This window comes from Lichenostomus cassidix, chromosome 2, assembly GCF_008360975.1.
Source record: "Lichenostomus cassidix isolate B80296 chromosome 2, HeHo_3.0, whole genome shotgun sequence".
NCBI classification, from domain to species: domain Eukaryota; kingdom Metazoa; phylum Chordata; class Aves; order Passeriformes; family Meliphagidae; genus Lichenostomus; species Lichenostomus cassidix.
Window position 1 is genome coordinate 55641901 of NC_139482.1, and position 71400 is coordinate 55713300.

Here is a 71400-nt window from a genome sequence, read left to right on the forward strand (position 1 = left end):
AGTGCCATGGCCTGGTTAACAAGGTGGAGATTGGTAAAAGTTGGCCTTGATTATCTTGGAGGTCTTTTCTGACTTAAATGATTCTGTGATTCTGTGAAACCTAAACAACTAGAAAATTCGGACATCTTTAATGTTAAAACAAAATTTTGGTAACATTTTCACTTTAAGCATGATAGTTACAAGAAACATTGACCTCTTCTGAAAACATCTATTAATTTCTTTCAGATATAGCATGATTTCTTCCTGCAGAACCCTGTGCTCAAGTAACTCATCTAATATAGTGTCTTGTTACCTGACCTGACTGGAGCCCCAAATTCTCAAATCTAAAAGGAGTAGTACTCAGTTCCATACCATTGGAAGGACACTTCACATGGGAAACTTACTCAGCCCAAAAGGTAAATTCATTCCAGGGACACTGACATTTAAATTGTACTGTTGTTCTAAAGAGTATTTTATTATACTGTTTTAAGGCTCTCAAAGTTGAAAGATTGAGAAAGCCTGAAATACTGTGTCTCATCAGAGCACTTATACTGGAGTTAAAAGTTTCAGTGTCTTCATCAAGGTCCAGATAATCATGCAGCTGTACACATTATTGTTCATCAGAAGGATGGTTTAACATGGTCTGCAGAACTAGACACGAATATTGATTCCTCTGAGAAATATGTACAAACTACAAGGAATACAACAGTGAAAAAGCGACTGGATAAATTGTTAGCCAGAGAAAGTTTGAGGTGGACTAGAAGTGTAAGCAACAGCATTCAGTGAATAAAGTTCAACACCATAAGCTGAATAGAATAAAATCACAAACTAATTCACACTGTATGCAACCATCAGTCCTGTCTACTAAATACTGAATAATTACTACGTACCTCAAGAGGTAATACAGGGTGGCACAATACAGCAAGCAGTTACTACTTTAACTTCTGTAACTCTAAGTTGAAAGCATGGCCTGAAACACATAAGCAACCTGGTCTAGCAGCAGGTGTTCCTGCCCATTGCAGGGGCCTCGGAATGACACGATCTTTAAGTCCCTTTAAAGTCAAACCATTCTGTGATTCTATAAAGTCTTTCCCTGGCTCACACACTATAGAAAGATGTAGTGTAAGTGGTAAATGCAGGCAGCCATGACAAGTAATGATAAATATTAAACCTCTCTTTACAAATGCTTGGACGAAATGAAAACCTTGATCACTTGCTGCCAGTATTACGTTCCCACAAGACGCTGTCTGAGTGACCTGAACTGGTATGCTCCCATTTTAAAAATTAGGGGTGGGTGTGTGTCACAGAATAGCAACAGCTATGTACACTCTAGTCTAGATGGCAGCTCTAGCTTGCCAGCACGGGAGCAGAGAGAAGGCGGTGAGGTCTATTTACCCCTGGGAGATAACATAGAGAATAGAAATTTTCCTGAAGTTGATAGATAGACCTTAAAGACCAACTAGCAAAAAAAAAAAAAGATAGAATTGAGAAAGGCGTAATCAAGGTAACTCAAGTTAACTATGGAGAGACAGAATATGTGAATTCTAAAACCTAGAAAAACAGGATTCCCTTTACCTTATCAGGATAAGAGAGACAAGAATCTTTTTGAAGCCAGCACAGAAACCACTGAATCATCCCATAAAGGACTGTGCATGCTCCAGAGAGAAAGGTGAATAGTGCATTGCGATGAAGACTACAGGGACCTTCATCCAGGAAGTGGTCTTTGGGGGTCTCCAAACATAAGAAGAATGTTGTAGTGAATATGCGTAATCATGGTGTTATAAATATCCTACTGTAATTTTATAACACACATTCGAGTAGAGCAGATATCCTCCCAAAGTGTTCAGCGCGCAATAAAGAATGCCTGCTTTCTATCACTTTAAATTGTGTTTGCTTATTTTCCGGCTGATTTCGCTATCGTCTCAGGCTCGTCGCAGATCACTGCCGCCAGTATTCGGCGATTCCAGCTCCGGTGGAGCTCGGCTCGGCCCGGACTGGCCCCGCGGCCGCACTGTCACTGCGCAGGTGCAAGTGGCCGAGCCGGGGCCCGGGCCGCCCCGTGCGCTCAGACCCCACCCTTCCCCGCCCGCACCGCCCCGGCGGCGCTGCCGTTCCGCGTCTCGCGCCAGGTAAAAGAAGCTGCCCTATCCCGCGCCGGCGCCAGGACCGCAGCAACTCTCTTCAGAAGTGCTCGCACCTAAAATAAGAAAAAATAATAGTAGTGGTAGAAAGCTGTGGCAGAGGTGGGCCTTTCAGTGGGCTAAGTCGTTGTTCACCAGTTGCTTTCAACATTCAGTCTCTGAAGAGAGCACTTTTGCTGTCTTTTCTGTTGCTACTAGTCAGGCAGCAGTGGGCATCACTCTGGAGGAGGTGAAGGCGATCTGGGTCCTTGCTAAGGCGGTGGCGCGGTGCGTGACGCATTGGAGCGGCGCGCACGCACCGCTGTCGGGGCCGGGCGGCGGCACGGGCACGATGATGCCCGGGGAGACGCCGCCGCGGGCCGGGACTGCGGCCGCTGCCGGGGCCTGCGCCAACTGCGGTGTCCTTCAGCAGGTAGGCACGGACCGCCGTCCCTGTGGCGCTGGAGTGAGGTTTTTGCTCACGGACGAGGCAGTGAGTCTGCGCCGGGCCGCTGGTGGGTGGGAAGTGTCGGGTACCAGAGTCACCGCTCCCGATGCGTAGGGAAGGCGGATAGCGTGCGTGGCAAAGGGGCTCTGTGTCGAGCTTTAGCTAGGCGAAGTGTGGAAAAGTAGCTCGTGTCTCTGCGACGTGCCTAGTGGGATCCGTCAGGGAATTTCTAGTCGTATCCTTTTGGCTTTGCTTCGGTGCAGTGTAAGGACTTACGATTTATTCCTTTAGGGCTCTTAAGCGAGCGTGTATTTTTATGGTATTACTTTGGGCAATACTTACTTCTCCTTCAAATGAAGAGAAGGTCCTGTTGAGAGTTCACAGGGCACACTTAGAATGAGTATGGATGAGAAACTGGAAAATCTGTAGACTCAGGTGAGCTAATGTTTATTGCTAATATTCTGTCAAAGGTTAATTGGATTTTGAGGAAAAAAGGTGTAGGGATTTAGTATAGAATCTACTGCAAAGGCAAAGTTTGAAGAGCTTTTATAGTGAGGCCTCATTTAAGTCTGCATACTTTCTTGTGCAGCCTGCATTCTCCACGTGTATTAAAATGAATGTACTTTAAGTGAGTTAGTAACTTGTTCACCAAGAGAACTGCAAAAAAGAAGACAGATTGTTGTATTTTCTGTAACATTAGGAAATCAGATTAGGGGTTATTTGCAATACTGGCTTTTTGGGTGTAAGTTCTTTACTGACCTGAGACTCTTCCTTACAGAATATAAATGAATATATAGCTGCATTAATTGCACTGAAGCAAAAAATGATTGATGGAGAGTAAGTACAATTGCACACATTTTTGTTTGTTTCTTTGGGTTTTACTGTTCTTAAGCACTTACAAAAATGCAGGAAATATGATTTGTGGAATGTGGATATTCATTAATGCACTACACTAAATACTTCTCAAAATGAAAGTAAATTCTTCACAAACAGGTCCTAAATCTGGACTGTAAGACTTCTTTAATTTGTTCTCTAAAACATCTGTGTATAATGGCAGTAAACAGGGCTATTTTGTATACCTGTAATATTATTAGAAGTACAGGCAGAAACAGCTCTTTGAAGATATTTATTTATTTATTTAAAGCAGAAGGAGATCTTTGAAGTTATTTATCAGTGTATTTATATTTATTATTTCATTCATTTAATTGTGCTCATTTATTTCATTTTTCTGTAGTGAAGAATATGAGAACTAAAAGTTGAGTGCTGATGTATGTAAACTTTTCCAGCAGAATTTAGTCTAATCATTAAGTTCTGAAATTCTGTTTGGATTAAATATCAGAATATGAAAAATGAAGCTGAACATTGTTCAGAACAGCATGGTTATAAAATTCTTCTTCTAGGTTGCTTTCTCTTCTGTGTTTGCTTCCAGTTCTTCTCAAATACCATTAACATGGGATTGTATGGAATAATATATCAAGATACATTGTGTATCTCCATACTATGGCCTAATATCCATGCTATGTCTTCTAATTGTAATGGTTTGTTTCTTACTACCCTTTCCCAGATACTTGTCAATCTGCCTGTCCTGCATTCTAGTTTCCCGAGAGTATTTAAGCTAGGGTCTTTTAACTCCCTTTTTTCAAAGCTCCTTTACTCTCTTGTGATTTCTTTTCTGACCTCTGAACTTTGTGTACCTCTTTTTTCTGCATACATTTCTTGTGGAAGTTGCCTCTTCTTTAACTACTTGCAGCTCAGTCTTTCTTTTTTGCATTACTGGATTACTCTTAAGAATTGCAATAGAAAGTAGTGCAACCCTCAGTTGGGTAACTGCCATGGTATTACTCTTTCTTGTCCTTTCTTCTGTCTGTTCTTGAAAAACATAACATTTGAGGAAAGGAAAGAGTAACTTTTCTTGGTGCTGTCCCATGGCCCTGTTGCATCAGGGTAAGTGTTACCCTTTTTTTTCTGCTAGGAGAATAACGTAAAGATTATTATAGGGTCTTTTGAACTATTTCTGAGATGTGTGTTCTTTTTTAGGAAAACATCCTTTCAAGTTTGGCAGCATGTTACTTATATATATGTATATATATATATTTATTTATATATTTTTATATAGATGTATTTTTATGTATATTTTTATATATATGTATATGTATATTCATATAGATGTATAGATATATACATATATGCATCTTCTAATACATATATTTATAGTGTGTCCTTTATCTCAGCATTTTTTTTAAAGCTGCAATTCGTAGTGGCTACAAACTAATGTAATTGCCAGTTGGTGTTTTTTTTCTACTTGAGGCAGTTTGGTTTGAGGTTTGAATGACTTAATGAAAGGGTTATATTCACTACTATTAGAAAATGCACACCAATCTTACACTTTCTCTATTTATCTATAAAGCAAAAGGCAAGATACCCTTACACACTACTGTCAAAATCAGATGAGAAAATGAGTAATGTCTGTTTTTTTCTTTTCTTGCAGTCGTTTGCTGACAGAGTATCAACAGAAATGCACTGATATCCTTTAGTTTTCTATTTGTGTTCTTAAAGAATTAGTATACCTATAACATTTCTTATAAAAGGGCTTGAGGCTTTCTATTTAAGTTGAGAGATGATGTCTCTAATAAAGAACAAACTGTAAAGAAAACAGGCCTTTGGAGTTAAAACTATCCAAAGTTTTAGTTTAACAGGCCACTTAAGATCTGCCTGTTTCTAGTATGTGGTTTGAGATGGTCTATTTGAAATCTGTGTTGCTAAGAATTACTCAATTTTTTTCTTGTAACAGAAGAAGCTGTGCTTATTCACTTCAAATGTATTGAAATGCATGTATTAAACACTTAGTTCTGCAAGTCTTGTGGAGGTTTTTTTGCGCGAGGAAGTCTTTACTTGATGTTTCTTTGCAAGTGGCAGTTGGATTGAAATATACAATATGGACATTTGATAAACTTTTTAATTTCTACCTTAACAAGAGATTACAGCTTCAATTTGCTGAACGGTAAGTTTGATTTATATTGTTTACTAAAGATACTTTGTTCCTTGTTTTGTGGTTAGTTTTAGGAGTCTGACAGTATGATAGCAGCAGTCATGGGTCTGGGCTGTGCTTTTAGTGTGGTACTTTTACTGTGCTTCCTAGGCCATAGCTAGCAAAGATGTCTTTGATGAGGAGAGAAGTCTGTTCTTCTTCTACAATACCTGTGTGGGATTCTTTCCTGGCCCTGTGTTAGTAAGAGTCTTAAGTGACAAAGTGGAGATGTGAAGCTCATCTTTTGGTGGTGGTTAAATGTAATCCTAGTTGGGCCATCCACATTTGTGTGAAGCATTTTGACTTAGAGTTGTGGCTGTGTGCCCTTGGTTACTCTGTGTGATTTTAGAAGAAGAAGTAGCATATAATTTTTACGCACTCCAACCTGCCTGCTGAGAAACAGTGCAGTTGGACTCTGCTCTTATTTTACAGCAATGTGTATGTATGCTGTAAGAGATGCTTATTACTGGCACTTCAGCGTAGGCAGAATACCTCTGCGGCACATGCCATCTGCTTGCATCTAGCTTTAGGCTCAGTGTAGTGTTTTTAAATCAGATCTTGGATTTTCTTTAAATGGATAGAAAAATGAAAACACTGAAACTCTTAAAGCTTTTGGATATCTATCACAGCATTTTTTCCATAGAGCAAAATACTCAGACACTTGACTGAAGAATTAGATTACTGAGTTTGAAAGCTTCTATGTTTTTGGCAACTTGTTTTTTAATTACACACCTCGTTTCAGAGAGATCTCTACTCTTCGTTGCCAAGTGGAGAAGATGTTACAGAAAGTTCTGCCTCTGGAAAAGTGCCAGGAAGAGTTGGGTTCCTTGAAGGCAGAGTTAGAAGAAAAAAAGGTGTGCTTGTAAAGTTTAAGTAACTCGCCCTTTTTCTGTTGAAGGAAATGTATATATTTAATGGTCATCTTAAAGAAGCTGACTTTAATGAGCTCAGTTGTTATTTCCAGCTCATTGGGACAGGTAGCTCTGGGTTAAGGTGAAATTAATTAAATGACTTCAAGTTTCAGAAAAGCAAAAAGCTTAGGATGCTGTAGTTCTTATGATCATTGATCAAATTATTTTGTTTTTATTTCTTCACTTAGGAAGTAAGGAGAAACATTCAGACTCCTTTGGTTTTCTGCTCTGATCTTATCATATTATTGAATATAACTTGTACTACTGAAAAGGTGCCAAGAAAGAGGGTCAATACAGAATAGGGTCATGCTTCTGTTACTTTTTTGAACATATGTTTTTAAATTATTAGCTTCTTGAGTTTATTCCTAATTTCTCTCCCATTGCTTAGCTGAGATTTAGTCTACAGAAAAGAAGATTAAGATTGTTCAAATCACTTAAATGTATGTATTTTCTAGATGCTATTACTATTTTGAAGAAAAAACCCACCTTCTTTCTTGTAATTTTTTCATGATGGTATAAGACAGGATATTAACATTTGCCTTGTCGCAGTACCTAGTTTGTGTTCTGTGTTAGAATGGTTTTATAATTCCTGTTCCCTCAGCAAGCATTAGTAGCCGATGTCCTGATGGCACTTTTTATGAGAAAATAAAATTATATGTATGGTGTAGAATAGTTAAGCTCTTGACTTCAGCGTCAACTTCCTGTCCAGCTAGGTGTTGAAGGCACGTACTTAAAAGATAGATAGACATACAGAGATTTGTGTTTGTTTGTTTGTTACGTTTGCCTTTAAAGAGGGAGGATGACCTGACTTTTCAACTTGCTTCTTTTCTTATTGAATATACCTTTTCAGTTATGCACTGTTTTCATTAGAATAGGTAAGGTGTCTGTCATCTGGTGGTTTTTTGGGGGGGTTTTTTGGGTTTTTTTTCCCCTCAGTATGGACATATTTTAACTGTGCTTTTCTTCTTCAGAGTTCTCTCAAGATTTATCAGGAGAGTCAACTGGAATATGATAAAATTAAAGAAGAAATAGTAAACAGTGGTGCTGTGTGAGTGATGCTTCTTTTTTTCACAACCTTTCTTTGCCTCCCTTACCTCCTCCAAACTTGATTGTGTAGCTTACCTAGTTATCCTTTCCATTTTACTAAAATTTTGGTACTTAATGGTTCTTACAACAAGGAGTTGATGGGAAAATTATCTTAAGTTTTGTGGCAAACACTCCTGAGTGTAGTGTTAGTTTAATTATTGTCTTGAAGTGGCTTTAGGTGGTTGTTTAATGAAAGTCTTCAAAAACAGGATGAAATTGAGAAAAAGCTGTAGTTTCTCCAGTTTTAAGTGGTTCTTAGTCTTGGCTTCTTTTTATTGCCATCCATTTCAGTTTTGCTGTTAAGTCTCTGAGGCCAGTATAGGAATGATATTGCCAAAGTCGTCTGTACTAAAATCAGTCCTTAAAAGAATTGATTTTAACAGAACAGCTCAGCAGTTCATAGTGAACTGTCTGCCATATTTGGAAATAAGCAGGAGGGATTTGGTACCAAAACTGCAGAAGCCATTTTGCTGCCATAATGCTGAATATTCTGAAGCTGTGCCTTGATGATTCCCAAAGTTTGTATTTCCAGTAAGCAGTCACTCAGAGATTTCCTTGCCTAGAGCATATGTGCATGTTAACTCATACAGCTCTTGATGGATACTCTAATGAACTTGTCTAATTGCTTTTTTAATGCTCTAATACCTTTAAATCACCTCTATCAGGGAACTGTGACTTCTCAATATTGTGTGGAAAGGTACTCATGCTCTCAAAAGAGAACCAGCTAATATATAGCAAAGTGTTGGTAGTTGTTATTTTTCTTCATGTGCATCACCTTGCATTTATGAAAACCAGTGATTACTCTCTAGTGACTTGAAATTCTAAGACCATTCAGCTGCTTTTGTAGTCAGCTTTTATTTCTGATGTGTTCTAGCACACATCCCAATGGGACTCGCACTGGTGGCTCCTTTCTTCCGTGTGAGCTGGTTAGCATTTTTAACATTGGTGTTTCTAAGCTATTTGGTGCTACCAGCAGGTCAAGGGAAGTGATTGATTCCCTCTGCTCAGTACTGGTGAGTACTGGAGTACTGTGCCCAGTTCTGGGCTTCTCTGTACAGGACAGAGTCTGATGAAGGTCCATGGAGATGATCAAGTGACTGAAGCATTTCTCAAAAGAGATATCCTAGTATCTTTACATGACTTGTGAAACATGGAATTCACAAGGACAGCAGCAAGCCACTATTACCCAAAAGAATGTACGAACAGATTAGCATTGTTGTCACTTGTTATTTCTTCAGCCAGACTACACTTATTTTCACATACAGGTGTACCCGAAGTCCTGCAAGCTTAATGGAATATTTAGCAGATCGTCCTATCTAAGAGCAGCAAAGAGCAGCTACCCCATTGCTAACTGCATCTTAAGAGGGAATTGATCATTCGAATGTGCTGGCAGTTTACTGTGTCAGTGTAGATATAATGCTTGTCTCCTCTATCTGTCACTCATATCTTCAAGAAAAAGGAGCCAGGGAACTACAGGCTGGTCATCCTCACCTCGATCCCTGGGAAGGTGATGGAGTAGGTCATCCTTGAGCTCATTTTGAGGCACATGAAGGACAAGAAGCTCCTCAGTAGACAGCATGGTCTCACTAAGAGGAAGTCATGCTTCAATGACCTTATTAGTTGATGTGTCAGCTAGATAAGGGGAGAGCAGTGGCTAGTGTCTGAGTGGCCATCAGTAGGATCTCTGACACTATCTCCCATAACAGCATTATCATAGCCCCTTAGGCTGGAGATGTAGGGGCTGGATGAGCAGGCAGTGGATCAAAAACTGGCTGAATGACTGGGCCTTGAGTGTGATGATGAACACTGTGCAAAGTCTAGTTGGAGGCCAGTAGGTAACACCTACTTCCTCCCTGGGGTAGACAGCAAGGGCTGCTTAGTGGGTCTAGTCCAATTTAACATCTTTGTTAGTGGTTGTGCATGATGCGTCATAACCTTCTGCCAGCAAGCTTGCCAATGACACAAGTGTGGCTGATGGGACAAAGGGGCATGCTGCTATCCAGCACAAGTTTGACGGGCTGATGAAATGAGCTGACAGAAACCTTGGGAAGTTCAGCAAGAAGTGTGGAGCCCTGCACCTGATGAGGAACAATCACACCAGTACATGCTGGGGGCCACTTAGGTGGACAGCAGCTTGGGGTGCTCTCATGACATGAGCCAATGATACACACTTGTGACAAAGAAGGCTACTGGTATCTTGGTCTGCAATAAGCAAAGTTTTGCCAGCAAACTTAGGGAGATGCTCCTTCTCTTTTGCTCAGCGCTGCTGACACCACCCCTGAAGTACTGTGTTAGTTCTGGGCTCTTTAATACAAGAGAGACGTGGATATACAGGAGTGAGTTCAGTGAAGGACCATGGAGGTGACTAAGGGATAGGAGCTTCTCTCCATTGATAGAAGGCTCAGAAGGCTGAGAGAACGGGGACTGTTAAGTCTGGAGCAGGAAAGAGTCAGGGGTGGTATCAATGTCTTTAAGTACCTGAAGGGAGGGTGTAAAGAAGACAGAGCCAGGCTCACTTCCGTGGACCCCAGAGACAAGGCAAGAGGCAGTAGGCACAAACTAAGACACAGAAGGTTCCCTGTGAACATCAGGAACACTTTTTGCTGTGAGAATAACTGAGTACTTCCACAGATTGCCCTGGGAGCTTGTGGCCTCTGCATCTTTGGAGATACTCAGAAGCAATCTCGAAATGGTCCTGGGCAGTGAGCTGTAGGTGGCCCTGCTTGAGCAGCGTGGGTTGGACAAGATAACTTCCAGAAGATTCTTGCAACTTCAGCCTCAGTTTTGTGATGCTATAGCTGTTTGGTGTACCTCTGATGCTGAGGCCATTTTAAGCAGTAGGTCATACGAATTCAGTAATTTGAAAGCTGGATTTTTTCAGAAGCAGAGTAAAAGTGAATTGTTTGTAAAATTACTGTTAATCTGCAGTTAGTGTTAAAAAAATTAGGTCAGAAATCATCACTCATGTCCTTTGGTCCACTCTGCTATTCAGAGCCAGTGTCAAAGTTAGCTTGCTCAGAACTCTCTAGTTGAGATCTGAATATTCTACAAGGATGTCAGTTCCCATGGAGTACAATTTCTGTTAGTGTAGCATTCTGTCAGCTGCAGTTGTGCATGTATGATAAAGATCAGATAGGAACTTGAGTTGTGTAGCATAAGAGGAGTTCTGCCCAAATGCATCATCTGCAAACTGCTTTTTGTAAATTGCTAGATTTAATGTCTACCTATTTTCCTAATGTAGTTGTTGATGAAATTAGTATAGTACTACACGTGTAAATGTAATTATTTCATTTGTAAATATTAGTGCAGTGATAATGTTGGCATTTAGTGTCTGTCTGTTCATTCAGATTCTTAGTTGTTTGTATCACAGGACTTCTATCTCAAGTTGAAAAGTTCCTATGAGGATCATTGAGTCCAACTCCCTGCTCCTCACTTAAAATGAAACTGTAGAACTAAGACTGTAATTTAGATGCTTTGTGAATTCTGACAGGGTTGGTGTCAATGATTGCATCCCTGGGGATCCTGACCAACCACCCTCTCACTTAAGAACCTTTTCCTAATATCCCATATGAACTTTGATGCAGCTTGGTTGCATTTCCTGCTGGCCTATCACTGGTCACCAGAGAGAGATCAGCACCTTCTTCTCTACTGTCCCCCACTGGGGAAGTTGTAGACTGTGATGAAGTCACCCCTTAGCCTTCTCTTTCCTAAGCTGAACAAGCCAGTCTGATCTTCCAGCACAGATTTCTGGGAGTCCTCAAGGTCTGTCATTGGTGACAGATGATTGATGACAGATGTGAAGAAGGCATTAAACATCTCTGCTTTGCATCCCTATTTGTGATGTGATTAACCTCATCAAGCAATGGACCGATGTTATTTCTGATCTTCCATTTGATGTTAAGATATTTTGAAAAGCCCTTTTTGTGTCCCTCGGAGTACTGGTCTGCTTGAATTCTAATTGAACTTTGGCTGCATGAGTCTTCTCCCTGCAATGGCAAACAGCATCTCTGTAGTCTTCCTGTATAAACTGATCTTGCTTCTAATGTCCCTGCATTGTAGATGTAGTACTTCTGTGCATTCATTCGAAGAAAACTTACAGAGAAATGGAAATTTCTTACCTCCTCTTTTCTAAAGGACAGCCCCTCCCCCTTTTCTGTAAAGATGTTTTATGAGGAATTTTGTGGAAATTCTCACCTATGGCTTGACAGTCAAAGCCCTCATATAGGAAAGTAAGTATGAACCTCTTCAGGCTGAGAAGGCATAGAATCATCAATCTGCTACTTTATAGTATAAATGCTTTGACTACTGAACATGCAGAAGGTTGTCAATCTTCCCATTTATGAATGGGTTTTGCATATATTCCAGTTCATGTCTGAAGTGGTAATTGAAGTCTGAACATCCAGAAAGGCTTAGACTGTAAATCTCAATCCATTATGCAGGTTTTACTATGGGGAATAGATGAGCTTTGTTCTGCTTCATGAAAGTGATCAATGAACATTGGTAGAACCTTCTACTTAGTGCAACAGTTAAAAAAACAGTTTCTGGGATATTGGGATTTAACAGAAGAAAATAATAAAAATGTTTACTTTTATATTTCTTTCCAGTTTCTGTGTGTTTTGTACATAAGGTAGGGTTGGAAATGATGAAGTTAAAATTGTTCAGGATGCATAATGTTTTTCCTTTCAGTTTGGATTCAGTCTAAAGCACTTGGATGTTCTGAACAAAAATCTGTGTGAAATAAATGATCCTGAAGGCTATTCCTGATTGTCTCACTGCTTAGATATTATTGTAAGCAAGGCTTGATTGTTTTTAAGGAGTAAAACTAACCTGTCAGCATTACGTCATAGTAATGCAAAAAACAGAAGCCAGTTTTCTGGGGTTGTATTTCTAATTCCAAGTTGTAGCTAAAGGTATATTTATGTACCTGGATTAGTGGATTAACTCTCTTAAAACCAAACTTTGCCGCCATAACAGATGCATCTCTTTGTGTGAGAATGTCAGCAACATGCCACCAATTTAATTTTTCAACTTGAGGGATTCATTGGTCTCACAGGTCCTGGTTATAGGAAATGTGTTTTCTCTGAATGGCTAGATATATTTTTTTCTGGCCTTTCATGTGACATAATTCTATTTGAAAAATGATCTATTAATGTGTTCTTTTTACAGGAGAAAGAAACTCGAAGCAAAAGTGAAAAAACTTGAAGGTAACTTTCTACGTTGAGTAAGAGAACAGTACAATATCATAATCTTTTTTCCTTTTCTATCCAGAGGAACTGTGACTTTAACTTTGACACCCAAGGAGCAGGGCAGAGCAATACTATGTGGCATGCTTAGTTTCTGATTTACATCAGTCCTCCTGCAGAATGTTTTCTGCTGAATGTCTTATGCACATGACATAGATGAAGTTGGAAGGGGACTTCTGGTCATGAAGACTTCAAAGGATGGAGTCTGACCAGTCTGTCCAGGCAACTTGATTCACTGACATGTTTTACCTTATAACTCGCTGAAAACATGTTTCAGTTTACACCTAATGTCTACCATACAGCAATGAACAGTCTCATTCCATCTTCTTGGTACCTCCTGGTACAGGAAAGCTGTTCTTGGATTCCTTGTAAGATTTGTTATGTTTTCCCCTCTGGCTAATTAAGTTCAACAAGCCTATTTTCATAGAGCATGTGCTCCAGTGTTCTAATAATCCTGGCAGGCTTCTTCCTGTTTATGATCATATTTAAGTATATAGTGATCCTGATGCATGTTTTCTGATTTTTAAATATTTTGGCACTTGTAATTTGGTTGGTTAGTTAGTTTGTTTGCTTTGTTTTTACATTAGATGGAGAGAAAGCATTGGCTTCATGGCACTGTGTTCTTCTTGTTTTGTTGGTAGAGGGTGGATATATGTAAGACTTTCTGAGCCTTCACTGTCTGTACCATCAATTGGCAAGGCAGATATTTACAATCCTATCATGCTTATAGCTGTGCTTGCCATAGTTTAAAATACAGTGAACTGAGCGACTTATATCTTAGTGTTAGAAACCCCCTGAATCCCACTATAAAGTAAAGGTAAAAGGTGTTTGTTTTGATGAGAATTTTGGGGCTCTATAACAGGACAGCCAGGGTTTTTACGCATTTACCTTCAAAATCTCAAATTCTGGCAGAACTAGAACAAAATACTGAGTGAATGTGTTAGGTCCAATTTCAATAGCTATTTTATCTGTTTTGTTTTTTCTGTGTTCATTAAATATCTCAGACTTCATATCTTTTGTCTGTATGAAATTTTGCCATAATTGGTTTTTTGTCAGCATACCACCCAAGTTGCCTTTTTAATGCCTTTTATTTTAATATGCTCTCTTCTGATTTGATAAGCAGGCAGATTCCATTTCTTTTCTCTCCTATCCATATATGTCATCAAGCTGAACACTCAGGAGTTCTCTCAGTTAACTCTGTCACCTGAGGATTTTTCTAGGAACCTCACATTCAGTTCTTACCTACTCTGTACCTTCTATTTCCACCTGTCTGCCCTCTTCCCAGGTGTCCATTAGACATTAAGAGATGAGGTCCTCTTCTCTATTAGTCTTGAGTACTGTGGGGATCTTTTTAATGCAGTTGTCTATGGTGTTTTCATCTTTGAATCAGAGTTCTCTTAAATAAGAGAATAAAATGTGTAAAAAAACCCTTGCACCTCAATTTTAAGTCCTTAATTCACTTGGTGTATATTGTTCTACAGTACAGTATCATTACAATAAGACCTTCTCTTCATTCTTGCATATAATTGAGAAAACTAATGAATGTAGTGCAGTGGTTCAAAACAGTAATTATGCAGTCAAAGGCATCATACTTGTATGCATGAATTGTCTTAATGAACCAAAATACAGCTTCAATAGATTTGTATTTCACACTATCTGTTTTTTTCTGGTAATTTGATTTGCAAACTAGCACCATTTAAATTAGTGGCCTTTTACAGTATAGTTTCTAACTTGAATTTTGGCTCTCTTTTTTGAAGAGGCTGCAACAAAGCAAACACAAGACTTCAGACAACTAAAATCTGAAAAGAAAAGGCTTGAAAAGGAGCTGAAAAAGGCACAAGTAAGGCTTTCCTTGTCTTTGCGTGAAGCTTCTTTTAGTGTTTTTGGGGGAAAGAAAGGAAGCTATTAGTGTAAGAGATATTGAAACAGTAAAATTACGGTTTTTTTGGGATATCGAGTAACTAAACATAGCAATTCACTGTAAGAGAGAAATTTTCCAACTGAAGAATGACCTTTGAAATGTTGGTATAGATTTCATGCTCTTTAACAGTTGATGCTCTAAAAAGTGTGTATGGCATAAACATTTTGTACTTCTTAATTTTAACAGGGAAAGTTTGATGGTGTAATTAAAGAGAAGTGCAGAAAAGGTAAGTGTTTACCTTTGAATGCCTTTAGATTTGTTTGTGGTGTTGTTCCATTTGAACATTTTCTTTCCACCTCTCTTCTTTTTAATAGTTAAGCATGCAGAAACTCAGAGTTCAAGTGAACATCTTGCAACAGATATAGACAAAGGTAAGATTTTTTGCAAGACGGTTCTCTGTGGGGAACCAATTGTTATGAATTTATTGCAACTCTTCTGGAGTTGCGTTTTTGGAAACAGAGTATACTGCCAGAAGTGCTGTAAAAGCAGATGTGATTGACACAAGTAGGTTACACTGATGAGGGACTAATGTAATTGTTTTTGCAGTAAAGTTTTTGCAGTAAAGAAAATACTTGATTAATGAAAATTACTAGTTGTTACAATCTGGTTTAAACACAGAAGAGCAGAGGAAACTAAGTCTGTGAATAAAGTGGATCAAACCCTTTTTCTCAGAGCGGAGAAAGGTTCGAAATATACCCAAAAACGTGATTAAAACCAAACGAGGTTTGATGTTGGTGCCAAAAAAAGTTGGTATATTTTATTTAATAGTAAGAGAGGCAAAGAGAAAGAAAGAAATAGAAAAAGAGGTGTGCATGGGAGGGGGTGCGGGGACAGAGAAAGAGAATGACAGGGATTAGTAGAAACATATCACCCTTCTAGGGGTCCCAATGACGTCTTGTTGCTCCCCTCTATCTGGTCTTCTGGCTGGTGAGGGTCCCTGCTGCCACCACACCACCACACTGAGGAGTATAGAATCTAGTGGGTTAATACACATTTTGGGCCAGGTGGGAGCACCCACGTGCCTCCCCTAGAGGAGGCTAGGTTTGACACTGTCCCTTGCAATACTGTGGATCTGTTGCATCATCTCTGGTGTGGAGTCTGGGGACCCCTTTGGGGGGGCCTTTGATGGGCCATGACACCCCCTTTTGTGGATAAGCTTTTCCTGGTGTGAAGGGATCCCTTCGCTGGGCTTCTCTGCACAGCAGAGGATGGGCCTTTAGAGGCTTTTTCACTACACACCCAAAGCTTCTCCACCACCCACCCTTTGGTGTCAGGGTCTGTGCTGGCCTTGCTGCTGACAGTTCTGGTGCTGTGGCCTCCACCCCAAACGTGCTAAGCGTGATCTCCTGTGAATATATTCTTTACTGCCGGCTCTGAGTTGTTACCTTATCTTTGATCAGTGGGCAGTGAACAATGTAGTACAGGGCCCCATTCAGGATGTGGTGGTCTTCTCTGTAGCTTTTGTAATACAGTTTTGGTGTAATAGGAAAAAGTCCTTCATGAAGATTTTTAAGTCATAAACTATAATATTTCAGTCTCTGACACCAGTCTACCCTGTGCACCTGTGAAGTCTGCTGATGTGCAATTATAAAACAGAATGCAAACACTGAAAAAAATACAAACAATCCCTCTGAAGCTCACTGAAATCATAAAGAACCAAATAGGAGAGTAATCTGACACAATTTCCATGTGAGGCTCAGTAAACCAAGTGGAAATGCAGGAGGTATAGCTGTATCTTATCCTATTGACTGTTTTTTTCACTAATGATCTAAAATATATACTACAAATTATCTGGATCTAAGGGTTATGGAGCAAACTCCTTCAAAACTTCCTCTAAAGTACTGAGGCCAAACTTCCAGCAAATTTATTTTTTGTATTTTTTGCAATCTTTTAAAGTGCTGGTACTGCTTTTGAATTGTTTAGATATTCTGATGGCATTTTGAGGCAAAAGAACTTCACTGTTCTATTTCTTGCTTTGCAATAAGTTTGTTGCAGAAATTAAATTTTCTGAAAAAGGCAGACCATGTCAGCTTCTGTGTTTCTCAGCATATTTTTTACTTTTGGATTGTACTAAATTAGTGCCAGATTTAATCCTTTGGTTTGGCAAAATAGGAACATTAATATCTGAGCATTAATTTGAGTTTCAAATAGCAGCAAGGGTTTATTAGTAATGAGAAAATGTTAGTGTTGTTACCAGCTGTTAAGCAAAATTTGGCAGGTTTTCCTCTTATGTGCTGACGTTTTTTTATATTCCTCTACATAAAATGAGCAATTTGCTATGGCCTTTGACTTACAGAATTTGCACAAAACCAGTCCTAGTTCCTGACTGTTGGATTGTTGGATCTAATGATAGTTTTGGCATAAGTAGATGAGGTGCTTGTGTACTTTACTGAGGTTTTGGGTTATTTCCTCTCCAACTGCCCTTCTGTCTCTGAAACTAGGTTGTTTGACATCACCTAGCAACGGTGCTGTTATTACTGTAGACAGAATCTCCTAATGTGTCGCTGTTGAGCAGCTAGCAGAGTAATGAATGCATCAGTTTTCAGTGGCAAGAAGGAATGACCTTTATTGTTTTGATTTTATCACATATATAGAGTTCTCAAAAGTCACCCAGACTGGTCAGTCAGAAGCCTTCCCCCAGGCCTGATTGGCCAGGCCTGCACTGCCCAAGTTCTGGGACACTGTTCCAACAACATCCAAACTTTATCTTTATTTATAAAACACAAGAAAATTTCTCATGGGAAAAACCTGTGCTAGCCACACTAATGTTGAGGCCTGATAATCAATTTGGATACATGATAAGACTAAGATGCTTATTACTGAGTGAGAATAAATGTGATATAAATCTTCCTAGAAGATTTTCTCCCAAATTAGTGTTCATGTAATTTGATTTGTTTTACAAGGCTATTTAATTTCACTAATGCCACATTCAAATCTGCTTTCACGTTTTACTGTGGGGGCTGCTACAACTTTTTGCAGTACTCCCTAGAAAAAGGAAAAGCTAAAGCATTCTGAAGCTCTTCCTTTAGTCTGCTGTGTGGATATGGCCAGGACAGGATCCACTTCCTAAATGGCATCTAGCATTTCTCTTTCACTGAAGCTTGTTCCTTGTCTTCATTTTTGTTGTGGATCTTTTGTATTTTGTTGTAGGCATGTCTGTGTTCTGAGTAAAATAAACATTAATTCTTAGTTCCTCAATTTATTTTAAATAAATAAATATTTTTTAAAATTTATTTTAACAGGAAGAGTGAAGCTCTTGTTAGAAGAACTCTGGATGTGCATTGACAGTGCAACAGGAAAAAGAGAGAATGAGAAAAATGATCCTATCTTAGGTAAAATGGCATGCAAAGTCTTGAAATTTTCTTGAAGCTCTCTCTTTTTATGATCAAAAGGCACTATTGGTATTTTCTTTCAGCTTCTGTTTGGGATAAGGAATGGTCTGACAAAAGAATACTAACTGTTACAGAAGGTAGGTTCCAAGACTTAAATATTTGCCTTGGTGATTGCCTGGTCAGGTATACATGTGATAAGAATATCTGAAAATAATCCAAATATTAATTTGAATGAGTAAATAAACTTGAGCTGTCGTCTCATTAAAAGCTATTGTTACTTGCTTTTGCAGTCGAGAAAACAGATTATTTTACTGTTTGTAGGTAGTCAAGACTCATTTCATGTTTAAGCCACAATTACTGTATCATTATGAACTCTGTAGTATATAATGTGAATGATGGGCTCTTTTTAGTCTGAGACAGATATGTAGTAACATAGTTGAATTATAAAGTTTAAGAAACTGTTACCTTCATTTTCTTCATTGCAATGTGATATTCAGAGAATAATAAAAAATCGTCTGAGTAGTTATCCATATGCACATTCACAACAAACTTGAATTGCTTCAACTTTTTGTAGCAGATACCACTTTCTTTCTGCAGTCAAGAGTAATAGGTGACTTGAAAGTGCATTAATTTCTGTGTTGTGTCTCTGGAATGTTTTTATTAAGCTTTATTGTTTTTTTTCAGTTTCTCTACTACTTTGATTTTTCTGTAACTAAAGGTGTAGAGATTTTCCTGGGATGGGTAGCCAGCTGCACTAAGGGCTTTGAAGATAAACTTCTCAAAGACCCTGTTAAGTCTGAACATTTGCTGCTAGTGTAGATCCCAATGAATCTGGTTTCAGATGTGTTCCAGTGGAATCCACTTAAGAGGGGCCAAAATATAAGCACCAGCTCATGAACCTGTTAATCCACCTTACTTCCACAAATTTAATGCAGCAGATACGTGGCTTCAACTCCAAAACTGAGCTAGACACTTGTGTCTGCAATTCAGAATTATGTTGATGAGGGGTCAATTGAATGACAAGAACAAGCACAAGAAACTGAAGAGTTTGAAATATAAGTGATTTTAGCGGTATCAGGTTCCAGAGTAATCCCCTTGACATCCACTAAAAGAGGAGCTTTAGATTCCAGAAGTCCTGTTCCATCTTTTCTATTCACATCTTCTCAAGGAAACTACAGTACTTTCATAAAAGGAAGAAATTATCTGTAACAGTCTCTTCAAGCCAGTCTTTCTGCCTGCTTCAGTGTAGAGAAAGTTCTAAGCTTGGAACATGTTTTTGTTGGAGTGGTTAGATTTCATAGAAATACATCTTTCATTCTGTTACTGGTTTGGTTTTTTCCCCTCTTCAAGCCTAGAACAGCTGTCTTGTTATTCAGCCTCTTATGAAAGTGGCCATTACCTTGAATTAGTAGTAACAAAGTGCTTATGTTTACAGGTGCAATATTCTAGGAAAAAAAAGATCTTAATGAGTTTGTCCTAATTTCTTGTCCCATATTATAATAGTTTCAACTTAAGGAGCATACCAGCTTGATGGTAGTATATTTTCCAGAGAATGTGAGTTCATCTGTCTGTCTGGATCTAGCCTTTCAGAAAGGTACTTTTTATGGCAGATTTCTTAGTACATTCAAGTGTAGTATAAAAGACCTGAAGCTTTGCATTATGATCAGTGCCTTCTCTATTCAGCTAAGGTTGGTACTACTTTGAATGGTTTTCTTGAAGAATGTGTTCATATATGAAAACAGGAAGACTTATGAGGCTTTCCAAATGTGCTGTTGTGAAAGCCTCATAGGATAATGTGAGATTGCCAAACTTAATTTAAAAACATTTGGTAGTATTGTTACAAATCTACTAGTAATAAAGTTGATGATACTTGTATCTGACCATTAGACCAGTAACATTAGGCCATAATCTAAGGTTAATAAGACATTGATGGTTTTTTAGTCTTTGGAAAACTCTTGTCTCATATTTTTTGGGCATAAAACCACCTACATTGTGAAGAAGCATTTGAAGAATCTTGCAGCTGGATGCTGAATATTTTGGTAATTTGGGTTCTCTAACATGCTCTGTCTGTATGTTATGGTGAGATGAACTGAAGGAAAATGCTAAGACTGTCTGTGAGGAGCCAAGGCTCTTCAAGTGGTATTCTGTAACTGAGTTCTGAGCTAAATTTGGCTTACTACTGAGCTATACCCATCTTACCTGCTCATCTTTTTTGTTTGGGGACACAGGATAGGGGAGAAGCTGCATGTAGATCTTAAAAGTAGAGATAGAAAGGAGCCCACACTGGAGTTGTCTGCTTTAATACCAGATAAAATGAGATACAACACAGTGATATTATATGTAAAATACAAAGATGAGACTGAATCCCGAGGGATATGTGCGTTCTATGGTCTTGAGATTAAAGTCCATAGAATGTGAGTGCTTTGAGAAGCAGACCTGTTTTCTTTCTGTAAGACCATATGAAAATCTCTCAAGATAACACTTTGAGATACAACATAGTGTAGCATTGCATGTTTAGTTTTGGATATGCAGTATTCATCATAGTTCTTGGTTTCATATCATGGGATGTGTGGATTTGTTGTCTCAGAAAAAAGAACATTGTCTGTAGCTTCAATGCATAGCTAGTGTATAAAGCATCCTGAAATTCACATAATTGGAAACAGGTTGAAAATTCTACCTTCTTGTCAGGGCAGTAAAAAATTTCTGTGGAGGAATTTTTTTCTCAGAGAAACAATGCTGTTTGTTTTGAGAAGTGTGCAGTTGCTACTGCCAGGCATCTGCAGTCACTGTGCTGATAGTGATGAGGTTTTGCTGTAAATCAGATGAGGTTCTGTGGCTATATTTATTACTTTCATAAAATATCACATCTTAATTTGGTCTCTCTTGAGAGGAAAAAAACACAAGATTTGTTTCAAAAAGTTGCTTTGTTGCTTGCAGTGAGGGGAGGACAACTTGCAACAGTGAATTGCCTTGGAATGTGGACAATCAAGAGCAAAGTTTTGAGTTGTAAAATTAAATTTGTTTAGTACCAAGGCAACCAGTGTTAGCATTGGACTACTTATTTAATCTCTGCTTCTTTCACCACTCTACATCAAGAAGGTATTTCAAGTAGTATGTGATAGATTTTGATGGTGTTTTCAGATCTGAGAGAAGATTAAGATTACTCTGAAGTGGGAGAAGGCAGCAATGTAAGGGTTTGAAGCTACATGAACTAGATTCCAGGTTGTAGATTTCAGGAGAGAACTTAATCATTTCACTGAGTGACATGAAGAACAAGAGTGCAATTCCCTGGATGAAGTAAAATTTATCTGTGAAATACAATCTTTGAGAGGATTCTTTCAGTGAGATGGGCTCAGTATTAGTAGGGCATTTCCTGGACCTGAGGTTCAGGGCAAGGTGCCAAAGAGTTGACACTTCCAAGAAGGAAACTTACTTATGCTGAGTCTTTAAAAATTGCTATGACAACTCTTCCTACAGATAAATGGGTAACTATGAGAAAAGTATCTCATTCCTAAAGAAGTTCAGTTATCAGGGACTGGGTTGGAAAGGGATGAGTAGAGAAATCTCTTAGTTATTTAGAAATTATAGCTTTGATCCATTTTTCAGAGGAAACTTTTAAATGGATGATCTGTATCAATATTCTTGTACTTGGTGTAGGTGCATGCTGATTTTGAGAGTACAGGATCTAAAGTTCCTAATGACTTATTACTACTGTGTAGTTCACTGTGAAAAATTAACTTCCTAATTGTCTAATTGGAGTTCTTACAGGGGCAAAATATGTAACTGTGTTGCTGCCCACTTCAGTGTGGGGAAAATTCTGAGCTTTGAAATGTTTGGCGCAAAATAGCATGAAAAAAATACGAGAGAAAACCAACTTCATAATTTTCCTTTTTTCCTTTGTTTCTTCTTGTCAAAGATCTCCTTTTCCCTTGGATCATCTAATGGAACTCAAATAGTAGAAAAAATGTAGGTTTTCCCTGAGAATATTTAGAACATCCCAGAAGCTCTATGTGACTGTAGCTGTGTAAAACCATAAAATGTATGATCTTAATACTTACAAGATGTAAAGGAGATGGCAGAGCTTACTTATCTTTAGGGAAAAGCCGGGGCCCTTCAGGCTGGTTAGTTTCTCCCTCCTCCTGGTGTCCAGTGCAGCAACTGAGATTTTTACATGGAGTTGCTACATGAAGTGACTAAGATGGATCTTTGAAATAGGGTTATTGATCAATTTTTCTAATTTGCTCTTAGTGGAGCCGACATATCAGAATGTGCTTAAAAGTTTTTGATCACTGAGGAGGTTATTTTGACCTATCAAGTTAAATTAATATTTTTTAATATGATCCTACCATTGATGTTGCTTCAGGAATATCTATGCAAGTTCTAGCAGTGGGTTAACACAGAGAGCAGTAATGAAGGACGCAATTTTTAAAAATTTATTTTTCCAACAGAATTCAAGTTGTGCCGATTCAATTAATACATCCCCTGCTCAAAACTATTTTGTGCATGTGCTGTTCTTTTTACTGTGGGATGGTGTTGTGACCTGCCTCCGAGGCAAGGCAACCAGGTTTGTTGCTAAAGGATCCCTTGGAGTGGATTAAAGTAGAAAAACGCTAAATAATCAATATAACAACAAATTTTATTAGAACTGCTTTGGAACCATGAATGGAAAGGAGTGTGTAGCTGTTTGGAAGTGTATGATCACTATAAGAGAGGAAAACTGGAAAGAAAAAATTGAGAAAAGGTAAAAATAACCACCACCTATGGCTCTGGTGATGTGTGGGTGATCCTGGTCTGTGGTTGCAATACACAGTCTGAGTCTGTCAGAAGTGGAAGCCTGCATAAGCATCAAAAATTTTTCATAACCCTCATTCTTCAGTAAACAACCAGTACCTCCTCCAGGAGGAGTTCTGGACATGTACAATCTTCTTTCTAGAAGATCCTGGAAGTCTGGCAGTGTCAAGCAGGGGTGTGAGAGTGTGTGTTTGGGTGTGCCTGGACAAAGTTTCTGAACAAAGGTTCTGATTAAACTTTCAGAGTTTTGCAGCTTTACAGTGGCTCATGGTGTGGGAGAGAAACTGGCATAAAAAAGCCCCTACCCTGCCGCTGCATTGCTTAACAGCAGTTTCTCCTTTAAATCTAAACTAGCTTGTTTAAGGCAAAATTTAGCTAAAGATCCAAGTGATTCACTGCAGATGGTACACGTGTACACAGAATAGGGTTTATCTCTTCCTTGAATACTGCTGATTTTGTGTATCAGTAGTGTTTGTGAATAGTCTAAATAAGATCACACATACAATACCATATAAGAATTGCACATACTATAGAGTAGGTTTTAGTTCCATGTGACACACTGGGGTTTTGGGATTTTTGATTTCTACTGCCTTATTGGAGGTAATATTTTCATTTTATAAAATCATAGAATTTAAATTTCAGGAAAATGGGCCATCTTTTCCCTTTTACAAGTATTTAGCACAGATATAATAGATTTAAATTATTTGCCTTTAAACTTTAAATTATTTGTCTTCACTTTGCTGGGTGAATGTGTTTTGTCTGCATAAGAAATGAGTTACTGTGTAATAGTAAGAACTGTGATTTGAAAAGTAACCAAACAGAAGTACAATGCAAAGAATCGCACAGAGCATTTGGACATGCTTTCTTGTTGTTAGAATAACTGTGTAAAACTGTATAGTTGACATCTTGGAAGGGTTGTCAGCTGCTCAGTATCTTTGTCTTAGTGGTTCAGACTCCTTTGTGCATAGGTACGTTGTGGGGCTTTTTTATTAAGGGTTCAGCTTTGACTGAATCATATAATTAAGGACAAAATCTTGTATAATTAGACTCAATATTCAAATTTAAAGAACAAATAATTTAAAAGCATATGCATATTAAATAATAAACTAGAAATGTAGCTAAGAACTCCCTTGCTGTGTTGTGGGAGGGTATAATTGTAACTGGCCTTCAAGTACAGCTGGTGGCTCAAACCTGCAGGTTGTTTTAAGCTGAGAATTACAGCCTGAGTAGGGAATGTGCATGGTTGTCCTGCTTTTTCATGGCCATGAGTTACTGAGCAAAGACTGAAATAAAACATATGGACCTTCAATTCTACAAAGAATGGCCATTGCTGATAAGAAAAATTGGGAATGTTTTAATGATCCAATGCAGAAGGTCTCTGGGGAGAAGCTCTTTGCACACATGTATGCCTTTTTCATGAAAAAATAATTGTTTGTGAATACCAACATCTCATCTCTGTAAGGAAAGTATTTCTGAAAATGACATTAAGATCTTCTGTGGAAACATCACTTGAAAATATGATATTATGTTTTTATTACTATTTTATTACTATTTTATTACTATTACTATTTTATCTGTAGATAAAAATGGGAGGGGGAAAATTCTTAACCATATTTTTCTGTCTTAGACACTGTACAAATCCACCAAAAGATCAGGAAGTGTGATGGCAAAACGCTACCTTGGTGTTCTTCAGTGGAAAGTGCTGTAAAGCAAAATTCTGTAACAGCAATGGTAATTCAAACAACTATTGAGCCTTTTGGAGATGACTGTGTTGAGAACAGGACTACTGGAGAATGTCTGCACAGTGGTGAGGACAAAACTGTAGATGTGATAATACAGACAGGCAAAGAACACAGCACTTCAGACTACTCCGATCAGGAGCAGAGGGACCCAGGTGGAAATGTGACGGATATACTGAATTGGGCCAGGCCTCTTCCTGCTCTACTTTCTCCAGTACAGCTTTCACCACTGACTACACAGGTGAGTTTCAGGATGCATCTGCCTTGGCACTTAACTTGGTCTTAAAATTACTGAAGAAACAATGATTTTATATTCCTGAACTTTTTTTTTTCCTTTAGTATCAGTATTAGTTACTCATGCACTGAAAGGGTCTCTGTGTTTAGATCCATATGGATACCTTTTTTTACCTTGTAGCATACTGCCTGTGGACGGAGCAAAAACGTAATTTTCAGGAGTAATACATGTCATGGTTTAACCCTGATCAACAGCTAAATACCGCACAGCCACTTGCTCGCTTCCCCACCAGTAGGTTCCTGGGGCAAATCAGAAGAGTAAAAGTGAGAAAATATGTGGGTTGAGATAAAGACAGTTTAATAGGAAAAGCTCTGCACGAAAGCAAAGCAGAACAAGGAATTCATTCACTCTTTCACATGAGCAGGCAGGTCAACAGGGCTCCCTCACACATGATGGTGACTTGGAAAGATAAATGTCATCACTCCAAACATCCCACCTTTCCTTCTTTCCTTCTCTTTATGTACTCAGCGTGATGCCGTAATGGTATGGGATATCTCTTTGATCAGTTGGGGTCAGCTGCCCCAGTTGTGTCTCCTCCCAGCTTCCCATGCATCCCCAGCACCCTCACCAGTGTGGTAGTAGTAGAAGCAGAAAAGGCTTTGATGCTGTGCAAGCACCACTCAGCAATAATGAAAACATCTCTATATTATTAACACCGTTTTCAGCACAAATCCAAAACATAGCCCCACATTAGCTACTGTGAAAAAATTAACTATCCTAGCCAAAACCAGTACGCAGTCACTTATGTCTCAAGTTGCTGTCATAATTTCCCAGTGGTTCAGATTTACAGTTCTAATTCATGTTCAGTATAAGCATGGCTTTCATAGCAAAATTCCAGAGCTTGAAAGTTAAATGCTAGTCAAAACTCTTCCAGTAATCTTAGAATGCAAGTAAGTAGATAAAGAAGTCTCTTACTTTTTACAGAAATACTTTAATTTGCTGTGAAGAACAGTGATGGAGAAAGTTGTAATTTTGTTGATCAGCCTTAATCTCTAAAAACCACTGCATGTCAGGGCCTTAAGTGTACTTTTAGAGAAGTAGATCTTAACACTGTTACCAGGGTTTGTAATATGAACTTCGATTTTTTTGATTGAAGGATATGTTATTTGGAGAAGTCACAGGTTCCAGTGATGAAGAAGATGATTGCAGTACTTCTGCGGTGGAGGATATTTTACAAGAAGACCAACTTCAGCCTCTGAGTTGTAATGTAATCAGCCCCAGTGATGACTGTAACAGACAGAGCAACTCATGTGAGCATGGTTTTGATGCAGAAATCTCACCTAATCTGAGTTGGAATGAAAAGAATATTCATATTAGTCCAAAGATGTCAAGCAAGGAAGAGAGAGATGCTGAAAGAAAGTGTGCTACTTTAATTACAAACATGGAACCTAACAAAGACTGTTTGAAGGAGAATCCTGAGGATATGGAAACTGAGAACAGAGAACTAACTGGAGCAACAGCACATGAATCAGAAGACATGGCAGAACTGAAAGGAGATGATGTGCACAGTGAAGAGGCAGATTCTTCAGTAGATTTTATGTTACAAAGTTTCAAGCCTCAGAATGAGATAGAAAAATGTAGTGTGGTAGAGCAAACAGAGGAGAAGGTGACCTTAATTAGTGCTGTTGATAATGAGGGTATACATGAAAAATGTGGTGAATTAGTGGAAGCAGACAGAGATAGATTATTAGGACAGAGAAAAACTCCCAGAGAAGCATCTGTTCCACAAAGTATTACTCATTTGCTATCTGAGCAATGCATTGTGCTTCAAAGTGAAGATTCTGAGGAAAAATCTGATACGTTGATAGAAAATGAAGTGGTTGCAAATAACTCAAAAAATGTCATCAAATTAACTAATATGGCTGGAGCTATTGAGATCTCTGCACAGTCTCAGGGCTCTGAAATAAAACACGACAGTGAAGACATTCTGGAGAAACAACATATGCAAACAAAAGATAAAGTGAACAGAGAATGTGAACCAGAGACTGTTGAAGTGTCTAGGCATTACTTACCTGTATCTGCTGTTGAAGGAATCAGAAATTTACTGTCAGTCTTTCCAAAAGATGAACAGCTCAAAATTGAAAACATGAATATAACCAGAGCTCCAACTATTGAACTAGCTATGAAATTTAACAGAGGAAGTGTTCTAGAAGTAGCTCAGTTGTCAGAGCTACTCCATCGTGCAGAAAAGATCAAATTAATAGATATAAAGGAGGGGGTATATTTACAAAGTGAACCACATCAGGAGGAAAATGGTAGTAATTTATTTCAAAAGAAGTCAAACTTTGAAAATATACTTGCACTACCAAAGACAGCATGCATTATTGATGCAGAAAGCAGTGTAGCTAAGTGTGAATCCTCTGTGTTAAATCTTACAGAAGTGAAAGGTGAAATAAAACTATCTGAACACTTATGTAATGCGTTAGAATGTGAGCAGTCCAAATCTCAGAACTTTAGAGTGTTTGAATCTCAAGAGATTGAAGTCAAAGTTAATCCAGGAGATACTGGAGGGGAAAGCAGTGAGCTGTTAGCAAGAGGGGATGGTATTGAATCTGTCTTGATAGAAAGTAATCCTACTTCTCAGGAACAGTTTGCAAAATCTCTGAATCAGCTCTCAGTAACTGAGAATGTTAAATTTGATGAAATAGAAGGGAAATTAAATAAACAAAGCAAGGAATTGGTGACTGAGACTTGTTCCAGTTCATTGAAGTGGGAAAAGAATATTGTGAATAAAAATAATATTTCAGAGATCATCTGCCAGCCTACTTCAGAAATGGATTATAGAAGTGACTTGGCTTTTTTTACTCAAAAGGACTTCGAGAAATACTGTATAAATAATGAGGAAACCAATTCTCCTGTGCAAGTGGGAATTGGCTTGGAATCCACAAGACCTCCTGATCTAAATTTCAGTCTTCAGAAAGTTGTTGATTTCCTCAAAACTAATTTCACAGGAAAGGCTGCTTTTTCCTCTACTTGGGAAAAGAAGGGGCATGCAAATTCTATTACGAGCAGTACATTTAATTGTTCTTCAGAAAACTTAGGAGAGGGTGCAGAGATTCTGTCTGCTGAAAAAGTCAACATGGGCAAAGAACTGGGCTGCCCTGAGAGAGAATATGTACACAAAAATGAAGTGAAAACTTCAGATAAAGAGCAACAAATAGATAAAGAAGCTCAGTCATCTGTTAAATCACAGATCATGTATGCAAATTCTTATAAGAAGAATGCTTTTCTCCTCAAAAAGTTTGATTGTCAAGAATCAGAATACAGGACTTCTACATGGAAAGTTAGAACAGGTCCTTCTAGAACTGGTTCACTAACAGGTGGGGGAGAGAGTAAAGAACTGAATAGTTTTGAGGGTTCTGGAAAAAGTGCCATAATAAGGTGTAAAAGTGATTTTGATATGCCAGAGCAGAGTAATGACTCTGAAGAGAAAGACTGTTCTATACAAGAAGTTACATATGTGAAGTGTTCTGAATGTGTTCCCATGTTTAGAAAGGAACTGAGAGCTTCCAGGAGAATTTCAGTGGATGCTCTGGACACTGATGCAATTGTTGATGCTGATTGCCAAGTATGTGAGCTTCATTCAATGATGCACTCAGGAAATATTTTCACAGTTAGTCACCTAAAAGCAGGCACTGTTGTGGATATGGATACAGACTGTAAACCAAACAGCTCTGGTGATACTGCAAATGAGTGGTCAAATGTGACTGGGGAGTGTTATCCTGAAGACTCAGCCTCTTGGAAAAGGGAATGTATATTAGTGACCTCTGAAAATACTGAGAGCGCTAATGAGCTCATGGTGGAATCTAACATAGCTGGATGCATCAGTCACAGTGAGAAAAGTCTGTTAAAACCTGGGACATCAAAAGAAAGCCCTGTGATGCCAGATGCTTCAAAAAATAGGTTACCACTATGCAAGATGTTAAGCAGATTCTCAGAAAATTGCAGGCTGACTGTAAAATCCAGTAAATTAAATACAAGAATGTTAGCACTTGGCAGTTTTGTAGAAGGAAATGATTCTGCAAAACTTGAGTCAAATAGGGAACAAAGTCTATTACACAGTATTGATATGGGGGTCTCAGTGTTTGAAGAATATAGTAATAATAATAATAATCAAACTTACACTGCTTGCAACATAGGAGAAAGCAGCACTGATGTTATCATAGATGGTGGTAGAAGAAACATTTTACTCAAGTATTTTCCAAATCCAGCCCTCTCTGATGTAAGGTGCAATTGTCAAGCAGTTGGGCAGCTCTCTGAACCACAAAAGACAGTATTTGAGAAGTTATGTATGGTGGAATCAGAGCCTTGTGCTCTCAAAAAGAGCAATAAATTGAAGGGCAAAGAGCAAGAATCATCTGAAATCTTGACTGTTTCTAGCAAGACATCTGCCCAAGTAATGCATACCAAGTTATCAAAGAGACTGTTTCACGGTAAAAGGAAAACAAAGACTCTCAAAGTTACTGAGCCAGTTCTTCCAAATGCTGATACCTCTGTGCCAACTAAATGCTCATCTGAGATGATAAATATAATTAGGCAAGAGATAGGTCCTCCTCTACCCCCCTTGCTACTGCCTCTGATTGCTACTCCTCCAAAAACTGCCTGTACTGTGTCCCCAGTAATGTCTTCTACAGGTCAATCCTCTTTGCTTACCCCTCTTGATGACCTGATATCCCCACTACACGAAACTCCTGTTCTTCCTCTCATGTCTCCATTAACAGATACTCCAGCAGCAAAATCTGCTCTTTTATTTTCTCCTCCCTCGCCCTCAGAAATGGCAGTAGGTAGAAGGATTTGCTCCTCACCTCTGAAATTTTGTACTTCTATTCCAAAGCATGCGCTTCCTGTTCCAGGAAGATTTCCTCTCTTTGCAGCTGTCAGTGCTGGTCCAGGTGCTCCTCAGGAGAACTCTGTGAAAATATTGGACATTATGTATCCAGAGCTGTCTGCAAGGGCAAGGACGCTAAACATTCTGAAAGGCAATATTCAGCTTAACCGATGCGCTTTTTCAGACAGCCAAAATTTGCCAGGACCTGTGTCTCAAATAGGTGAATTCAAAGCAATTGCATCTACATCAACTGCTTTTGTTAAAGCTGGGAGCAATTTGAAATCTGGTAGTAGTAAAGATGAAGACAAAGATGTGCAAAATCAGCAATTGTTTTCAAGGTCATCAAATCATCTGGAAAAAAGGACATTACTGCAGGTAACTGTGCCAAGAAGTGCCAAGAGACTAAAGCTGGACAGTGAACCGCCAAGGATGGAGCCCAGTGATACTGCTGCTGTCAGAAATACTAAAAATACCATCTCTGAAATGCAGGAGGCTTTCCATGGTAAAAGCTGTGAAATCAGTGATTCGTCACGCAGTTCCAACTTAGAAGAATCATTACTGGTGAAGAAGGATCCTGACTGCCAGAAAGTTTCTTTGGCATTAAAGAAAGTTGCTGAATCCTGTTTTGACTTGTTACCAGTTATTAAAGGTCATGTGTATGTTGGCAATATCTCAAAAGTTCCAGTAATGAGAGATGAAGAGAGAGAAGTTGTCTATGAATTTGGTATTAAAAACAAGGTAAGTAGCATAATTTTAAATTTTATGTTTAATAATCACTTTTGTGCAGATGGAAAGAGTATAAGTTTGTAGTATTTGGATTCTCAATTGTTCTGGCAATCTGCAGTGCCAAAGTGTAGTCTTGGAAGGTTATTAGACATCTAAAATACAGAACTACTGTTCAGTGGTGTCCAAAATGCAAAACTGCATTTATAAATACATATGCTTTTCAGATGTATGCATAGACCGCTTTATTTTTGCAGCATTTTTTGTAGTGGATAGTATTAACAGTTGTAGGAGTTCCTCCAAAATTACTCTATTTTTTTTTAATTAAAAAAGATAAACCTAATTATATGTGCAGTACTGGCATAAAATTTCATTCTGTGTTTACCTTTATTATTCTACATCAGGTTACTAGAATTAATTTTATTGGAAAAATCTTTCCTTATGTTATTTCTCAAAATTTCTTTAGCATCAGTGTTAAAAGATTTCACTTCAATTGCCATCATTCTCGTAGATAATTTGTAGTCTACAGCAGAGCAATTCACCAACTGATACATTGGCAGCATTTTGTCCTTATACAGTCCTTGTACGTAAATAAGTTCTCCTCAGAAGTTACTACCAAGATCTCAGGTCATCTTTGTTAGGAGTTGTCAAGTCTGGTAACTTCACAGAAGCAAGGCTGTCATAGCTTTATGTTTCCAGGTCCAGCCAGTAGCAAGGCCAAGTACATATTCCACGCAGAGAGACATGCACACAATATGTGCCTACTCTTATTCCCTTCTCTGGCTAATCCAATTGAAATCCTGGTAGTGGAAAATACATACATATATGTATAGACAATATGGATTCCTCCAGTAGCTAACAGTAGGCACTCAGTATAACCAATATAACTGATGTTCTTCCCACTTGTCTCGTGCACTGACAAACTTACAGACACAGAAGCGTACACCTATTCCTCCAGCAGCTGGTCCAGACCTGCATCTGGTCCTCATTCCTGGTTTTTCAGGTAGCTGTCTTAGACCTCAGACTCCCTGTTGTCCACAACTGCTCAGTCTGAATTGTACTCTCCAGCACCTGGCTCCTAAACTTCTCATTCTACTCCCTACTTTTAGCTCTCCTGAACATTCCCAGTAAGTCATGCACAATCCCAATATTCTTTTTCCTTGCATCTCATATTGAGTCCCATGTTACTATAGGCAGCAACATCTCCTTCCCATCTTCTGTGTGTACAGTGATCTGGGGAAACACTGCTGTTAACTTATTTAGTAAATCTCACACCTGGGCAATGGACTGTTTGTCTTTCTGTGGCATCTTTGGAGTAGCTAAGTCAGGGTGCTTACATTTGCTCTGATTATGTTATTTACATTCCTCTACCTGTCATTATTTCTCTCATTCCTTTAACCTGTCATTATTCTTCTCCTGTTCTTTGAGGGAGATTGTTTTTCATCACATAACTAAATTTAAAGAATAGTAGCCCCGTTCTTAATTTGTTTTATGGCATGTTTATTTTGGGAAGTAGCCTGCTGCTCCCTCTTTTTTCTTTCACTGGTTGACTCTGATTTACTTTCCTGCATTTTTATATGTATGCGAACAGTATTCTTGCAAACACGATAGTAGTTCTTTTTACGTGTCATACTACTAAAATGTTGTCAAGTATTCTTAAGTATATAACAGTCTAACAATATCTTTTGTGTCTTACAGCATTTAGCAGAGTCCTTGCTGGATGTTATTCTCCATAAGCTGAAGACTCAGAAGAACACCACAAATTACAGTTTCAGTCAGGCTCTGTGTCGAGTCTATGCAGGAATTTGTCGACAGTTGGGAGATTTGGAAAGAGCTCGCCTTTTCTGCTATAGCCTACTTAAAGAAGGTATAGTGTGGCTTAGTGGTCTTATATCTTAAATATGCTGCGTGTCTTTGCTGTAGTGTGCCGGAATTATTATGTTTGTAAGAACAAACAGAAATTCTGTTAAAGGGTTGTTTTCTTTAGAACCTTTTTCTGTAATGCAAAAGTATAGACTGTGCTGGAAGAAATTCCCTTTCTCACTGTTCCTCCACATCTGTGCTGTGGTTTTGTGGTGACCTGGACACTTAGTCGTCTGTTATTTTTTCAAAGAAATACTTCATTTAGGATCCTCTGTGCTTTAATTTTTGCCCCACCATCTCCAAAATGACAATATGATTTCTGGGAATTTTGTCTTTTTAGCCTATTAGTATTTTCTTATTTTAATTGAGTAGGTACTGATTAATTTTTTTTTTCCTTTTGCTCCTCCTCTGTTCCTTCCCTTTTTTCCTTGTTTTTACTTTTCTTTATTTGATGCCCCTTGAACTCTTACTCATCATAGAGTGAATTTTATAAGTGTTTCAAATTCCTGGGCAGGCAATTCAAATTGCAATATGTCAATAATTCTAGATCACCAACAGTCCGTGTTCTAATAGAGAAAAGTTAATTCTTCACATGACAAGCAGCTTCAGAGTAGAAGGTCCATCCAAGACACTTCATTGAAGTCCAGATTCTTTATGCTCATTAAAACTTCTTGATTTGATGTATTTTGATATACTTTCTAGTTCTTAAGATCTTTCAAAAAATGTAGAAGTTATGCTGGAGTGAGGAGGGAAGGAAGCTTTTCAGATTTCACTTTTTTGTATAATGTTCTAGGGATATGTATTTCAGTATTGCATTTTAAAATGAAAGTAATGAAAGTAATCTCTACTTTTTTACTTATTCCAGTGTATTTGTTATTGCTTACAGTCTACACACTCATGTTTTATCTTGCCTTAAAGCTCTATGCTTTGCTATTCAGAAGGGTCTATTGGCTTCCCATTGATGGCCTGGAACTGTGTCCTCTCTTACTGATGGCTGTCAGATACTTGCTCTGAATTATTTTAATGAATGAGGATTCTTCAGTTATATGGTAATAGCACAAATTTTTACATCTGTGGAAGTACAAATACTAGCATGCATACATGCTCACTTAAAACTTGCATTATACGTAATTTCTCTGGCAAAGTGTGGGAAAACTGCTAAGCAATATCAGTTTGGAATTCTATGAAAGTTCTTTGCAGGCTTTGATTTATATATATATATATATATAAATTTCACAGGTGTATGGGTGCAAGGTATTAGCAAGTATTGTGGATTTTTTTTTTCATTAGACTAGTTCTAGTTTGGTCCAGTGATCAGAGTGCTTATTTGTGACTGGAATGTATTAGGTAAGTTGTTGGAATGCATCTTCCAGTTTAATTTAATCCTAAAAGAATCCAGTTTTAATGCTCCCAAGACCACTCTCCTTAGTGAACTAAAGTGCAGTAAGAAAGATGAAGGGATAGGGACTGAAATTACAATGGGGGAGGTGGCTTAAATTATATTGGGGTTTTTCTGGTGTTTCTTGTTTGTTTTTTTTTCTTGGAATTTTTTTTTTTTTGTTGTTATTTAGTGTCAGGACTGAGATGTGCTAGTATGACTCCCCCTCCTTAGGCTGCAGTTGTGGTATGACTTTTATGCTTTCTTTCCTAGTGACCTTGCTGACTGTACTAGCTGTTAATGCTTGAATATACATTTTTGTTGTTTTTAAATATTAGAAGTTTACTTTGTTATTTCTTTTTTTTCCTTAGACTTTCCAGACTCAGAAAAATTGATTTTATTTATCACAAATGTATGGTCTGACATATTTGTCTTCCAAGGTGCAATTACCAAAGCTATGCAACTAGTTGTCAGGCAGAGTGCAAGCAATGAGATGCTGGCCTGTTTAAGTGCTTACCTCAACTGGGAACAGGTAATGTCTACTTTCATTGTCAGTATCAGCTTTTGTCTGCATTGGTCACTTTGCTGGCCGAATCAAATCCAACAACTTACTTTTCTAATGATGGGCGGGAATATCCCATGGAGACTGTACAATTGCACAGCTAATGCTGCTTCAGGCCTTTTTCCCCTAGTTGTTGTAGACCGTACTAGAATACAGTACTTTTCTTGTTTTCCCTGTTAAATACTAATCCATCTACTAAACATTAAAAGTAAAGGTTGTCTTTAAAATTTAACTAGAGTGTTGTTGGACTAGGGAATTCTTTCCATCTGTGGAACTCTGATGTTTTTGAGATTGTTTTTTTTGTTTGTTTGTTTTGCTTTGTATTGTTGCTTTTTAAAATATGTATTGGTTTTATCTTTCACAGTTCTCTGTTTAACAGGTAATACTTTATTACAGTTAATTTCAGGATGAGCCTGCCTCTTTTTACTCATGCTCTTTTTGCAAGGTAGTCTGTAAATACCTGTTTATCACAAAAAAAAAAAATTAAGTTAATTTCATAAATAATTGATGTGATCAGTACAAAACCAGTGATGCCAGAAGAAGGATGACCAGTGAGAGCTGACTTCAATTCTTTCAGCTGTTGGGCAAATAATTTAATTTCTATCAGTTTTCAGCAGGCGCATATTACCATCCTGAAAAGAATGTTGCAAGGAGGAAAAATTGAAATAATTGGGAGCAAATTTATATCATGTAGATGGAAAGCCAGAGGTGCTTTGCTTCTGGAGGAGTTTGTGTAACAGGCTTGTGTGTTTGTTTAAAGGCTAGGACCCCATATTTTTGAAAACTCCGTATTAATGCCAGGCTTGCTTCCTGGAAATAAAATAGTTTTGTAAATATCAAGTGAACAAAATCATATTGATTCATAGCTGTCCTGGTTCTGGCCAGGACAGGGTTAATTTTTGCAGTAGCCAAAAGGGGGCATGGCTAGGACCTGGAGGTAATTCTCTACCACCTCACATAATTGCTGGGATGTGGGAAGGGGAACTTCCTGGGGGAATGAGTCCCTTCCAGGTCAGCACAGTCTGGTGGAGGGAAAAGTTGGGTATTGTTGTTTCTGTGTGAATTGTTGGCCTCTCTTTTGCACCCTCTATCATTAGTATTTGTTACTGTCACTGTTTGTTTCCTTGTCTTATTGCTGTTTCCAGTAAATTGCTCTTATCTCAACGTGTGATCTTTACCTTTTGTGCCTCCAATTCTGCTCTCCATCCTGCCACAGAGAAGAGGAAGGGAGAGAGGGCGAGTGATCAAGCCGTGTATGGTTTCAATGGGGGCACTAAACTGGAAAATACCATCCCTAAACCATGACAATACCTCAGCTTTTCCCTATCTTTAACATGCTGCTCCCCACCTGTCTTGAGGAATGCAGTTAGTCTTACTGCTGTCATCATAGCCTTTAGGTGTTTATATGATCTTTTTTTTTTCTTTCACCTCTGAAGCCAGCCCTGAATTCAATGTGGTGTCACTGAAATTATAGCCCCCTAAACCTCCTGCTTTAGTGCAGGAGTGAGTTAATCTGGCATGATTTGTATCTGTTTTTTTTTACAATTAAATCACAGTTGTGATTACCATTAAGCTCTGGTATTCAGAGTTGTTCTGTACTGCCAGTCCCTGTTTAGGGAAGAATTTGTATTCTCCAATCTATTAGGTTACAGCTTTCAATATCATGCCAGTAGAGGTGCACATAAGAATGTCTTAGTAGATGTTCCTGGAAATATTAATTCTTTGCACTCACACTACCTACTTTATTTATGGATCTCTGAAATACGAGAGCTGCTGCTGCTGGGGAGAATTTTCTGTATTGATGATAGGAAATGGCATCATCCTATCTATAAGCTTTCTTTTGCTTGAGTGGAAATACAGGTGAAAGGTTCAAGTAGATTGTGTTAACAATCTGTTATAGATATAATTTTATGATAAAGATTAATCTACTTATGAAAGTAAAAGTCACATGGAATGGGTACTTACTTCTAGGTCGACGTGTGCCATTTTAGTGACTTGCACCATGTCAGAACATGCCAATTATGTGAGATTTTGTACTGAGAAGATCTACCAAGCACCCACTTTATGTGACCTTTTTTCTTAATACTTCAGATTTTTTTTCAGATTTTTTACTAGACCTTTTTTCTTAATACTTCAGATATTGAGTGTTTGTTTATAAATTTCCTTTCTTCTCCTAGCTATTTAATTAGCAGAATGGTTTCACATGGCATGTTTACCTCAACTATTGAAAGTATTTGCTTGCATATTAGCCCCAATGAAGAATAAAGAGTAACCATTTTAAAAATTATTTAGAAAGTGAGTATTATTAGTCTAATCTTCTTGCACTGGAAAAACACTCTTCTTACCTTAATGCTGCATTGAGAGAAACAAAAATCCCCAAATGGTAGAAGGAGATAAGAGATTGGGTGTGAGGTCTTTGGTTTGTGTTGTTTGGACATTTTTTTCAAACTCTCCTTTTAGTAAAGGCATCAAGAAAAATACCTAGTACTTGAAGGTTTTGGTTTATGTACTCTGTTAGTGTTAATTCAACCCAAAAGTTGGATTTATGATGTAAGATGCTGTGCACAGTCAATATCAAATATATATAAAGAGTTTGGTTCTGGGCTGATTTTTCATGCATTACGATAATTACCTTCTAAAATTCCAGAGTTCCTCTTTAGATGCTGGTATTATGGTCTCAAACCTGCTTTTACAAATGCAGTCATGTACAAAAGTAGAATTTCACCTGAGTGAGCAGTATGGAGAAGATCTCAGTGAAGATGCTTGGCAGTATATATTTGCTGTTGATCTACTCTGCTCTCACCTGAAGTGGGATTGGACACATGATAATGTTATAAGGTATAGTGTCAATCAGTTCTTTCAAATGTTTTCCTATGGTTTGTTTTGATGGTGGTTTTTTTGCTTCACAAATTTGTAATGACTTGGCTTTTAACATAATAAAATATTGCATAGATATTTAGAAATGAGGATGTTTCAACCTGATGAGACCTAGACTATTGTGTTTACATGCCTTATTTTGAAATAGAGGGAGTGATCAATGAAGAAAAGTAGGATTTTATGGTATTGTCCCAAGAAATTAACTGTTAGAGCTGTCCTAGTAAAGAATTGCTTTCAAAATAGCTATGTAAGATTTTGAGATGAATTGTCAGTCAGTGAAGCAAAGTGTCTTCTTCCGAACTTAATTGTTGAATTCCCCTCTCCCCATCAGTAGAAAATGAGGGTGGAACTTCTGATACAAAAATAGCATTGCTTCAGTGATGAAAGTGAAATATAACCATACTAATCAGTATAATATCTTGATTTCAGTCTAATTTTAATTCTAAAATAATTATAATACTTAGCTTCAATATCTTAAAACCTATAATCCAGGATATGGACTGTTACCCTACTTAACCTTGTTTGAAGGACTTCATTTTGACACGTACACTGATCTGACAGCCTTGATTTTCTATATAGAGGTTGTATGACTTAGTAGAAATCTGTTTATCTGTGACATAACATGATGAATAATACTTATAATCATGATTGTCTTGTATAAAAGTTCCATACTTTCAGATAGGAGAGAAGTTATTTTCCGTGAAATACTTTTAAAATTAATACAAATTAGCTTCAGTGAAAAGTATGTAGTTTTAAATAAAGCCATACCAAGGTGATTGTCTGTGAGTTGTGCTGGTAATAGGCAACTAGGTCTATTAGCATAATTTTAAGGATTAAAAAAGTCTTACCTTGGGTCCTTTTAGGTTTTAAAACAGGCATCAGGTCTTACTTGTAACATATAAACTGAATTTTCAGTCATACAAGAAACTTAGAGAACATAGCAGCAGCAAGACATTGGAAAGTAACTTTGATGCCTAAAACAGGCTACCTGAAACAGAGGCCAAGACAAATTAGGAGCATAAAAAGCAAACAAATTTGTTCAAGTTCTTCAAGGTACATTCGGGCAAGCAAAGTCTCCTTCGAAGGGACTACACCCAAAATGGACTCTGGGTCATGAGCCCCCCACTTTTTGTAAGTTCTGCCCTATTAGCATAGTGGTCCTTAATTCTCCAATCACACCTTCAGGTGATGATGTTGAACACCCCAAGCCCCCCCTCCCCCCTTTCCACCGTTGTTTACATGTTTTTGGGCCCTAGGGCAATGAATATGTCCTTGAATCTCTATTCAGAGAGCTTTGTTTTGGCCAAAGGTGCTGACAACAGAGGCCTTCAGCAGTTTGTAAGAAGCACAGAACTACACCAAGTTACAGATACATGAAGAGAAAAAAAAACCCCAGAAATTATTAAACCATCAACTTGATTTCATACACATCTGTGTAGTCAGTCCACCTAAAGTTAGTAAAAATACAAATGAGTAATTTGCCTTCATTATTGTATGAATACTGTAACCACCCCTTCATGCAGTATCAGATTTTCAAATTTATTTGTCTTTCACAGCAAAGTGCTTTGGCCTTCTATGGATAATTGGATAAAGAAGAGAAAGGGGCATGAAACTGCTCAATCCATTAGTGATAGTGTTATAGCATTGACACTCAGGTTAATTGGTAAGTAATTGAAATTCTTGGTTGAAATTCTGCTTTGTATAACTATGTCCTTATGAAAGTGTCAGGCCTGTCTGGAAAGTAAGTTGAAGTATTTTTGCATTTTGTTGGATCTTTATGCAGAGATTTTGTTTATCAGCCTGTGGAGAGCAGGTACTTAAGTTTTGAGAGATGTTATATTAATACAGGGTAACAAATAGCAACATGTTTTATGTATTTAAAGTGAAATCATCTGTAGCTACATACAGAATCATAGAAATCCTGAGTTGGAAGGGACCCACTAGCATTGAAGTCTGACTCCTACCCTGCACAGGAGCCACACCATATGCCTAAGCATTGTCCAAATGGTTCTTGAACTCAGACAGGCTTGGTGCTGTGACCAGTTCCCTGAGGAGCCTGTTCCAGTGCCCAGCCACTGTCTGGGTGAAAAATCTTTTCCTAATAGCTAACTTAAACCTCCCATTACACAGCTACATGACATATGGTTTCCAGCAAAGTGTATAAAATAAGGTTTTATATGCATCTTAATACCATAATAAATTTAAGTTAGAATAATTTATGTGGGATCTAGGTGGAATTTGACATAAATAGATATAGTTTGAGTTTCAATAAATCTTTTCAGTATGCAGGCTATATGATACTGTTTGTTAAACAAAAATTGCATTCTTTCTGAGTTCTACACTTAAAAATTGTAAACCTGTGGGAGGTTGAATCAGTCTGATGAAAAATGTCTTGGGGTCTTTATTTACACGAGGAATGGGATAACTGTTGTTCCCAAGACAACATGCTAACAAAAATTACTTTTTTGTAGTTAAAATTTAGCATTTTCTGTTAATACTCCAACAGACAATTGGGAAGGGTAAAAGCTAGGAAGTTGACTGTCTAAATAGTCAGATACATAGTAACTCTTTTTCTTTCAGGTCGATTAGGACAAATAGGTTTGAAGGAAGGATGTCTTGCTGCAGTGAAGAATATTAGTTCTGTAATTGGACTGTTTGTACAGCATGCAAAAGAGGAAGGTAATGTCTTCTTAGAGAAACTTGAGTGTAACATCCACAGTGTGAAGTTTTGCCAATGCCAGAACATAAATTAAGGCACACATAGCAGAACAGCCTGCTTTTGCAGTTTACATTAGTACATAGCAGGGCAAACAGTTATCGGTTTGAGTCCCTTTCTCTTACAAAGTTAATGAGCTATTAACAGTACTACCTTCTGTTTGAGACAGAGAACAATTCTGAGATGGTTTCAGACACCTTGGAATTGGACTGTTTCATGTAAGAGCTTATCAGCCACATTAGAGATCACTTAAAGTGTGATCTTAACTTGAGCAGTAATAGCTGATTTTTTTACCTGAGCAATTTATGCTGAAGGTTACTACTAGCAAGATTATTGTACTGGGAGAAAGACAGTCCAAGATATTGATGAGACAAAACAAGGCAGTTTGGGCAGCAGAAATAATTGCTAAGTTATTCTGGATGTTAAATACACCTTGCAGTGAAGCATTGGTTGATGTTAGGGAGCTGTTCTGAACCACCTGTATAACTTCTCGTCCTTGCAATCTCAATTTCTTTCACCTTGGTGGTGTATGTCTGTGTTTGTTTCAGACTCAGTGTAAACATGACTGTTACCATAAGTCTGATTACCCTTAACTAAAGTCACTCGATGCTCGACTCTTGTATGCCCTTTGAATACTGAAAAGTGGCAGAATTGAGAAAACTGGAAAGTGCTAGTATAAAATGTTATGGAATTTGTGTGCAGGTTGTCATCTTGCTACATTCTGGTGTTAGGCATCACAACTGTTGCTGTGTTTTATTTTCAGTTCTTGAATAATAGTTTCTATAGATTCAAGATTCCCAAAAACATTCTTGCATGCCAAAGTTTCCATAAGCTAATTTGTGTTAACTTTTTGCAGGTGTTCCCTGGGGTGTGCAGCTGGCAGCCGTATATTCACTATGTGACTTGGGTTCAAGCAATCCAGAAGGTATTGTTGAGGTCCTCCATGCTTGGAGAGCAAAAGTTCTTCACGTCCCTTCTGCTGTCACAAATGGCATAGCTGAAATCACTTCTCTGTGTGAAACAGAGCTAAAGTGTAGGGAAGTGGACTGATCCAAAGGAAGAACTGCCTTACCAATTAAGCAGTAGTTGGTTCCAGTTAAAAACCATACCAAATGGTGTCTTCTTGTATTTAATGTTTTTAATCAGAATGTCTGATTATGCAAAGCAAGCTCAAGTGTTTGATTTGGCTTTTCTGCTTGAGGGAAGAGTTTTTAAAGAATAAATTAAAATACTTGCTTTACCTAGTAGCTGAGTAGTGACCCAAAAACCTGTGCGTCTTCAGCTCCTGAGATATTTCTGGTTTTGATGACAATAAAAATCAGTAATAGCTTTCATTCTTTTACTTACATTAATTTGGAGTATGGCATATTGGACAGAATATTCAGCCTGACTTGAAAACCTGGCTCTATTATTTTGTACCAGTTTTATAAAGTAACCATTCAGATAGCAGAACATTCCCAGATGCTGCTTTATTTTACTTGGGTTTTCTCATAAATTTAATTTACAATGCTTGTGGAAAACAGGTAGGAATTGACTTTTTGTGTATTCATCATCTATAGAGTAACAGAGATATTAAATCTCTGAACTTGTATATATGGTATATTCTGATGTGTCTCACATTTGATATTGTTCCACTTGGGGAATTTTGTGTATGTAAACAGAGAGTTGGTTCAAAACCAGTTCATGTTTCTAATGATAGCTTCACTAGACTCTGGTTTTGTATCTTTCATAATAAAAGAGACAAACACCATTGTGTCCTTGTTGATCTTTTAAAATAACACAGAATTAACTGTGTTTCTAGCTTATATAAATACTATTTTGGGGCCAGCAGAAAATTACATGTTGAGATAATTTTACTGAATGAACTGCCCATAACACTGCAGTTCTGGACACTGGACAGAGGGTATATTGCATCTTTCCAAAAGTTTCTTGTATGCTTTGGGGGCTTGGGATGCTCGGGAGGTAGCTTTAAAAATGCTATTGAAAACTTACATTTTCAATCTGTGATTGTGCCCATATGAAGGGTGAGCTTTGCTAATGTAGATTCTTATTGTAATGGGACCTAGATTCTGAGAGTTTTGTGGTGCTGATATGCATTGTGATTTTTGTGTCTCTTCCGAGTATGACTACCAGTGCAGTCTCCTAGCCCTCTGAGAATTGCTTTTCTCTGAGGTGAAACCTGCGTAGAGCAAAGTGGCTATTGATTTCAATTGCAGCTATAGCTTCTAGCACTCTGGACATCAAATTGACCTAAGTGAGTTTACCACAGACAACTAGGTCAATGAAAAATAATCTAATAGTATTGGTGATACCTGTGCACAACAGGCACTGCTACAGATGTTTATCATGAAGGCTTCCAGTAAGGATTCATATAAATTAATTGGCCTCAGGCTGAAGCTGTATGATGTCTGGGACACTGGGCATGTGGTGATTGTGAAGGCATTGGGGATTTTATGTGTAGTCTTCACTTAACTTTCTTGCATTAAAATGACCACAGAATATCTGAAGTGGAAGAAAGACAAAAGGAAGCACAGGCTGACAATAAAAATATTGATCATAAATCTGAACAGTAAAGGATATGGGAAACAGAACAAATAAAGACAGGAGCAAAGAAAAGGATCACAAATGTTTCAGTGCAAAAATATTGCAACCCAAAAATCTTAACAGCAAATAGGAAAACCTATTTCCTTCAGAATTTTTAAAAAACACTGACATTTGAAGTATATGAGATTCACAGGGGAAATATCAGCATTTTCCAAGACCAAAAATCTACAGCTATGCTTATCTGGAACCAAATTTGTTAAAAAATAAACAATTCCAACCTACTTTCAAAACTATTTTCATGAAAAATATTCTGTTCTGCTTATGTAACTGTAAGAAAAATTTTTATGTGTACTGGAAACATGAACCTGATTTTAATTCTGTGTTCCTCTCTACTGCCCAATCGAACTGTATTGGAATATGTAAAATTAGAATGATTAATACCTGAAGGTGTTTGCTTCTGTGAAATACTAATCACTCATAAAAAAATACGTGTAACTCCCGCACACAGTGTCAAATTTACCATATTTAAAGAGCTGTGAAATGTTGATATCCATAAATACATAAAGTATAGGGATTTTCAGTATATGGAATGCTTTGTGCATCTTGATATGTGTTCCAAATACTAAAATCCTATTTTGTTTAAAATAGCCTATTAAAATGGGAATTTTCAGGTTTCTATCATAATTTGAAGATTTTTGCTTTCTTGTGTTCTTACACGAATTTTGAGCATGTGGCCTGTCCAAAATTATATGTATCAGGAAATGTTCAGGTTTTCATTTTCTCCGTGCCTTCTCATATCCCTAAACTAAGAAATGAAAAGCTGTCTTAACTGCTAAGATATTAATGTCAACAATCTAGGTTAAAATATTCAGCTCTAGCAGTTCTTCTGACTGAAACACAGGAGACAGTAAACATCTATAATAGTTTATTTATAAATGTTATTTTGACTATAGGCTTTTGACTTCATAGCTCTATAATTTGGTATTTGAAAAATCCCTGATATGTATTTACCCCAGGAAAAGAAACTTGTAGTAAATATTGGAGAGCAGTGTAACTTTACGTCTGTGTGTAGACAAACAGGATGCTGGAATAAGTTGTTCTAGGAAAAATTTTATTTATTTATTTTGTGTAGTTGCCTTCATACTACAAGTTATTTTTTGAGTGTCTGTATCCTAACATGCTATACTGGCAGAATTACTTTATTGTTTACTCAGTCATCCCTTGCTGGAATAAAATTTTGGACAGACATACCTTTTATTAAACTTAGTTTCTACAAAAAGCAGCCTCTTTGAGCTAGGTTACTTGTTACACCACTAGGGTATTTTCCAGGATCATTCTGCCTCTCTAGGTATAGTAGCAAATCTTTTCAAGGGTGAATTATTTGTTTGTCTTCTTAAAAGAAAAAAAAGTTGGACTCTAGACTACTTAAAATTAGGCTCTAGTTATTTTATCAAACCCTCTGAAACTGATGTATGGTCTTTCCTAGCTTCTGCTTTCACCTGCCTGTTTTGAACAAAAAGGATTTCTGAACTGGACACTATAATAAGACCAAAGCAGTTACAAGTTTTCCAGTTTGATATGACTAATGAAATCACATGCTCTACTCTGTTTTAATTGATGAAACTGCATGTATGAGTGGAAACCAATCAAGAAAACCTGAAGATTTGTTATAAAGGAGCTGAAATTAGGTGGTTAAAACACTTTGGAGTATCACTGTTTAGCTTACATTCTTCCCACTATGCCTAATTTTTCACTTCAAGAAAAGTCAGAGACTACTCAGAAAAGACTGACAAATTACCAAGAAGGATCTCTTCAGAGACAGGCTTTGTAATGATACTGTTACTGGTCTGAATAGGCTGAAGTCTTAATTTGCAAAATTCTCAACCATGTTTAACTGTTCAGGAGTTTATAAATCCATGAAATGTTAATGATTTTGGGTGTTCTGAGCCCATCTATTACACTGTCTTGGTTTGAAAGACAGGTGTCTGCTAAGAGAGGTTGAAACCTCCCTTAGGACAGAGAATGTGATTTCCCCTCCCTATGAATTATTTTAATTTTGAAAATCAAGGGCTTTCAGGCAAAGGTATGGGAAAAGGAATAACAGTTCTTTACTAGTACCTATAAACAAGCAATAACACTAATAGCAACCACAAATAGACCCAGAAACCAATGTCAGATGACTTTTGAGCTGCCGAGCCCTTTCCCGTGTGGTGTAGTCACGATCGCAAGCAGCAGGAGTGCTGTTGAGCTCCCGGTCGGGCAGGGCAGGTGCCATGACTCCCGAGCAGCTGCAGGTGGTGCTGTGGCACAGGGTCAGGTCAGCCTCAGGCAGGTGGTGATGGCCAAAAAGGCTGAGAGGCAGGCAGGGCAGCAAGCAGGTCGGAGCGATGAGCAAGGGCGGCAGACGGGCAAGGGCTTGCTCTCCCTGGCTAGCCAGCGAGGTAGCAAGAATTCCGCAGTCACGGCAGACGCCGTGGTCTCATGCGGCAAAGCGGGGCGGGCGGCAGGGACAGCCGGACTCTCCGGCAGCTGCTGTGAGAAAACGCGGCTGGGGGAAACGTGCACTTCCCAGTGGGAAAGAGGTTAAATCAATGCTCACCCAGCTAAGAAGAGAAAGGCAGAGCACAGTTGGATTTCCTGTGGTCGCAGCCAGAAGCAAAGAGCAGCCTCTCCTCCCAGTGTCCGATGACTGACTGACAAGAGAGTGTAACGGCTGGCTCTTCCCCTGCCACGCCCAGCACACCCTTTTGTCTCTTACAAAAGAGTTGATGGCTCTAATCACCCAGCAATTTTTTGCTTAGTAACAGGGATGGAGAAAAAATTCCAATGCCCCCCAACCTCCAACATACACTCAATTAATTGCAACTTACTTTATGAAATTACTATTCGGACTATTTGAGTTGAAATTTTGAAAAACACATTCTGAAGCTTAATGCAACAGATAGCTAGTGGGAGTTAGACGATAAGGGAGATATTTATGCAAATGGACTCGGTTTTGATTATTTTGAATTTCAGTCTCAGATGGCTCAAATTCCTTCAGCTGCTATGTCACCCTAGAGATGTCTAAATGTTAGCTACCGAAAATCGCCTGTGTTTTCTAAGTAAAACCTGCATCTTGTTGCTATGCTTTGACTAGAACAGAATGAATTCTGACATGGTTTAAGAATCAAGTAGGAGAAAGCCCAGTACTTGGCACAGCTTGCATCCTTGAGCTTCACAAGCCTGCCTCCGGCAAGCTTTTGATGACAGTGGATTCATTATTGAATGCACAGGCAGTAACCTGTTGGTTTTTGTTTGGAGATGTTTTTTTAATCACAGCATGCTAGGGGCAAATTGCTCACTGCTTCTGTGCTTTAATATTAGTAGCCAGCTTCATAACTGCAAGAATATTGGCCCAAAAGCAAGTCTCAGCTGCAGACATGATCCCTGCATATGTTAAAGAAATTATGAGTCTCTTTGGCACTCCTTATACCCCTTCTTTTCAATAAATACGAGCAAAAATAGAGACAGATGCCTTTTAGGTGATCAGCCTGCCTGTAGATCTGGCATATTATTTTCTCATTTGGTATGTTTCCTCTGCAAGCTGGTAGGATTTCCCACTGGAGGATTTGTCTGATCCGCTCACTTTAATATTAAACCCGAAAAGCAAAACAGCATGTAGGCAGTGTATAAACAAGGTAAATGAATTGAAAATTAATGTGAATTATTTAGCAATGAAGGTACAAAGAAGAGCAAGCACTTCCTCCCTAAGAATTCTGAAGGGAATTTCATTTTAATAAAATACACATAACTTGTTTTAGGTAAAATTATTTCATTTAACTTGAAACATATAGTCAAAACAAATTCCAGTTTTGTGTAGATGATGATAGAAAATAACGCTTGAAATTACCACTGCAGGTTGTGTTTTATTCTTAATTTCTTTTAAAATTTTTATGTTTTTCAATATCTAAATTACTATCCTTTCTTTTTAATTTGTGATGCATTACAATGGATCCATTAACCATATAATTTGAAAATGTGTTAAAGACTGTATTTTGAATCTGATCATTGTTTTGTGGCCTGTGTAGGCTTATGTTGTAGTATACTGATTTCTTGCTCAAAGCACATGGGCGTTTTCACTATTAACTTTGAAACAGTGTATGAGAAAGGTGTATTTCACTAAGTGCACAATTTCAAATTAAAAACACTGATTAACCTTAACATCTAGATATAAATTATGGTCAGTTTAAATTCATTTATGTAAAAATACTGAAGTTTTCCATAACAGCCAAAAAAACTCCTTAAAGCTCTTTTACTGACTCTTCAGTCCAGTCATACAAACCTGTTCAGAGCTGAGCTTGAGCAGACTGGGATCAGATCACAGAAACTTTTCAAGCCAAATGATCAGTTACAATAATACCCTCTCATAGATCAAATTAATGTGGAAAAGACTTAACAGTACATTTAAAACTGTTATATGGAGAAAGAGCCCTTTCTAGTACCTGTTCATTTTCTGTGTTGGTATGCTCAGTGTCTCTTGGGTTCTCAGAGCTGACATTCTCAGACTGTTACTTCATTTCCTTTGTCTCTCCATCAAAGAACCTAAGCAGAGTGAATGCCTTCTTCCTTAAATAGATATACTTTAAAGTTATTTAGATGGGCTTAAAAACATAGAACTCGTGATTTCAAATGCATGTATGATCCATTTATTATGTAAACAATTAATAGAAAAATTGGGAAAACTACATTAACCAAGCAAACACTGCAGAATAAATTGGCTTTGATCACAAGTAATTGTGTGGCAGCAGGACTCACTAGGCCTAGAAGTTCACCACAGATACAGCAGTGTCACAAGCAAGAGGGTGACAGGCTGAGAAGATCCACAGACAGCACAGAGTTATTAGGAGAAGAGGGGTATAACTGCTGTGACAGTTTCCTACTCTGTCAGTGCTGCTCTGCCGTATGAAGGCTCCTTCACAAAGCTGTTCATATCTGTCAATGTGATATACCCTAGCACTTTTGTTTTAAGCCAATAATAATAGAGGACTGAACCTCTGTCAGTCTGCCTTCTCTCTTGCAGCTGTAGTAATAAATGGCTCCTGCCTGACCTGAATCCCCAAAGCAGCCTGTCTTTCTTCTGGAACACCTGTTAGTCAAACTGATGAGAGCATAGGGCAATATAAAGCCCTTTTTTTTTTTTCCTAGACTTCGGGGTTTATATGTAGCATATAATAATTTATTTGTGATGCCCATCTTTGTTATTAATTCCCTGTTCTTTATTATTTAGGTCAAGTGAGGGAAATTGTTTGTATTCATAAAGTCTGTCTTCTAATTGTGGCTTAATCTTCAGAGGTTATAAAGCATTATTAACAACAGACTGTATCTAGAAAACAAGCTAGAGGAAAAACTTCTGTCCAGCTTTCTCAGGAAACCATAGTCAAAGGCAGAAAAGGCAAATGATGTGGATCTGTTAAGTCTTTTGAAATCCACATGTATCAGGATGCCACAAATTGAAAGGGATTAGATCACCTTCTGCAAACCCCACTTAACCTTCATATAGCAATCATTTAGCTAAAAGCAGTCTGCAAGTATGTCTGTGTGATGCCTATATAATTTGGGTCAGAGTTACAAGATGCTTATATAGCTTGGGTTATAAAATATCAACATAACCTGAATCATAACTTTCTATATCAATATAACCCGTATCATAGCTTTTATACCTATATAACCTGAGTTATAACTTTTTATACTAATATCACTTCAATTATAACTTTCTATACAATGTAATGGATATTATATGATTAACTAGTTGCTTAATGCTGAATAGATAAAAAACCTCACCAGGTGGATAGCTTCAAAGGTGGACAAGTATAGTACTAATGAGAAATTGGCAAATGTAAAGCCAGTTAGCCACAGAATACAGAATTTAGACCAGTTAGAACCAGAGAGACCAAGGAACACCATAACTGCACATTCTCCAAAGACAAAGGTGAAAAGTTCAGATGCAAAGAAGACCCTGGAAGCCTTCATCAGGGAGACACCCACGACCACCAAATTGGGGAGGCGCTAGCACAGTGCAAAAGAACTATTTATAACCATGTTATAAATAGTGTTATATAAAATAAATACATATTTATTTTACATAAATAAATTTATGTAAAATATAAATAGTGTTATGTAGATGTTATGTAAATTAGTTCCAGGGCATATATGATGATGTTATAGTGACATAGTAATACTAAGTGAAATTTACTGTATGAATAAACCATAGCACTTGACAAAGGTGGGTGAGCTAGGTGGAGAAATCCCCCTCAACTCCAGTGCTGCAATAAACAAATACCTGCTCTACAGACACCGGTCTATGGGGTTTTATTTCCAACCTATCTTTTTGGGCATCATGTGAAAGATGGAAAGTGTGTTGAACTGCAAAGTGTTATGTGAGGGATTTCACACAATCAGGGCTTTATCTTCTGCAGCTATATTTTACAAAACTAAAGGCTAGTGGAGCAATATTTATTGAAAAAGTTGCAGTTAATTCTTCCATGTAGAAACTATTGTCCAAGTCTGAAACTAAGACTGGACTTAGCTGCACTTAAGCTCTATCAAGAGTTTAGAAAGAAGAAGGTGTACTTTAAACTTTGTGATTCAACAGGAGAGTCTTCCTTACTCTTTCTCATCTTTGGTCTCTGTGTAAATCACGCTAAAATTATTCTAATTAGATTTTTCTTTGTATGTTTCATCCGTGATGGAGTGAAACTTGTCATTGAACTTTATGTCACAGTTTTATAAATGTAGATTGACCCCACTTTTGCCAATACCTTTGATGATGATTCTTTGAGTGACTAAACCACACATTTGCAACAAATTGGCATAATTGGCAGGATCCTGAATCGGAATTTGTGACACCTGGCTGCACTGTTTCTCTAGGAAAATCTTCAGCTTGTTTCTACAAAATTTACAAGGCCTGAGAGCTATATAATCAGACAACAACCTCACCAGAAACTGTTGCTGTATCTGTGCATATATAGATCCAAGGTTATTTCTTTTCTTTCTTTATAATGACTGTATTGAAGGAGAGCATCAAGGCATGTGAGCAGCATCCCAATATTTCAAAATCAAATGCGAAAGAGGCAATTTAGCTCATCTGGGGAATTTGCAGTGTGACAAGAACACCAGACTATCCTGACAGACAAAAAAGAACAACACTAGAAAATGGTCTCTGCAAATGTTGTAATTTTGAAGGACTGCAAAGAACCAAAACCATAAAGGCAAAGGACATCGTCTTCTGTAGGAAACACATATGCTGCACACCGACAGGTACAGCAAAGTTTTCCTTTACTTTGTATTTCCTTGAACTATTCCAACCTTTGCCTAAACCCCTGTGCGCCATGCACTAAGCTGGGAGCCTGACTACATGACGTGCCCGGTCTGACAGAGAATGTCTTTCTCAAAACTTTCGGTTGCCCAGCCCTTTCTAGGTGGCCTGGCTAATGATAGGGCAGTGGAAAGGCCCGTCAGAAAACTCTGTTCGCTCCACTTTCTAACAGGACTGTTGCGTTCCTTCCTCACCAGCGCGTCATGTGGGGCAGTGTCGGGGCTTGGTCCCTGGCAGGGGCTGATGGTGTTTGTGGCAAGGGCCCCCTTGGATTTGAAGAAGAAAATTCCTCGAGACATTAGCGCTGGGACCCACACAGATTAATTTTCACATATATTCTGAGGGTGCCGAGACGTTTTACTTCGAGCCAAGAGTTCCAGCCCTATTTGCGAGGACCGCTAGCGCAGCGGAAGGAAATCTGCTGGGGCCCGCCGGTGACAGACCCTGCCCAGCTCTGCCGCGCATGCGGAGAGCAGCTGCAATGGCTGCTGCCCGCGCGGAACTGTTCGGCGGGAGGCCTTTCCCTCCCTGACCGCCTTTTGTGGCAGCGGGCGAGGGAGCCGGGAGGACCCGCTGCGCCATGCGATTTCGGTCTAAGATCGTGGATCTCGCCTGCCTCAACCACTTCAGCCGTGAGTATGCCGGGGAAGCCTGAAGGGCAGCAGTGCCTCTCTGAGCGGCTGGGGCCTGTTTTCCCGGGCAAAGTAGAGAGGAAGGGAGGTGAGGACCGGAGACCTTTCGCGGGAGGAGGTGGCATGAGGCGCTTTCTTTCTCCCCGAGGTGTTTAGGGGTTTGCGTAGCAGCACGAGCTGCGCTTTTGGAGATTGAAGGTCTTTCCCCTGTCACGCAGAGACTGGGATGTGTAGAGCGATCACCGCTATAACGTCCCCCTCCTTCCCTCCGGCAGGTATAATTAACACAATCGCCAAGTTAGCCAAGACCTGCATCCTGCGCCTTACTGTCTGCAAGCTGTATTTCATCCTCTCCGATAAAGTAGCAAATGGCGGCGCCAGTATGTGGTGTGAGCTGTGCCAGGTGAGAAGTTCCCTGTGCCACGTGTTGTTGAAAACCAGAACCTGCAGTTGGGTTTGATGTAGGAGGCGTTTCTGGTAGTACTCACCTGAGATGTGCCAGTTCTCACAAGGTTCGTCTGGTTGCACAGGTGTTTAAGGTTGGATATTCCCTTTACCTTGATTGTCACTTCAGCGTAAAGCTTCAGTGTCTGCTGGCCCACATAGGCCTGCCCAAAACTGGAAATGAAAAAGCATAACTCACTGTCTTATGGTCTGATTAGGTACTAGGGGAGGAAATGAACAGGCTTATCCTGAAGCAAAGAGCCTTCATGCTTATGCAGCCTGTTTCGATTCCTGAGGTGATGCCAGGCAGAGGAAAGTTTTGGTTGTACACATGCAGTTCTAAACTGAAGGTCTGATAAATGAAATTTGCCCCTCTTGTTTGCTTGATTTCCCAACTTTCAAAAATTGTAGGGGAATTTCTTCGATGAATTTCAGATGGAAGGAGTAGCTGCAGAGCACAATGAAATCTATTTAGAGTTGATGCCTGAGAACCTGTCGAGAGCATTAAAAACTGCCCAGAATGCTAAGGCAGTGAAGATCAAGTTGACTAATAAACACTGTCCCTGTCTCAGAGTTGCTGTGGAGCTAGTAAGTACAACCATGCATTCACGTTCATTATTAAGAAAAGTTCTTAAAAATTTATTGCTTTTCCTAAGATCAAAGGGTAGTCTTTGGTGTCATTCTAGAAAACTAAAGAAACATTGTGCCATTTTGCATTTCACAAGCCTTTCTTGCCATCATGGTTGGTAGCATACAGAATTAGCATTGTATTTTCCAAAAGGCAGGGAGGAGGTGGAGGAAGAAAGAAAGCTATGTTATTGAAACAAGTTTTTCTAATGCCTACTTTTTTCCGTTAGTTCATCCTCTGTATCTTCTGTGCATTATTGCAATTTGTTGAAGCCTTCAGGTGAAGGAGGTTTCAGTGTACTGTTTGGCTCTGTGTTTCACCTTTGGTTTTCCTGGTACTGTATGCTGACTTCTGATTCTTTTGTTGTTGTTTACTCCACTGATTCATCTCTTCAGCTCTAAGAATAGCTTACAGATACACTAATGACTGATACCTTACAAACTCTTCCTCATTCAGACAGGATGCCCACTTAAAACCATATTGGTAGGAACCTAGGGAAAACTGGAACTGAGTGTTTGGGGCATGTAGTTATAGCATTTCCCAGAATGGGTCTGAAAAATTTAAATTTAGAATTCCAGTCTTGTTTTTAACTGCAAGAGCATACTCTTTTTCCCTCAAGCCATCCTTATCAAGCAGCAGTAGGATTGTGACACATGACATTCCTGTGGGGGTTATTCCCAGAAGAATGTGGAATGACTTCAGAGAGCCCAGTGTGCCAGACTTTGATGTAAGCCTCTGCTTTTATATTCCTTACTGAAAGGGGAGTTTGCAAGTGGAATGATATTGCTACAGAGTATACTACTGGTGGGGTTTGGAAAGGAGTTGAAAGGAAAGAGGAAAGACTGGAGGCTACAGTTTTGGAGGGGAATGAAACATGGCTTCTATCTTGACAAAAGAGTCCAGAACCTATGAAAACAGAGCAGGCAATTGCCAATTGTTTCTGTGATGTTCACAGTGGAGGAAGGGAGGAGAAAATAACTTGCATGGCTTTAGTCTGGAACACCTCTAAACCACACAGGTTTAGACTGTTTCAGCTGTTTAGGTGCCAGATGGCCCACATAATCTGTTCTTTCTGAAGTTCTTGGCCTACCTGGCAGAGTTAAACATATATATGTTTCCTCCTGATTTTGTATATCCTCTCAATATTCTTTTTGACTTTTAGCAGAGTTGCAAGCAAAGGTCCTTGTGCAAATGTTCTCCTATTTGAAGTTATGGATGTCTGTTACCTCTATAGCTAAGAGTATTTAAATACTGAAGACATATAATTAGAAACATGAAGTATTTTGTTCTGTTATTTCAGATTTACACTGCTGCAGTTCCAAAAATTACTCCAGTATCACAGGAATCTTGTTCTTTCTTTTTTGGCTATAGTAATTAACTATTTGGTAACACATGTAGGTTCATCTGAGAGTCTGATCTGCAAAAACATTCCACTGCTTTATTTTGAACACAGACTTGGATATGATGTCTGAAACAATTGCTAGAATGATGGCCTGTTGGTATAATGGGAAACATTTCCTCTGTTCCTGAGACATTTTTTTGATTTCAGATAGATGTTGTGCACCCTGCAAGCCATGGATAATTCAATCCTAAGATAGAATTGAAAGTAGAAATAAATGTGTCCCAATCGCATCTGAAATACTTGTGCAAATGCAGTTCTTATGTCTTTCTAGGTCAGTATTTACCTACCAGTGCTGAAAACAATGAAGAGTGTTGTGGAAAGAATGAAGAATCTCAGCAATTTCATTGTAAGTTAAGGCACTTAAAGCATATATGCTACAGATGCTATTTCATCAGGGATATAACGTTTCCCTGTTTCTTGAACTGGAGATGCACATTATCTTACTTTGCAATGAGTTAGACATTGAAATCAAGGCACCTGAAGCCTTTGTAAAGATTGAAAAGAATGATGGGATTTATTTTAGGATTTACACTGAAGAGCTTTTCCTTGGCTTCTCAGAAAATTATGCTCTTTGTACTGAGTCCACGAAAGGACATGTCATTGTGTTGCTGCAAGCCACTCTTTATAGCTAGTAAGAAATTACAGTCCTTCAGGAAACTAGCTTGAGACTTTCCAGGTGATTTCATTAAGGAGATGCCTATTGCGTGAGTGCTGTGTTAGGTTGTGTTAGGTGAATGAACTTTTTAGGTAAACTTGATGTAGGATTTAAAGGAAATTCTGGTAATAGCCCTGGGATGTCAGACTGTGCTTTAGACTCTGACGTGTTGGGTTTGCAGTCTGCCCTATATTTATGGAATGCTGGTGGTCTTTTAATTGGAAGAAGCCCTCTACAGTGGGACAGAAAATGGCTTTGGTTTTTTATTTAGTTGTTTTTGCTCAGTCACCAGAAGTGACTGACATTAAAGTTAGTAAGTGTAGAGCTTTGGAATAGTTTGGGTTTGATGCTGTTCATACCAGTTTTGATAAACAGGAAATTTTCTGTTAACTGAGAATCGTGAAATTGGAACAGTCTCAGTTTTTCAAGACTTGGAAGAGTTGAGAGATTACCCTCGGTTTCTGGCAGTTTTGCAAACGGCAGCCATCCTGCAAATACACGTCAAACTCTTTTTCTTTGTCAGTCTTTTTGGGGGCTTTGTTTTTGCTTTCTTTCCTTCCCCCATGTCTTTGGTGGATATGCATACACAAAATTAAGCACAGTGTTTTTATTCCTAGAGCTGAGGATTTTTTGTCACATGGGATAGCTGTATGATGGGATTGAACTTTACTAAGTGCCTTGCTTTCATGCTGTTAAAGAACAAAACCATCAAGTGTTACAATTAATTATTTTTGCTAGATGCATCCTGGTAATAAAACTTTTCAAGATCAGTGCTACAAAATGGGCTTAGAAGCACTTTCTGATAGTACTTGTCCATTGTTTGGGAGCTTGGCATCTTCATTCCATACAAGATTCTAGTTGCAATAGAAGTTTGGGGTTTTTTTTTAAATTACTGAGAATTCATCTAACCACTAAGAAACAAAGTGCTTACTTGTGCTTTAGGAATCCTCTGATCTGCTTGGGATTTGTGTAGGACCATATATAGTCTCCTTCAAATTCCTCCTTCCAGGTTTCAGGATGGAATTTGAAAGTTTTTAGCACTCTTTCAGGATTTCTGTCAGTTCAAAATCCTTGGAGTTACTGATCTGATGCAGCTGTTGCCTGTTTTAAAGTCTTGAAAGCAGCACTGTCAGGTCTTGGTACATCCCATTTGCTGTGTGTGTCATAAAGACTGTGTAGGTGCCTTTCTATTTATTGAATAACTTAATGGAAATTCATGAATTTTTGTATTTCTCCTGCTTCAGTCTCTTATTTCTGAAGCCTTTTTCTCAGCACATGAACTTCTCAAAGCTAATATTTGTTCTAAAAGTACTGGAGAGCAATTGAATTCATTTTCTTTCATAATTTCTAAAAGTTTGATGTAGGGTAATTCACACAGGAATGATGGGAAATGCATTTTATAGCTGAACATCTGAATGTTCAAACCATGTTCAGAAAATATGGTTGACCTGCACTGAAGTACTTCTGCAAGCTTATATTTGAACAAAACAGAACTGTATTCTTCTGTAATTCTGCAGTCTGAAAGTGGGATGCCTAAAATTGAGATTGATTGCAGGTGATTGAAGCAAACTTGAGTGGAGAAATGAACTTGAAAATAGAAACTGATTTAGTATCTATAACAACACATTTTAAAGACCTGGGAAATCCTCCCTGGGGTAAGTTTCCCTTTTTCTTAGCTCTTGTGTCTGTCTGATCTCTATACTTAAGTGTGTTGCTTATAACAGTACTTACCTTTTATTCTTCAGAAAGTAGCATTAAGTACTTTGAAGTCTTCAAATGAAATCTTAAAAGAAAAAGTGGCTGATGGCATGGTTGTTTCATGTTTGGGGGTGGTGGTGAGGAATCTCTTCCATTATTCTTGACAGCTTGGTAGGAAAATTGGGATTTCTTTTCCTTGCACTGCTTCTTTCCTTGCACACCCTACAAAACAAGCCATTTGAGTTCCAGAACTTCAGTGTTTTTCAGGTGTGTCCTTACGGGTGTTGAAACTACTTGTTGTGTTTGAACTTAGTATTGTGTCCTTACGCTTGTAGCATCAGAGGATGGATGTCAAAATTCTGCTCAAGGCAGAGATCTGGAAAATATGGTTGAGGTGTGCATAGACATCAAGAAGCTGCAGCAGCTGCTTGCTGGACAGCAGGTCAATCCTACAAAAGCGTTGTGCAGTAAGTTCAACAGCTCTGCTTACAAACTCCAGTTAAGTAGGGATGTTTGCCATACTTAGTCTCAGCAGATTACCATATCTTCTGTTTTGTCTTTCAGAAACTCAACTATTTTTACTGTACCCAAAGACTTCTAATATTTATGTTTTAAGGCAGTAAGGTTCAGGTCCTAGGCATTTGGGGAACGAAATATAAGTAAGGCCCTTTTACAAGTATCAAGCTGAATACTCAGACTCACTAATCATGCGTGTTGTCTTTGCTTTAAAGTTGTTTTTAATTTTTATTATTAGTTTGAGATACTATTTTTTGAAAGTCTTAAAGCCTCTAGCTTCTAGCAGGGAGTTTAGAATGTACTGGCATGTTTTTTTAGTTGGTTTTTTTTTTCCCTTTGGATGCTTTCTTACACCGATTCTAATACCAAAATGCTTTTTATACAGCTTGTGTTTCTAGCCATAGAAATGATACTTCCTTTCTTGTAGAAGCCTATGCAGCGGTTATATCCAATTTTTATAACTCTTTTCTTGAGAACATCTGTTTGTTGTGGTTTAGTGCAGATGCTAAGAATTTCCCAAGGAAGATTTAAATAATGGGTATAGCATTATAAAGCTATACACTGTATATTTACTTCTTTGTATCAGCTTTCATAGACTATTAATGCTTCTCAGATCCTCCAGGGTTTAAATTGTCTGGTTATCCTTCTGTCAGAAGTGGTAGAAGCATTGTGTTCTTATGGTGCCATCTTTAAAAGGTGTAATTTTTAAGTGTTTTTCCTGCTTTAAGCTGGATTTATGTTTTAATTTTTTTTCTCTTTACAGATATTGTACGTAAAAGAGTTGTCCACTTCATCTTGCTCCATGAGGAGGTTTCACTTCAGTATTTTATTCCAGCAATTGCCTGAGTGTTTTGGAATCTTGGTCATTTTCCAACCTCAGGCCTCTCTCATGAAGTCTGAAATCTTTCCTGAGTTGCTGGCATATTTTGATGGGAGACACTGTTAGATGCAGCCATCAGACAGACATTGTTTTGGTATTTATGGAAGTACTCAAAATACCTCCTCATCCAGAAAGCCATTTTGGTGAAGAGATATATGCTATGAAAGACACAACGCTGGGGAGCATTGGCCTTTCTTAGTTTTCGGACGAGCAAAACTGAGATTTGAGTGTGCTTTTGTGGTGCTTTCAGCTGTGGTGAGGCAATGAAGTACTTCAGTCTCTTTAAAAAACTAAAGGTAGAATTGACCTCTGGAGCTGGTGCTGTGTGTATTCAGTATTGAGCAATGCAATCCAAGCAAATGAACTCAGAGGGATCTCTGAGCAAGCTATCACACGTCTATGAAGCAGGAGAGCCCTCTGGAGGTTTGCCAGATTGGTAATTGCCTGGGCAAGTATGCGCAGCCTGCCTGAAGTGGTATGGAATTGAATTCTGTTCCAGTAGAAATCTTTTGGTTATACTTGCTCCAACGTACCTCAGTAGCTCTGTTTGTGCTTACTGTTTGTTTAACATTAATTATATAATTAATATAATATTAAGTATTATATGAAGACATGCGTCAGCACAGCAGTTGGTGTGAAATAAAGAACAAGTTATCTTGGATAAAATGGATCACATTTTTTCCCCTTTCCAAATAGAAAACATTGTACAATCTGTGTTGTGGTATCAGACATGGTTGAGGTTGCATCTAGGCTCTCATGCCAAGCAGCCAAGAGCATGACTAAATTTCACTCATGGAAGTGCTGCCCCTCCCTCTACCTCGTGGTTAGTTTCTGGGGTCTTTTCCTCCTTATTCCATCTGTGATTATTTGTTATTCTGGCATGTTCCATATAGTCTTTGATTGTTTTAGAAATAGTGATTTGAGTCTATGCTGCCAAATGAGACTGGGAGTTTCTTCTAGAAATTAGCTCGTCATGGTCAAAAGCGCTGGGTTTTCAGTTGGTTTGGTTTTTTTCTTCTTTTTCTCAAGGAGCATTGATGTTAAGAGGGCAACGAATCTTTTGTTCATGTGGATGCAAATGGTCAAGAGAAGGCTGAAGGAGAGGCAGTGGCAGTGAGAAGATAAAATAGACTTGCAGTGATGAGTGTATTGATTGACTGTGGTTATAGGCCTTTCTGCCTACTCCCTCTTTTGTTCCCTCCTGCTCTCCCTTGCCCTGCACATTGCCTCGTCAGTTGTCATATTTCCACCCACTGCCTCCAGCACGCTGAGGTTTGCATCTTTATCATTTGCAAAGTCCCATTTTGCCTATGTTGAGTTGACCTTGGTAAGCAGCCACTCACATCTGGTGGGATGAGGGAGAGAACTGGAAGGGTAAAAGTGAAAAAACTCATGGGTTGAGATAAAGACAGTTTAATAGGCAAAGCAAAACACAGAATTCATTCACTACATCCCATGACCATAGGTGTTTAACAATTCCCAGGAAAGCAGGGCTGTGTCATGCTTAATGTTTATTTGGGAACACAAATATTTGCATAACTCCAAATGCCCTTTTCTTCCGTTTCTCTGAGGTGAATGCAATACTGTATGATAGGAATATCCCTCTGGTCAGTTGGGGTCAGCTGTGTCCCTACCAATTTCTTATGCACCTCTGGCCTATTTACTGGTGCAGAAATGCGAGAGTAATGCCTTGATGCTGTGTAAGGGCATGCTCAGCAATAACAAAAACATCCCTGTGTTATCAACACTGATTTGGTCACAAATCCGGAACATAGCACCATATGAGCTACTATGAAGAAAGTAGCTCTTCATAGAGTACTTTCTATGTACCAAAACCAATGTAGCCGGCTGTTTCTTGATAGCCCAGCAATTAGTGTGAATGACCAGTTATTTTTGGTTCCTTTTTTTTCTTGTTACTCTCTTTGTTAATGCTAGTTAATCAGGGTTTATATCTGTGTGTTTGTCTCCTTAATTTTCTTTTTAACATCCGGTATAGGATGTGATCGATCAGATAACCATGGAATAAATATTCTAACACTCTCACACAGATGCCTCATAAAATACTTCCATAAAATACTTTTGTGTTGCTTAGTGTCCCTTTGTGTTTTTGGTTTCCTCTTCTCACCCTTTTGTGGCATGGTATGGAAACTTATTTATAACTTTCTGTTGTTTTTCTTGCATTTTGGTTACACGCTATATTACTGATCCTTATTTTTATGCTGTATTTGAAAAAGCCTTTGCATATAGTCTGATTCTGTTTAGTGTCTCAGCAATTAAAAAAGAATGACATTTTGATCAGAAAAATAAAACAATAGAGGGTGCTAAGGAGCTATGGAAAAATGGATTACTCTGCATTCCTAAGAAAAAGCTGGGTACAAGCAATGGACCACAGTTAACACTTATGAGAGGGTGTGATTTTTTAAAATTCTTTTGCATAACTGACAATTCTCAAATGGGCAGGTTGCCAGTGACTAAATGTAAGACTGAAATTATTTCAACACTGTATGCTATGGAAAAAATAGTTTCTAGAGCAACATCATGAACTCATCTAGAGTAGGCAGTAAGCACCAGTTCAATTCATCTAGGCACAAACTCTGAGGTATGTTGAACTCAGATTAGGTGGCTAAATAGCTTATGTGCTCTGGACTTAAACATTTCTATGCTTCAGTTCTTCATATGTAAAATGAACCTTTCTGCTATATGGCTGGGTGCAAGATGTGAATAAACACAATGAAGGATTTCTAGTGCACTTGGCTTCTCTGATAGAAGCTTAAATTTAAATTCTAGTGTTCTTAATAATACAGAGACATCTTTTTGTCAGGGAAACAAACTGTTAGTGTGTGTGGGCTGGTACCATAGATGTTTGGCTCTTAGTTTAGACAGGTAGGAAGCAGGTGTTCAAGTCTTCGTTATTTAATAATTAATCTTTGTGATTTTCTATTCATGACAATGTGAAGCACAATTTATTGCAGTTCACTAAAGGAATGGTAAATTTCCCCACTTTTAATACCAGGTCATTGGCTGGTTGATTTTTCTTACACTTAACAGATTTGTATTTTATGATCTTGGATGGTTTACTGTCATGTCGTTATAATTATGGAAGAAGCCAGATTGGAGGTAATTGTCTTCTACAATGGGATAACTGACTGATTAAATGAAGGGAGAGCAATCAATGTTGTCTACATGGGCTTCAGTGAGGCTTTTCACACTGTCTCCCATGATACCCTCATAGGCAAGCTCAGGAAGTGTGAGGTGGATTGAGAACAGGCTGCATGGCAGGTCTCAGAGGGTTGTGATCAGTGGCACAGGGTCTAGTTGGAGGCCTGTGGTGCCCCCAGGCATAAGTACTGGATCCAGGAGTGGCTGATACCCCAGAATGTTATGCTGCCATTCAGAAGAATCTCAACAGTTTGGAGACTTGGTCAGAGAGGAACCTTCTGAAATTCATCAAAGGCAAGAGCAGGATCCTGCACATGGGAGAAAGAACCTCATGCAGTAGTACAGGCTGGGGGCTGACCTGCTCTGAAGCAGCTCTGTGGAGAAGGGGGTCATGGTATGCAACAAGCTGTCTGTAAGCCAGCAGTGTGCCCTTGTGGCATAGGGCCATTGGTATCCTGGGGTGCATCAAGGAAGAATGTGGCCAGGAGGTCATGAGAAGTGGTCCTGTGGCTCTACTCAGTGCTGGTGAGTCCACATCTGGAGTGCTGCATCCAGGTCTGGGCTCCTCAGTACAAGGAGGACATGGAGATCCTGGAGCAGGTCCAGAAGAAGGCAACGAAGATGATGAGGGTACTGGAGCACCTCATTCATAAGGGAGCTGGGACTGTTTAGCCTGGAGGAGAGGGGACTGAAAGGGGATCTTATCAACGTCTGAAGTATTTGAAGGGAGGACATCAAGAGGTAGGACCAAGGCTCTTGGTGATGGTGAGCAGTAGGATGAAAGGGAATAGGTAGAAATTGGAACACAGGAAGTTTTGCCTGAACATGGGAAAGCACTTTACTGTGCAGGTGACTGAGTACTGGAATAGGTTGTCCAGAGAGGTTGTGGAGACTCCGTTGCTGGGGATATTCAAAAGCCATCTGGACATACTCCTGATTAACATGCTGTAGGGGACCCTGTGTGAGCAGGGAGATTAAACTAGGTGTCTCACTGTGGTCTCCTTCAACCTTACCCATTCTGTGATCCCTGCAAAGCTTGTCTCCCCCAGAGGTTATTCAGATTTGCGGAGTCAGAGATTCAAGAGAGCATTTTGGACAGGAGGGATGCGTTCAGTAACGTAAAAGTAGGAGACCTGGAGCACATGCAACATGTTCTTTGCTTCATTATAGTCTGAAGAAACCTTTTTCTCAACCATACTTAGGGAAAATATTTAAGGACACAGAGATGAGGAATACCATTGTGGTAATTAAATCTCTGCTATGGAGCATGTCAGCCATGATGACTCCACCTGAGAAATAATTCTTAAAATACTCTCTTCTTGGCCTGCTTCATGTAATGCATCTGAGCTCCAGCCCTCCAGGCAGTGATAGTAGCAGCTATAGCATCAGGTCTTGAGACACAGAATAGGAAAACAAAGTGTCCTGCATCTGCAACTGATGCTGTTAAAGGCAATTTTAATATTGTTTTTGGATTCTAGGAGAACAGCAGTCCTTGCAGTGATGCTTTTCTGTATGTTTTATAGTCTCTCTGTCTCTGGGAGATAGACAAGAAGTTTTGAACTTACTCTGTGTGTATTGTATATCATGTGCCTTCAGTACAGTTTCTGTGAGTGATCTTCCATTCTGACTCTTTGAACATTTCCCCTTACTTGCAAATTCACCACCTGAGTCCTTCAGGCTAATGTCTCAATGCATGAAAATCTGTACATTTCCATGACTGAAATTACAGTTTGCATCAGATGGACAGCACAGAAGATAGTGAAGACAGATAGAAATAGGCCCACTAGAGGGGAAATTAGTAACTCCCTCACATGTGGTATATGTTGCTAGAGGTGTTAACATTTTAATATGAGATGCCCACAAAAACTTACTTCCTTCATTCTGCAATAGCCTGTGAGTTGCAAGGCATGAATATATTTACAGAAAGGAGAGAGGAGGCTGCAGAGACCCCATTCATTTTGAGTTTTCTTTTACACAAAACCACTTTCTCATGACTAGTTGACAAATGATCTTTTATTTGGTTCCATTGCACTGGTGGAATGGAAATCTCGTTACATGCAGACAGGATGCTCCATCTGATCACCACCACTGTAGGCTTGAAGTAGAGAGAAGTAATCCCTCCCTGTGGTTTTTTTATGTCCTCAAACTCAAAACATCTGTACAATATATGTATAGGGTGTTCATTTTTCAAAGGGCTTCAACACATTCTCTTTGCTAGCCCAGTTAAAACATATGCTTCTGAAGTTCACTGATTTTAATAAGAATTATGTAACACTTCAGGTTAAGGATGAATTTATTGCCAGTCTGGATATTTTGGCAAATAAGATCTTAAATACTTGAGCATGGAAGTTCAACATAATTTTTGACATTTCCCTCATTTTTTTAACTGCAAACCACACATACTTGACTATGAGTAAACGGATGTTACCACATGTTGACACTTTTGTAAAGAGCCTTCACAAGATTAACAAAATAATGGAAAGAGTTTTATTTCATTATTAAGGTATAGAAGGATTGTTGTTTTAATGCCAAAGAGAAAATCTCATAGAAATGGAAAGAAGTATGTTCTACTGGTGTCCTTCTCCAGCTTCAGGCCAACATGTCCATACTTCTAAGTTCCACACTCCCACTCCAAAAAAATCCAACCAACCAACCAAAATCCTGCAGTTTCTGTACATGTGGAAAGTTTTGTGTACTAGGTTTGTGCTATACTATTGCAATCCTGTCAGGGAAACAATTAATGACTATTTTCGCACTGTTAAATTAAGTCAGAGATCTTTGTTGTGCAGTGAGTTAGAGTGGGGGTGTAAATGTAATCTTTGTATTGCTTGCAGTTGCTACATTTGTTGAATTCAGTAAATATTTTCTTAGACAATGGAAGGAAGTAGCTGTGAAAACCTGTGAGAAAACTAATTTTCTGTTAAAAAACTGATTTATGCTTGAAAGACCAAGGCAGCAGAAGAACTCTTTAAAACATTTAAACCATCTAAATTACAAATAAAGCCCCAAAACCAGGAGGCAATTTCATGCTGGTAGTGTAGTTTGGTGATTCTCTATTGCATCCCTTGCTGGTCAGTTGACTTTCATCTATGGATAGATTTGGTTTCTGATGAACTGTCTTTATTCTGGGAGGAACTCTGAGAGCTTTTGTTTGGGCTTTTTTCCCCTCTGTATGCAGTAGCAACAGAGTTAATAGGAAGGAAAACAGTATCTGTGAAAAAAAAACCCCAAGCTGGTTTCTCTCACTTTCACATTCTTGTATATCCTTTTATTTAGCACTTCAAGTCTCATACATCTGCCAGATTTCTGAAAGCTAAAATATCTGTCATTATGACACATGCTGTGCCATAATTTATGATGGCATGAGTTGCCATGTCTTTTCTTTCCACAGTTAATTGTCATGGTTTTAGATACAAGATTTATTTCTACTTGTGGTCTTAACTGGAATCATAGAATCATAAAGTGGTTAAGGTTGGCAAAGACCTGTTAACCTAAATCTGCCATGTTCACCACTAAAGTGTATACCCGAGTGCCACATCCACACACCTTTTGAACGCTTCCAGGGATGGTGATCTCACACTTCCCCAGGCAGCCTATTCAGTGAAGAGATTTTTGCTAATATCCAGTCTAAACCTCCCCAGTAGAATTGGAGGCCCTTTCCTCTCATCCTGTCACTTACTACCTGGGAAAAGAGACCAACATCCACATGGCTACAACCTCCCTAAGGTAATTGTTGACAGTGATAAGGCTGCCCCAGAACCTGCTTTCTTCAGGTTGAATACCCCAGCTCCCTCAGCCATTCCTCACAAGACGTGTTCTCCAGACTCATCACCAGTTTTGTTGCTCTTCTCTAGACATGCACCACCTCAATGTCTTTCTTGTAGTGAGGGGCCCAGAACTGGACACACGATGCGAGAATTCCAAATACTTAGTACAGATGGATGATCACTGTTACACATGAAATCACGGAGTTGGCTTTCATAAAGGGTTATGAGGTTTTTGGTTATGGTTATTTGTTAATATGTTATGTCTAATTTTTAAGTGTTATGGTTAAGACAGAAGGGGGCTGGGCAAGCAGCCAATCCATCAGAAGAAGACGACGAAGCAATCAGAGTACCTGAAGGGGGAGGGGTTAGGGGGGTTATAAAAACTGTATCCCCTAGCCAGAAGGTGTGCCTCTGGCTACCCCCATCAGTGGCTAAGCACTCAGCACTGCACTTTGCTTTGTGTAATGGCAGACAGCCATTCTAAGCCTCTTATCGTTATTCGTACTCTGAGTGAATAAACTCTTTCAAAGTTTAAGTAGTAAGAGGACGTTTCTCACAATCACTGCCCCAGTCTTGCTGGCCACACTATTTCTGGTATGGCCCAGGGTGCCATTGACCTTCTTGTCCACCTGGGCACACTCTGAGTCGTGTCAGCTACTGTTGAGCAGCATCTGTAGGGCCTTTTCCACTGGTCAGCTTTTGCAGTTAGTCTCTTCCCACTCTGCATAGGGTTGTTGTGACCCCAGCGCAGGACCTGGCACTTTACCTTGTTGATCCTCATACAATCAAATTCCTTTCATAAAAGTGTGTGCTTGCATTTCATTAAAGATAATCCAACTTCCTAATAAGGAGACACTTTCAGTGCAGGCAAAATATTTTTCCTGAATTCGAGAAGTGCGTGTTGATCCCACATTTTGTTGGATTTTCTTATGCCTGTGTTTGATTGCCTGTGTTTTCCCGTGACTCAGCTGCTTTTTTGAACTGGAGTGGTTCTAGTGTTTTTCCTGAGGTAAAAAGAGTAAAATCATCAAACTATACTGTTGTTCAGAGCCTCTTTCCAAGATGAAGGGAGCTTCTGCAGTTGTGACTGTATCACAAAAAACCCTTGAGTCTGGATAACTGCACTGGAGCATTTGTACTACAGAAGTTATATTGACTATTTTTTGTTTAGCTATTGAAGTAGATCCTGTTTCTGGAGAGAAATCCATTTCAGTTTATATCTGTTGCAGAAATGCAAGCTATACAAAACCACAAAACTAGTGGTGGGAGTTGAGGGAAGACTAGTGGGGCCTGGCTGGGTTTTTTATAAACACAGTAATTATGGAGAGACAGGGATTTCCAGCCCAACAGAAACAGTGAGACTGAATTGAAGTTCCTCTGAATTTGTTCTCTTTTCCTTAAAATGTACATTGTATTTTGCTGCTGAACTACCTATTTCAAAAATGATATGACTCCTTCAGTGTGCTGACTCTTGCCACATTTTGCCAAATCCATTTTACTGGTGTCAGTAAAAAGCTACTGTTCATTTGGTTAATACTGAATGTTTAAAGGTGTCATAAAACTCAATATATATATAAAAGTGTGAAATGTTGCCCATAAGTGAGAAAGCATTCTGCACTGTTTCCCTGTATGCTCTTCAATGAAAGAAACACCCGATTAAGATTATTACATATCTCATAAAAAATAGGAGAAATTATGGTTCTTCTTCCTAAGACCAAAGAGCAGTTCCCCAAAAAGTCCAATCTATCAAAATTTAAACTTTTCTTTTTATACCTAGTTTTTGATAGAAGTTTATTGCATATGTTTTAAGGGACTATCTTGACCTTGTCCAACGGGCTTCAGGTAACCATTTTAGGTTACTATTCCTAGTGAAAGCAAATGCCCTTTGTATCTGCTACATGCTGTTGCTAGAGTGGTTCAGCTTCTCTTCAAAGACCTAAGGCCTTGTAAAGGCGTGGAAAGACACTTCCAGTTCTTTCTATGATTATGTTCAAAAGACATTAAGTTTGTAGTAGCTGCTAAAGTATTTCAGGAAAATAGCTATTTCTACTGTGTTTTATTGTTTTTGATGCATCCACACAGCCACTCAAGAATAACTGCAGTAGCAAGAAAATAGTAATAAATAGCTATAATCTGTATTTTGATGTCAATTACATAATTTCTAAAAAATTACAGAAATTTCTTTTAATGCAATTTCTGCAGCACAAATCAGGAAAAAACTTATAGGACTGGATAGCCATTGTACATCTGGTTTCTGAGAAGCTGACAGACACCGTTTACTGTGACCATCTGCAGAGAAAAATATTGAGGTTTTTTGGTTTGTTTTTTTTTTTTCTTCTGAGACAAGCCATTTTTGCTTTCAGTATCTCAGGCTTGAACTAAACCAAATTTCAAGTTACTTCCAGTTAAATATGGGAGTGGTACTGTTGAAATTGTTCTGTGTAGCATTTAGCCATATGACATATGAGGGATACACTCTTGAGAAACTGTCTAATTTTAAATATTTGGTGTGCACTAAGGAGCTGATATAAAGCCTGGTGTAACTGGTGTGTGCCTCCCTGGCTTTACTAGCATGCATCAGATCCTCAGTTCTTTCTGAGATTTGCTAACAGACTCAGATTCTCTGAAAATATTAATAATTTGTCTGCCTTTTAACTTGACACATCCTGTGTTAAAATGTTCCTTTAATGGATGCTCAGAGTTAAGAAAGGCTACAGAACTCTTAAACTATCCAAAATAAAAAAGAAAAAAAAGGGGATCAGCTTATGTTACTTGTTACCATGATAATTTTTATCAACTGGTTTTTGCCTGAAGTCCAGCTCTTCTTGTTTATGGTACCCCAGGGCTTTATTGACCCATGGCAGGGACCCAGAGGATAAAGCTGTTGCTGCATGCCAGCTCTTGATGGCAGAAGGAGCCATCCACATACCAGTGTTAACTGCTTCTCTCAAAACTGAATGAACACTAGAGCTACTGTTTGGGGCTGAAGTACACAAAGAGCTTAAAAGATTATTGTTTCTTCCTGCAAGTGGCTGTCAAATAATCTAACAGCCCCTGAAGACAGATAACAGAATTTCTATGCTGGGGAATAAATGCCAGGATTCTGTTAGATTTGAGGGCAAATTCAGAGAAAGCCACATCCAGACTGTGGGCATACAAATGGATAAACTAAAAAAAATTGTAATTATTCTATTAATGCATTTGTGAAACAGAAGTCCCATCCCTCTTTCAGAGTTTTGTGGCTCTGAGGTAATGTACCACTTTTATTTTTGTCAGTTATTTACATAGATTTTTTTTACCCCCTTTAATTAAAGAGTCTTTCAGAAATACCTAATTTATTTTTTTAACAGTCTAATAATATCACCCATTACAGATGTAGTAAACATTAGGGCTAAAGACATAAGCTCTATAATTACCTTCCCTACTTAGTGTCACACTGCAATTACCAACAGCTCTGCCATTTGTATGTGTCTTGGGTTAAGACAATTTAAATAGGTGGACACTCGAAAATGAGTTATCTCTCCTTAGTTTCAACCAATCCCTTTCCACCAATAAGGAATGAATACAAGTAGATATAAGTGAAAAAATAAGTTTATTAATGAGTGAAACAGCAATAGGCAAAGTCCCGCAAAACAACAAACAATCCATCCCTGAAAAATATCCAGTAAATAATCACTATCTACAAAAGTGCTAAATCTCATGGGAGATTCCCCGTGGGAAAAAACAGACACCCAAAATGGTGGGGTACCACCCTCTCCCAAGACAGTGATCCCCACTGCCAGCAGTGTGTAGGGAGACAAAGGGAAAAATGGCATAAGACCCCTTCCCCCCACAATGGTGGCCTCCAGCTTACCTCATGGCTTGAAAGACAAAGGGAAAATCAGCTCTCTAACCAAAGATGTCTCTCCCCAGTTGACCATGCAGCCTGGGAGAGAAAGGGAAAAAACATGGTGGATAAAAAGAACCCTTTTGCGAAGGTTTGTTAGGAAAATTCATCCACAAACACCAGAGGTTTATGTCCAAAAAGGAGACAGAGGAGTCCTGTAACTTTATTCATGAATAAAGGGAGAGGCCATGGAGTATCTGAAATTGCTGGAGGACGCAGCCTCCTTTTTATCCTAATTACCCAGTCGCATTTCCCTCTCTCTTTCCCCATTGGCTGAGGTACTTGTGAGGTGTAGACTTCCCGAATTGCCTAATACAGACCACCTTCTAATGTGTGTTGCCCCCACCTTGTTCTTTGTATCTCTGTTCTTTTTCTCAAAGTCTAGGAATTTAGCACAGCATTGGGTGAGCAACGGTCTGTATCAATTAGTGGTCTTCCTATGGAATTTATGGTTCCTCCCATTGCTTCTTTCGTCTATCGGTATCTGGCTTTATCTACCAGCAGGCCCACAGTTTGTTTGTAAAGACATCTCCCTTTCATTCCTTTCAGGTAGGAGCCTACAGAGCAGTTCTAGTGGCTGATGGGAATTTTCGGCACATGTAGGGTCAGCTTCACCACCCGCTGCTTCCTCCTGCTGCCCACTACTCCGCTGGTGTTGATGCTTCTGTCCTCCATGATGCAGGTATGTCGGGGGAGGAAAAGAACTTGGCATCCACGTGGGGTGGCCCAACCCCTGGGACCTGCTTAAGCTTTTGCTGCCCATAGAGATAGCAAACTTCACTCTGAAACAGTTTCTATAGTGCCCTGCAATTTTTCCGAGTTGCTACAGTTCCAAGCCCAGAAACTTGCCTGAAGCAGCACCCTCCAAGGCAGAGCCTCCACCTTCAGCAAACGCTGACAGGCGGCAGTGTAAGAGGCCTGGGAGACTCAAATGTCAAAGTGCCTGCGGCACCCCTTCCCTCCTACCCGTTTCCATTTTCCGGCTGCAGGGTCTTAAAGAGACAGTAACAATTTTGGGCGCAGATAGATAAGGAATTTAATAACATTTTGGGTTACCCACAACAGTATGATACTTGTTTGGGAGGGTTCTTGGAGCTGTATGCCATTGAACATCTACACTCATCTACAGCTGGGCTGTCACTTAGATGCTAATACTTAAATCCTTTTTGCAGCCTGCTCCTCAGTATTTAATTTAGGCCTTGCCATGGGCTGACATTTCTAGTTTTGAAGGCTGAAAGTCCTTCTTCCTAGAAATCATGAGAGAAGGCAGCCAGTATTTTCTCCTGCAGAACAAGTGACGGTAGAAGCAAACATTCCCAGCTATCTCAGTCTTGTAGCTTAACCTCCATCCAGTTAGATTAATTAGTAAATGGAAAGCCTCAGCCGTTTCCACACAGACAGTACACAGCATTTTTATTACTGCCAGGGATGATAAGTTTTATTGCATTGTATTCCTAAAGTGGGTAGTAATATATTCATGCCCTCCTTCAAAGTAATTAATTAAATTAGCTAATTACATGTGAAGAAGAACTTAAGAACTAAAAATATGAGAGTAGGCAGGAGGAATGCTATCCAGAAATGTAAAAAGGTTTCTGTGTCTCTCAGTGTCAGTTCAGTAAAGAGGAGGCATGTACAACAAGTTTAAGACACATTAGGAGAAAATATTTGAATTTTTTTGGCAGCAACACCTGTTTCTATTTTCATAGGCAATATAGCAACCATCTACACATCACAATAGCTAAAACACTCAAAAAGGCAGTGCTATTGCAACACACAGTCCCCTGAAACCCCTGATCTGTTGCAGACAGAAAACTTTTTTTTCTGATAGTCTTCAGACAAGTTTCTGACTTTAAATATTTTGACTGTTTTTAGAATTATTTGAGCAAAGAGCAGCAATGTCTCCTGGCTGGAAATCCCTTTACTAATTTGTTTTAGTACAGGAAATGCTGTACTTCTTAAGAAGAACAAGCTCCTTTATAACTGTCTTATTTCGTTTATAATTCTCCTCTTCCCAATCTGCCTTTTTGGAATTGTATTATGGTCTGCTCTCACATGAGCTTGGGCCCTAATTCTCTAATTAGAGGTCAGGCTCTAGTAATGTTAAACCATCTCTGGGACTGGTTGGGTGAATTCCATAAAAAATTTAATCTTCCACAGCTGATTTTGATCTTTTCAATATGGGACCTTTGGCTGATCTTGAATCGTACTAATAACCCAGTCTGATGGTAATGATATAGTTTTCTAAGCTCAAAGTAAAACTTGGATTTTGATCTTAAGTGGTAATGAGGGAGGCCGTTACCTAGTTTGGACTTGACCTTTTGGCCTCTATATTTTCCACCAGAGGCTTTGCACCCAGCCTACAGCGTTTTACCCTCACTGCCCCATTAGAGGCTTTATATTTTAGCAAATGTGCACACAAATCAGTTTCATAAAACATAATCTTTGTGCTGTAGAGCATCAGTCAGCAATCTATTTTAACCAAATAAAATCATGAATGATAGATAATTGGTTAAAATAAATAGACAAAGAAAAGATAACTCTGCATCATGTATAAATTGGTGTTGCAGAAAAATACTTTTCCAGTGTTTCTAAAACAAATTCCTTTAAAATATAGTGATATTTAGGAAAGACCACTAATAATTGTTTGACTAATAGTGGCTGAGAAAGAATTTTTTTCTTAAAACAAAGCCCTTTCCAGAAGTATTATTAATGCAATTATGACACCTAATCTTCCAAAATGCCAATAGAGTCCTATGATGCTCTTAACATTTGTAATTACACAGCAGAAAAATTAATCTGCTTCTTTGGATAAGGAAGGTGATCTTGAAATTAATCTCCTGGTGGCCTGGTTTTACAGCTCTTCAATTCACATTGTGGAGTGGCCTTTCAGCACATCAAATGGATTCCATATGGATGAAACTAAGTAAGAAGGCATGTGCTTCAGTCACAACTGGGACTTGGTCCTTGGGACCCTTCTGAGGCTAGTCCAAGAGCAGCATAATGCCTAGTCCCAAAATGCAACATGTTAAAAACTGTGCTGTCAGGATGCCAGGTTCCCAGCACCAACGATTACATTGGTCAGATCTGTCTGCTAAGACAGATGTAGGCTAGGGCAGCACTTTGTAGTAGACGACAAGGGTTTGCTATGGTTTCTCTGTACACTATGAGCCCTGTAACAGGGCAGAGTCTTTGGATCAAATTGCATCCACAGTTAAATCTGTAGGCATGTTTTACATGTGAAAGACAGGCAAATTGTTTCTGAAATGTTGAGTTTAACAAATGCACTGTAATTGTGCACGGTACTTGCACTGTGCCCAGTAATTACACTGTGACTCTAAGTGTGGAAGGGTATTATATATGTAGCTCATGTCTTTAGCCCTGATTTAATTTTCAGTGTCAGATGTTTTATAGAGAATCCCCATCCTATTTACTGCATATCAGTTTTCCTTCAGAGCAGTGTTTGAATTATTTCATTATATCACCTTTTTCTTTTTGTTTAAAACAGTGTCAATACAGTTTTCAGAGAATTATCATCATCGTCATCATCATCTATTTTATATAAAAACAAATTGTGAGATTATTGTTTTTAACTTTATTTTGGGCACCCGGTTAGGAACACTGAAGACCTGTGTTTTCAAGGGAGTATGTAATAGCCATTCATAAATTCAAAGCACAGCTTTCAGAGGATTTAATATAATTCCGGAAATTTTCTACATCTTAAAATCAGAAAGGTCTTCTATTAGATACTCAGCCAATAAGGGCCACAGTTAGTGACCATATGATTTACACATCCTAGGTCTCTTTCAATTCCTTTGATAGAGGCTAAGACAGAATACAATTGTTCAAAGAACCTATAAAATCATATAATACTTTCCTTTTCATGCGCTCCTCTACTTCACTATTTTAATAGCTTTGAAATTTCTACAGTCAAGTCTTCTTCATTTTATGACTCTGACTTGTGCCCAGCATTGTTCCAGCCCTCAACAGATTAAAAA

At 38.6% G+C, this 71400-nt stretch overlaps 2 protein-coding genes across 10 annotated transcripts; both read left to right on the top strand.

The window, feature by feature from the left end:
• The first annotated feature begins 2105 nt into the window (after positions 1-2105).
• Positions 2106-41590, top strand: ICE1 (interactor of little elongation complex ELL subunit 1). Of its 7 annotated transcripts, XM_085051633.1 has the most exons (21): positions 2106-2222; positions 2323-2532; positions 3326-3384; positions 5036-5070; positions 5530-5548; positions 6318-6429; positions 7458-7534; positions 12739-12776; positions 14573-14655; positions 14923-14962; positions 15051-15107; positions 17979-18068; positions 18152-18205; positions 24487-24839; positions 25990-30459; positions 32143-32311; positions 34057-34217; positions 36895-37085; positions 38681-38787; positions 39705-39803; positions 40697-41590. In XM_085051633.1, the coding sequence occupies exons 2-21, from the start codon at positions 2452-2454 to the stop codon at positions 40888-40890; spliced, it is 6489 nt and encodes a 2162-aa protein (XP_084907759.1). In that variant the 5' UTR covers positions 2106-2222; positions 2323-2451; the 3' UTR covers positions 40891-41590. The 7 variants fall into 7 exon arrangements, 6 of the variants coding, with proteins under 6 accessions (XP_084907759.1, XP_084907764.1, XP_084907762.1 ...); XM_085051636.1 differs by having other exon boundaries at positions 2139-2532; positions 34126-34217; XM_085051637.1 differs by having other exon boundaries at positions 2216-2532.
• Positions 41591-50179: 8589 nt separating this feature from the next.
• HUS1 (HUS1 checkpoint clamp component) lies at positions 50180-57263 on the top strand. 3 transcript variants are annotated; one of them, XM_085051641.1, is made up of 9 exons: positions 50180-50370; positions 50646-50773; positions 51226-51402; positions 52062-52169; positions 53116-53190; positions 55055-55154; positions 55533-55664; positions 55762-55856; positions 56477-57263. In XM_085051641.1, exons 1-8 carry the CDS (start codon positions 50319-50321, stop codon positions 55818-55820), a joined length of 831 nt encoding a protein of 276 aa, XP_084907767.1. In that variant the 5' UTR covers positions 50180-50318; the 3' UTR covers positions 55821-55856; positions 56477-57263. The 3 variants fall into 3 exon arrangements, with proteins under 3 accessions (XP_084907767.1, XP_084907768.1, XP_084907766.1); XM_085051640.1 differs by lacking the exon at positions 55762-55856 and having other exon boundaries at positions 50181-50370; XM_085051642.1 differs by lacking the exons at positions 55533-55664; positions 55762-55856.
• Positions 57264-71400: the final 14137 nt, after the last annotated feature.

Bases quoted from the DNA above. Each gene is read 5' to 3' on its own strand.
- ICE1 (XM_085051633.1), top strand. From the start codon at position 2,452: ATGATGCCCGGGGAGACGCCGCCGCGGGCCGGGACTGCGGCCGCTGCC. The intron at 3,385-5,035 runs GTAAGTACAATT...CTTTTCTTGCAG, and splicing joins CAAAAAATGATTGATGGAGA to TCGTTTGCTGACAGAGTATC. The intron at 15,108-17,978 runs GTAAGATTTTTT...TTATTTTAACAG, and splicing joins TGCAACAGATATAGACAAAG to GAAGAGTGAAGCTCTTGTTA.
- HUS1 (XM_085051640.1), top strand. From the start codon at position 50,319: ATGCGATTTCGGTCTAAGATCGTGGATCTCGCCTGCCTCAACCACTTC. The intron at 52,170-53,115 runs GTAAGCCTCTGC...ATGTCTTTCTAG, and splicing joins CCAGTGTGCCAGACTTTGAT to GTCAGTATTTACCTACCAGT. The intron at 55,665-56,476 runs GTAAGTTCAACA...TTCTCTTTACAG, and splicing joins TCCTACAAAAGCGTTGTGCA to ATATTGTACGTAAAAGAGTT.